The following is a 72,089-nucleotide window of genomic DNA, read 5'->3' on the forward strand; positions in this document are numbered from 1 at the left end:
ATTCATATGCTGTTAAAAAGAGCTTCATTGAAGAGTTATGACATTTACTTACCGTACATAGTATGACTCTATCTGATGTTCAAAGTGTATAATGATGAGTATGTTCCTATGCTGACCTGTGTCCTGCTGGTCACACATGCTCAGTTACTCTCAGATGGGTGTCTGCAAAGTGATCCTCTGTTCACGGAGGAGGAGCCAATAGAAATAGCTTTCTTCCCTTCAGAAAACGTATCGATGAACAAATGAAGAAAAAATATGTAAGAATAAGAAACAACAAATATACAACCGTGTTACTCTACACAGTGCTGCCTACCTTAACTTTAATTGGACTTCATAAATGTATACACAATCAATTTACAGAAGGTGTATATGAATTAATTTGTATAAATCGATTTGTTTGGGAATATAAAATGCCCATGTTTTATGTCTCTGATATGCTACAGTTATTAATCAGATTGTGATAACAGCAGTTTGATTTCCTGAGGGATAAGGTGTAGAGAAGAAGCTTCCAAGTTCTCACTGCTGTCTGTTTATTGATTTTTTTGTCAAGATGAAATCATCTTGTTAAATGTGCGTACATGGTGTCAATTCACATATTTGTTACTGTTTTAACGCTTACAATTTATTGTCCAAACATGAATTATGCAATAGTATAATTCTAAACAAGCTGTAAACAACCAGTAATTGGTCCACAGCTGAGGGGGCAAAATACTTGGCTTGACCCCAGACACTGCCATCCCATGTTATGCTACTGTCTCTGAAGGTCCTTAAGATGCATCTAGTGGGGATTATTTAGTAAAATGCTCTCTCGGGAAAAACAGTTTCTAAGTCTGGCATTCTATACAACAGCCTTAATCGAAATTTCATAGGATGAGAATTAAAACACTCCAGGTACGGGCTGTATACAATATATAGCAAAAAATGTTATAATAGCAGATTAAACAATAATTAAATATAATAAATTATAAAAGATTCAGTACCAAAAATTCAGAAATTAAAACATCATATATGTAAACATCCATGTTTACATATAACTACACACTTTTAGCTGTATATAAATACACAGGCTATGTGTAGCGACTCCGTAAGAAGCCGGTATAGATGATCGGACTGGTAGTGACTGTGATTAAGTGTTGTGTAACGGTGAACTCCCTCAGGCCGTTGCTCCCTGGGTATCAGTGAAGTGGAATTATAGTACTGAAGAATGAGTCCAGAGTTAAATGGAACAAAGTCCTTTTTAGTAAGTGCAGCGTAGAGCTTGAAATACATACAGTAGCAGCAGGCTCTAGAGGGGTTATCCAAGTTCTATAATGCCCCCCCATATGCCCAGGCCCCTCACTGAGATTGTACTTACCTCGCTCCCCGGCACCCACATCGCTTCTCATACCAGCATGGCTGCCGCTGCATCTCCCCGTCGCGCAGATAAAAACATCAGGCGTCGGAGAGTGGGCAGCCAAAAGCAGGCCGCGAGGGAAACAAGCATCCCTAGCATCTCGGGTGACGCTAGGAAGGCTCGTCCTCATCACCACCCACTATTGGCTGCCTCCCCCCCGACGGCGAATGTTTTCATCCACGCGACGGTGAGATGCAGTGGCCTGCGGTGCCAGTATGAGAGGCAACGCAGGTGCCAGGGAGCAAGGTAAGTACAATTTCTGTGAGGGACCTGCGCATATGAAGGGGGGGCATTATAGAACTTGGATAACCCCTTTAAGGGCAATTCTCTTCTGGCACCAGCAAGGAAATGGAGGCACGTTGGTTAGTGGTAATTCAGCACTTACTGGCCTAGTAGTTGGTTGGTGATGGGCGGCTTGGCTGTATTCCTTCACCTTATAGCAGTGTCTGTAGATTGTAGATGTAGAAGTAGCAGGTCACTCTGCTGTCTGGGCTCTCAAGGATTTACTTGTGGACACATTTAAGCATTTATCTCTGTGGAGTCTGTAACAGGAGAAGGAGCTCTGCAAGTTGCTTCCTATCCTCTCTGTCTCTAGAGAGCAACTTCCCCTCCTGGCAGGAAGCAGGTTCTACCAACTCCAACAAATTGCTACTTGGGTAAAAAGATGACTTATCTGCATGTAGAGATATAACTTTCAATAGTATTATACATTTATAGTAGAAATAGCAGATGGTCAGTAGCTGGCAATATTACTATAAAGTGATCCAGCAGTGTATTAGCTGACTATTACTAGAAAGTGATCCATCAGTGTATTAGTGATACTATAAATTGATCCAGCAGTGTATTAGTAATACTATAAAATGATCCAGCAGTGTATTAGCTGACAATATTACTATAAAGTGATCCAGCAGTGTATTAGTAATACTATAAAATGATCCAGCAGTGTATTAGCTGACAATATTACTATAAAGTGATCCAGCAGTGTATTAGTGATACTATAAAATGATCCAGCAGTGTATTAGCTGATATTACTAGAAAGTGATCCAGCAGCGTATTAGTTGACAATATTACTAGAAAGTGATCCATCAGTGTATTAACTGACAGTTTTACTAGAAAGTGATCCAGCAGCGTATTAGCTGACAATATTACTAGAAAGTGATCCATCAGTGTATTAACTGACAGTTTTACTAGAAAGTGATCCAGCAGCGTATTAGCTGACAATATTACTAGTAAGTGATCCATCAGTGTATTAACTGACAGTTTTACTAGAAAGTGATCCAGCAGTGTATTAGTGATACTATAAAGGGACCCAGCAGTGTTATGGTTGACAATATTACGATAAAGTGATCCAGCAGTGTATTAGTAATACTATAAAGTGACCCATCAGTGTATTAGTGATGCTATAAAGGGACCAGCAGTGTATCAGCTGACAATATTACGATAAAGTGATCCAGCAGTGTATCAGCTGACAATATTACGATAAAGTGATCCAGCAGTGTATAAGTGATACTATAAAGTGATCCAGCAGTGTTATGGCTGACAATATTACGATAAAGTGATCCAGCAGTGTATTAGTAATACTATAAAGTGACCCATCAGTGTATTAGTGATACTATAAAGGGATCAGCAGTGTATTAGCTGACAATATTACGATAAAGTGATCCAGCAGTGTATAAGTGATACTATAAAGTGATCCAGCAGTGTATTAGCTGATAATATTATTAGAAAGTGATCCAGCAGCACTGTTTCTGTATACCCTAGGACCTGTGGTAGTGTGTTGGGGCAGGAGCTCTACCAGAGCTCGGTGTTCTGATGTCTCCACATTGCATGCCCAGCACTGATGCCGCTGCTCCACAGTTTACAATCCTTCCATTGGTGAACAATGCACTTTGCTGGATCTCAACTGGTCCTGTGATGATCTGTTTGTTCCACCACATGCTTGCTGGGTCTTGTGGTACCACAGATTATCACAATTATTGAAGCTTGTAAAAACCTAATGGACTTGACACTTGTTAACTTGTGCTGAGTGTGCACAAACTAGTTCTAATTAGACACCTTTCAGGGAACCTGCCCCCCCTCTTCAGTAGCTTGTGCAGTCTGTCAAGTGGTAAAGAGGAACAAACACATTTATACATGATATAAATAGGGCAATAAACATATTCCATTATGAAAGTCTCACCAGACCTGCAGGTCAGTAGAATCAATATTCTATGCACCCTGATACTTTTGTCTGTTTAAGGGGTTGACCATTATTTATTTATTTATTTTTTAACTTACTTACCTGCTCTCCAACACTCCATTATGGCCCCTGGGCTGTCTTTCTAACAAACCTTGGGATTTGACAAGAGAATGTAGCTAAGCAAGATATCCATCTGTAGAATGCGGTTTTGGAGTGCTTGCCCTCAACGGAATGGAGTAGGATTCCTGCTGGCTCAGTGTGATGTCTTGAAAGCAGCTTAGGCAGGGTGAAAAGACCAGTCTTGTATAAAGACTTACTGGAAGTATGCCATTAGTGTTAAAAAAGTTATGGGGGCAAAATATAGCCATGCAAAGAAAAAAAAAAAGTTTATTTTCAAAGTTTTTACTTTTAATATTAAAAGTAAAACACAAGAAAAACCATAAAAATTAGGTATTGCTGCAATCATACTGACTGGAAAAAAGCAAGTAACGGGTCAGGTTTCCCATCTAGAGAATGCCCCAAAAACAAAAACCGTAAAACTGTGGCAGAACCCACAACCCACATTTGGAATTTAGGCTTCTTTCACACTGGCATTAGGATTGTCCGGCAGGCTGTTCCAACAGGGGAACAGCCTGCCGGATTTGTACTAACGTATTCACACATGTGCTGCCACTCCAGCTCCCTTCACTATAATGGGGACAGGTCGGAGATGCGGCCGCAACACAGAAAACATGCTGACAGGCGGCTGGACAGCAGGGCTCCATAGGAAACTAGTACATTTCTCATAGATTCCAATGCTAATGCATATATAATAGCAATATAATGATTGCTTGTTATAGCCCCCTATGGTAGCTATAAAACAGTGTAAAAAGGGGGGCGTGGCCAGCAGTGCATGGAGTGAGCCACGCTTTTGCTCAGCTCCGGCGCTATAGCTCTGATACGTATCATCTCCGCTCATAACTTACCTGCCTCAAGAGGAGACGGACCTGACTCACCCGGCGATGACGAAGACCCAGAGAAAGGCAGCCACGGGCAAGTTAACAGAGTTTTTCTCCGCAGCGGGCGCTCCACAAGATGGTGGCGGTGACACGCTACGAAGCCAGAGGCAAGACGTGCAGCAGGCTTCCCTGCAGGTACCCAGCCGCACTCTTCTCCTACACAGGGGCACGTACTACAGTACCCTGCGCTTCCTCCCCCAATACTTCAGGGGCTCACTTGCCTAATAACATGCAGGGATCAAGTGTGGCAACACCACATGTTAGCCATGAAGCCTCTCCAGGGCAGTTCTATGTAAATGCTGGGAGATCCCAGGCACAAGGAGTGTCAATGGATCAACGTTATGGGGAATGTTCAACTGTAATTTACCCAAAACAATATACGAATATTAATAACACTGGTACTGATAGACCAGTTACAGAATCGTTCCTTAAAACACTAATGAGTGACCTGCGGTCTTCTTTGCAAGCAGACTTTCGTACTATGTTAACACCTCTACAGAAGGAGATTTCAGAAGTGGGGAATCGCACATCCCATTTAGGAAATAAAATGTTTGAATTTGCTAAAGCTCATAATGAGCTGGTGGATACTACAAATGAAAAAGATGAAGAGTTGACAGCACTCCGCGCAAAAGTGATAGATTTGGAAGATAGGCCTCGTCACAATAAATAAGATTTTGCAGGATTCCAGATGCGGTGAAACCTGACCAACTGCACACATTTTTGACAGACTTTTTTACGGTTCTGTTGCCTACAGTGTCTCAAACTGACCTCTTCATTGATAGGGCTCATAGAATACCGAAACCTAAAAGATTACCAGCAGAAATCCCTAGAGATGTCCTAGCACGCATTACTTTCTATCATATTAAAAAAAAACTCATGGCGGCTGCTCGCAATAACCTGGATGTACCTGACAGATTCCGTTCCATCTCTCTTTATACGGACTTCTCCGCAGGCCCTCTCAGTAAAAAGGTGAGAATTCCAAGAAGTTACCAAAATCCTGAGAGCTCACAGAATTCCATATAGATGGAGCTCTCCAGCTAAATTGCTGATATCAAGAGAAGGAGGCAAACTGATGGTGTCCACTCTATCAGAGGCTTTGCAATCGATCTCTAAATGGAACTTATCTGTTCCTCCTGGATCTGCGCCAGTATCAAAACCCGCTTCGCCTACGCACTTGGAAGAAGAATGGACCACAGTCAGGCAGAAGAACTTTACCAATGACTGATCAAGACCGTGAGCAATTAAGTCTTCCTCATTTTTCCCTAAGGGAATATCCTTTCATTGTCTCAGGCCTGTTTGGCCGATTCTGGGACCTTTTTGTATTTACCCCCTAATAACGCCACTTCTCATCTGAACTAGGCGTTAGGTGTCCCTTGAGATGGGACCCATGTTACTTGACCTACATTTTGTTGTTTCTCTATCTATTTGTTTTTCTGATTTTTTAGCCGGGGAAAATACTTCATCGCAACTCAAAAATATCTGGAGCCTGACTGTCACGAGGGTATCAAGAGCCACGTCTGACTCCGTTATACCCGGGGTCAGGAAGTCGCAGCGGGTGGCTGCGCGCTCTATATCTAAAGATCACGTTGTTTCTCAGTGATTGTTTTCTGTGTTTGCCTTGCTATCCTTTTTGTCTCTCTCAGGGATCCGTAGCTTCTCCTCCTCAGCTGTTTCTTGTCTGCCACTCCCTACCTCCTTATATTCTCCCCTCACACTTCTCTAGTTGCCAGTTATAGAGCTTCCTGCCTGGACATCTATACTGACCCACTGGAGTGGTTAATCCTGGTTGTCGTTCCTGAGTGCTACCCTCCGGATCCCTGTTGGGCTTATTGTTGTCTCCTGTTGTCGCCCACCTGGAATATATGTTGAGTCTGTGTTGTCTGTCCTCCCCTTGGTGTTTTCCCTTAGAGTTAGTGGTGCGGACTAGTGTTCCCATCGCCCTGTTCACTACCTAGGGCTCAGCTCAGGGAAAGCCAGGGCTTTAGGCACGTGATCGGCGTACGGGTGAGGAACCCGTCTAGGGACGTCAGGGCAGCCAGGTGCCAGCCGCCAGGTGAGTCAGGGGTCACCATCTTCCCTCTCACTTGGGCAGGGCCTTCCTCGTTCCCTCCCTCTGTGTCACGTATGTGATAGCCACGCCGACCGTGATATTATAACTGGCCATTACTTTTTGAGAAAAAAATAAATAAAAAATTTAATAATTTTTTGTTTGTTGTTTTTTTTTTTTTTCTCTCTCTACTTAGAATCCAATATGGATCCTATTGATGCCTTGGCAGAACAGCTTCAAAGCCTGTCTTTGGAGGTGGCAGGATTGAAGGCGTCTGTTCTCCAACAACAGCAGCAAATGCAGCAGACCGCACCCCCAGCGGTTGCTATGGGTAACCAGGTTGTCACTGAACCCAAGGTTGCTCTTCCCGACAGATTTTCTGGGGGAAGGGACAAATTTGCGACGTTCCGTGAGGCCTGAAAATTATATTTTAAGTTGCGCCCTTACTGCTCAGGTCATGAAGAACAGCGGGTAGGGATTGTCATTTCCCTGCTTCAGGGGGATCCGCAATCCTGGGCGTTCTCGTTACCCCCTGGTTCTCAGGCTCTTCGGTCAGTGGAGGGATTTTTTGGGGCTTTGGGTCTCATATATGATGACCCTGACCGAGTCGCCCTGGCTGAGTCGAAGTTACGGAAACTCCTACAGGGAGATCGGTCAGCAGAGGAATATTGCTCAGAGTTCCGTAGGTGGGCTACGGATACTCAGTGGAACGACCCGGCTCTCAGGAGTCAGTTCTGCTCTGGGTTATCTGAAAGGGTTAAGGATGCACTGGCGCTGTATGAGACCCCCCTTTCCCTTGATGCTGTTATGTCCCTCTCTATCAGAATAGATAGACGTCTTAGGGAGAGATCGAAAATTCCGGAGCAATTGGTTACCTCTCCCAAGCAACAGTCAGCCTGTACTGACTTAGATGAGCCTATGCAGCTAGGCGGAACTTCTCGTCAGGTCCGTCCTCCCGAGGTTCGCCGTAGGGGGGGGGCTTGTTTTTTCTGTGGGGGGAGGGGTCATTTCATTAATGTCTGTCCCTCCTTTCTCAAAAACAAAAGACCGTCGGAAAACTACTAACCCCGGGCTGTGCGGAGGATGTCAGCCGGGGGGTATACGTTTCCTCCATACGAACATCTCAATTTGTGTTACCAGCGGTCATTGTTTTTGGTGTTAAGACGGAGTCTATTTCTGTTTTTCTAGACAGTGGAGCAGGGGTAAACTTGATTGATGCCCATTTTGCCCGCACTATGGGTTTGTCTCTCTGTACACTGCAGAGACCTATTCCCGTATTCGCTATAGATTCTGCTCCTCTGTCTCAGAGAAACCTCACCCACATTGTTCGTAATTTACACCTTCGGGTAGGGGACCACCATAATGAGTGTCTTTCATGTTACGTTCTGAAGGGCCTTCCCTCTCCGGTGGTATTGGGTCTTCCCTGGTTGGTAGCGCACAATCCAGTGGTGGATTGGCAGGCCAGGGAGATATTGGAGTGGAGTGAGCATTGCAGAGAGAATTGCTTAAATAACAATTGCTTAATCGCCTCCATAGCTTCCCTACCTACATTTATTTCGGACTTTGAGGACGTTTTTTCTGAAAAGGGTTGTCAGAAACTACCACCTCATCGTCCTTACGATTGCCCGGTTAACCTGATTCCCGGGGCAAAATTACCCAAGTCCAGGTTGTATAATCTTTCGGGTCCCGAGAGACAAGCCATGAAAGATTATATCTCCGAGAGTCTGGCTAAGGGACACATCAGACCCTCTTCTTCACCCGTGGCTGCAGGGTTTTTCTTTGTTAAAAAGAAAGATGGGGGCCTGCGTCCTTGCTTAGATTTCCGTGAGTTAAACCAGATAACAATCCGTGACCCATACCCTCTTCCTCTCATTCCTGACCTTTTTAATCAGATTGCGGGTGCTAAGTGGTTCTCCAAACTTGATCTTAGGGGGGCCTACAATCTGATTCGTATCAGGGAAGGGGATGAGTGGAAGACAGCTTTTAACACCCCTGAGGGGCATTATGAAAATCTAGTTATGCCTTTCGGTCTGACCAATGCCCCTGCTGTCTTCCAACATTTTGTTAATGATATTTTTAGTCATCTCATCGGCAGGTTTGTAGTCATATACCTAGATGATATCTTAATTTATTCGGATGATCTGAAATCACATGAGGTGCATGTCAGGCAAGTACTGCAGGTCCTACGGACGAATAAATTATATGCGAAAATTGAAAAATGTGTCTTCGCTGTTCAGGAATTACAGTTCCTGGGATATCTATTATCTGCTTCAGGTTTCCGCATGGATCCTGGGAAGGTCCAGGCAATTTTAGATTGGGATCTTCCTGAGAACCTTAAAGCCCTACAACGGTTTTTGGGTTTCGCTAATTTCTATAGAAAGTTCATTAAAAATTATTCAGTGATCGTTAAACCCCTTACCGACATGACTAGGAAGGGGACGGATTTTTCCAAATGGTCTGACGCCGCTAAAGATGCATTTTCCTCTCTAAAGGAGAGGTTTACCTCGGCACCTGTTCTAATTCAACCTGATGTCTCCCAGCCTTTTATTGTCGAGGTAGATGCGTCAGAGGTGGGAGTGGGAGCTGTATTGTCTCAGGGTCCGTCTCCTGGCAAATGGCGTCCTTGCGCTTTCTTTTCCAAAAAATTATCTTCTGCGGAGAAGAATTATGATATTGGAAATAGGGAACTGTTGGCGATTAAACTGGCGCTTGAAGAGTGGCGTCACTTCTTAGAGGGAGCAATCCACCCCGTCACGGTGATTACGGATCACAAGAACCTTCTGTACCTAGAATCGGCTAAGCGTCTCACCCCTAGACAAGCTAGGTGGTCGCTATTCTTTGCCAGATTTAACTTTGTAATCACCTATCGTCCTGGGGCAAAAAATACCAAGGCAGACGCATTATCTCGTAGTTTCCCTGGAGGGGGTAATGTTTGTGATCCGGTACCTATTTTACAAAGAGGAGTGGTTGTCTCTGCTGTACACTCTGTTCTAGAGGAAAAGGTGTTAGAGGCTCAGGGGGACGCCCCGGCCTCTTGCCCCTCAGAGAAATTGTTTGTACCGTTAAACCTGCGTCTTGAATTATTAAAAGAACATCATAATTCGGCACTTGCTGGACACCCGGGTAGTAAAGCAACCTTGGAGCTTTTATCTCGTCGTTTTTGGTGGCCAAGGTTGCGTCAGGATGTAATGGATTTCGTGTCTACTTGTTCTACTTGTGCACGCGCGAAAGTCTCTCATACATGTCCAGCAGGGTCTTTATTGCCACTTTTCATCCCCAATAGGCCATGGACACATCTGTCAATGGATTTCATCACTGACTTACCGTTGTCGGCGGGTAAAACTGTTATCTTGGTAGTAGTAGACAGGTTTAGCAAAATGGTACACTTTATTGCGCTACCCACACTTCCTAATGCTAAAACTCTCGCTCAGGTGTTTATCAGTGAAATCGTGAAGCTTCACGGGGTCCCTTCCGATGTGGTTTCGGATCGGGGAACCCAGTTTATTTCTAAGTTTTGGAAAGCTTTTTGTTCCCGTTTGGGGGTTCACTTGTCCTTTTCCTCAGCTTTCCATCCTCAGTCGAATGGACAGACTGAGCGTACCAACCAAAATCTAGAAACATATTTAAGGTGTTTTGTGTCTGAAAACCAAGAGTTGTGGTCATCATATTTACCGTTAGCTGAGTTTGCCATAAATAATCATTATCAGGAGTCCACTGGCAAGTCACCATTCCTTGGTGCATACGGTTTTCATCCCCAATTTTGTACTTTCAAAGAGGGGGGGTCTTCTGGGGTTCCCGAAGAGGAAAGGTTTTCTTCATCTCTTTCATCGGTATGGCAGAAGGTGCAAGTTAACTTGAAAAAGATGAGTGGTAAATATAAATGCATGGCCGATAAGAAACGGTCGCCAGGTCCGGACCTAGGAGTGAATGACTATGTGTGGTTGTCTACTAGGAATATTAAGTTGAAGGTTCCTTCTTGGAAACTGGGTCCTAGGTTCATTGGTCCCTATAAAATAGTAGCCATCATTAACCCTGTGGCTTTTCGCCTGGAGCTACCTCAGACTTTTAAGATCCATAACGTCTTCCATAAATCGTTACTCAAGAAGTATGTTCCACCTCTAGAACCATCGCCGCTGCCACCTCCTCCTGTCATTGTGGCTGGTAATCTGGAGTTTCAAATAGCCAGAATTGTTGATTCTCGTCGGGTCCGCCGCTCTCTTCAGTATCTGGTGCATTGGAGGGGTTACGGTCCCGAGGAAAGAATGTGGGTTCCAGCGTCAGAGGTAAACGCCAACAGGTTAATTCAGACTTTCCATGCCTCTCATCCGGAGAGACCTGGTCCTGAGTGTCCGGAGGCCCCTCGTGAAAGGGGGGGTACTGTCACGAGGGTATCAAGAGCCACGTCTGACTCCGTTATACCCGGGGTCAGGAAGTCGCAGCGGTTGGCTGCGCGCTCTATATCTAAAGATCACGTTGTTTCTCAGTGATTGTTTTCTGTGTTTGCCTTGCTATCCTTTTTGTCTCTCTCAGGGATCCGTAGCTTCTCCTCCTCAGCTGTTTCTTGTCTGCCACTCCCTACCTCCTTATATTCTCCCCTCACACTTCTCTAGTTGCCAGTTATAGAGCTTCCTGCCTGGACATCTATACTGACCCACTGGAGTGGTTAATCCTGGTTGTCGTTCCTGAGTGCTACCCTCCGGATCCCTGTTGGGCTTATTGTTGTCTCCTGTTGTCGCCCACCTGGAATATATGTTGAGTCTGTGTTGTCTGTCCTCCCCTTGGTGTTTTCCCTTAGAGTTAGTGGTGCGGACTAGTGTTCCCATCGCCCTGTTCACTACCTAGGGCTCAGCTCAGGGAAAGCCAGGGCTTTAGGCACGTGATCGGCGTACGGGTGAGGAACCCGTCTAGGGACGTCAGGGCAGCCAGGTGCCAGCCGCCAGGTGAGTCAGGGGTCACCATCTTCCCTCTCACTTGGGCAGGGCCTTCCTCGTTCCCTCCCTCTGTGTCACGTATGTGATAGCCACGCCGACCGTGATACTGACAATGTGTACAGTGCAGGTGGCTTGGGTAGGTGGGGGTCACCTGCTGGCAGTCTTCTTGACACATTACAATGGTACTTAAATTTACTTAAATTAATGCTGAAGGCTTAAATAGCCCATTTAAAAGATCTCAGCCATGGCGTGATGCCCTTAAAACTAAATCTAACATTCTTTGTGTGCAGGAGACACACTTGCTTGTGGGTGATCTTCACAGGCTCAGGCACAGGCGTTTCCCTGTTATAGTTTCAGCAACTGCAGATTCCAAAAAGAAAGGAGTCTCTATAGCAATAAGGGATACTATAGCATTTAAGCTGATAGACACTTACACAGATGTAGGGGTAGATATGTGATCTTAATTTGTGAACTTAATAATGTGTTATATACTTTAGTAGCTGTATATGCTCCCAATAAGAAACAACTTAGATTTTTCAAAAAGCTTTTATCAAAGGTGGGGTCGGTCAGGAAGGGGTCTCTGCTTTATATAGGTGATTTCAACTCTCTGCCAGAGCTAAATTCCTCAGCGGTCTCTACATCATCACGTCCATCTGAGTTATTCTGGCTCATGCAAAAAGAAGGGTTATAAGATGTATGGAGGTTGAAACACTCTACCGAAAGGGACTATAGTTTTTTCTCATATGCTCATAAGACTTCTTCTAGAATAGACCTTTTTTTGACAGACCATATACCTTCCAAAGGGTATCCTCCTGCACAATAGGGCACATAGAATAGTCCAATCATGCCCCTATTTCGGTTATGATCTCTGAACAATATAACTCTCCCCCTACAACACCTTGGAGAATTAATGGTAGGATTTTACACTGTACCAAATATTTACCCCAGTCGCGGAAGACTCTTGAAGAGTACTTGTCTTTTAATGATCAGGGGGAAACGGGCATTGCCCCTATTTGGTGTGCTCATAAAGCCTTTATTCGTGGACACTATATTAGTATAGCATCAAGAGATAAAAAAGACTGAGAAACACAATGTGTGCAACTTACTGACTCTATTACTCTATTATTAAACTCACCCAAATGAACAGACAGACTTTTGATAAGGCTACTTTCACACTTGCGGCAGAGTGATCCGGCAAGCAGTCCCATTGCCAGAACGGCCTGCCGGAGATGGCAATCTGCATGCAAATGGACAGCATTTGTACACGGATGCGGATCCATCTTACAAGTGCATTGCAAGAACGGATCCGTCTCTCCGGATGTCACCTGGAGAAACGGATCAGTTTTATATTTTTTTCACATTTTTACCGGTCTGGGCATGCGGCACTAATACATTTCAATGTAAATTAATGCCAGATCCAGCATTCCGGCAAATGATCCGGAATTTTGGACGGAGATAATACCGCAGCATCCTGATGCATCCTGAACGGATTTCAGTTCTTTTCTGGTATATTGAGCCCCTATGACGGAACTCAGTGCCGGAAAAGAAAAATGTTAGTGTGAAAGTACCCTAAGGAAAGGGAACAGGAAATTTAAGATCTGCATCATAGGTTACATCTCCTTCAGCTACATAAGTATGATCTAGCTTTGAGAAGTCTCAAAGCCACATATTATGGTCATAATATCAAAGCCACCTCTCTTTTGGCTTCCAGGCTGAAGGTCTTACAGAATATAATACATGTCAATGTGGGATTGGCACACTCAAAACATGAGGAGCCCCACGGAGTTGAAACAATTTATTATAACTACGTTTGATAAAATATAATAAAATACAATAAAATGCATAAAATAAATTAAACAATGGTAGTAGTTTTGTAATATTCGAATCAACTTATTGCAGACAAAGTATCTTGGATGTTCTCAATAGTGGATGGGTCTGCAATAACACACAATAGATGCTTAACTGCAGATCCTGACAACAGGGTGTTGTCTTGCAAATAAAACGCACTCTAGGTCACTACAGTCCATATGTATACAAGTCACAAATATCCAGGAGGTTGCATCAAACTCCGGTTATATTCATATGCAAGAAAAACGCACTGAGAGACTCTACATGCAGAAAGGCGCATACAGTGATTTCCTATGCAGGCACTATATTCCTATCTCTGTATATCTACAGTTTCTGCAATCCATGCGTTCCAAGGTTGTTATAGGAGTTTTTCATAAGAATTTTCTGCATGCATTTATATTTGTATTTTTCTCAAGAATTCTATTCAGGAGGATCCTCAAAGAAGTTATTCCACACAAAGTCCCGATTGCAATATTCACATATGAACGCTATATTGTTGTTTGGTTATAAATGTAAGTTTGTAACGATAACTCACACTTGTGGGCTTACCTGGCCTTTTTATTCAGCTGTTTTTTTCTGGGTGATTGTCGCTTCTGACTTTAGGCCGGCGTCCCGGTCTTTGCTGTGTCAGCGGCTTATTATTCCCCAGTGATGACTTTCAGCTGGTTGCAGGCAGGTTAATATAGAGCGTCTTGTTTGAATCCTCGATATCCTCTGGTTTTTAACAGTGCACTGTTATTTCGGGGTTCAAGTCCTTCAGGGGTGAAACTCTCGCCAGACGCGTTTCGGGGACACTCTCCCCTTCCTCCTACTCTGGATTTTTTTTCCAAGGTTATTATTTTATCAGTAGCAAAAAAGAAAAATACAAATAAGGTATCGCCCGATTTGTACTGACTGGTAGAATGAAAGTAACTGGTCAATTTTATCACACATCAAATGTAAATAAAAAACTTGTAAAACTGCTTTTTTTTTTTTCAATTTCATATTTGGAATCTTTTCCTGCTTCCCACTACATCATATGCAATATTAAATGGTGGCGTGGGAAACTACAACTTGTTCCACATAAGACAAGCCCTCATACGGCTATGTAAATGGAAAAATAAAAAAGTTATGGCTCTAAGAAAGCAGTGAGCAAAACGAAAATGCAAAAACGAAAAAAACGGAAGGTACGGGAAGGGTACTTACAAGTATTTTTGTATCAATAGTACAACTAGGGCAGTAAATATTTTAATAATCATATGAAAACTATGGAAAAATATAGTGTGAAGCCTGGGTGTTTTGGCTGTAAAATGTGGCCATATGACTAAAATCTAAATCCAGCATAAAGGTACATTTACATGACAGATAAAAAAAAAATGGGCATTAAAAACGGATATACTGTCAGTTTTTCATCGCCATTTTGCATCCGCATGTGTATCCATTTTCTGGCTATCCGTTTAAATGGTGGTTTGATCCATTCTTTTTTTGCATCCAGTTCTAACATTGCCCTCACATTACACATAATTCTCCCATAGTTCCCCCTGGGCATCAAATGGTCCCCTAGTGTGATGAATGGCCCTCTTAGTGCCCTCTCCAGCCTCTTAGTGTCCCAACAGTATAATTAATGCAGTCATTATTGCCTCACAGTATGATAAATGTCCCCATTAGTGCCTCCCTGTCTGATTAATGCCCCATTAGTACCCCACAGTAGGATAAATGTCCCCATTGTTGCCTGATAGTATGATAAATGCCCCCATAATTTTTCTGATTTCTCTTATATATATATAAAAATGAATTTCTGACTGTTGTCTGTCTGTTCTTTATGCATGGCCAAACGATTGGACTGAACTGCACCAAATTTGGCACATAGGTACATCAGGTGGCCGGGAAGGTTTTTGTAAAGGTCTCAGCTCTCTAGGACGCACTATTCTTGAGATATTACCAAAAAATGTATTAGCCAATAGGAGCTCGCAGCTTCACTCGCATTCTAACTGCCATACACACGGTCATATGACCCTTATTAGCCAATAGACGCTCGCAGGTCCTGCAGTCTTGACATACACACAGTTTTAGATCAGGTTTCCAGAACAGATATATCTATATAATAGTGGCTCACCACCCTACTTATTCTGAAAAAAGGTGCTATGTCTGTATGACTCACCCTATCAATTTAATAAATATATAGTATCATAAACATGCACTCTTCACTTGGAACCACTCAAGAACAGTAATTGCGTGTATATAAAATTGGATCCAACATGCACATATTTATTTACACATCTCCGAAGACACATATAAATAAATAAATATATACAATGTATATATATATATATATATATATTTCTTATTTTTTTTGTTTAATATTTTAATATGTGTCTTCAAAGATGTGTTAATAAATACGTACATGTTGGATACAATTTTATATAGTTTCCATAACAACTCAGTCATTTTTCTTCACTGTTATAGGTTACTGTTAAGGGGATGGGGCACAGTGGAGGTCACTGTTAAGGGGATGGGGTGCCATGGAGGTCACTGTTAAGGCAACAGGCTGCTCTAGAGGTCAGTGATTAGGGGGTGGAATGCTGTGGAGTTCATTGTTAAAGGGGTGGGTGCTGTGGAGGTCACATTATAAGGTGCCGGGCTGCTGTGTGGGGGTCACTGTTAAAGGGCGGGCTGCTGTGGAGGTCAGTGTTAAGGGGATGGGACTCTGTGGAAGTCACTGTTAAGGGGGTGGGGTGCCATGGAGGTCACTGTTAGGGGGTGTGGTGCCATGGAGGTTACTGTTAAGGCAACAGGCTGCTCTAGGGGTCAATGATAAGGAGGTGGGGTGCTGTGGAGTTCATTGTTAAAGGGGTGGGGTGCTGTGGAGGTCAAATTTTAGGGGGCTGGGCTGCTGTGGGGGGTGTCACTGTTAAGGGGGCGGGCTGCTGTGGAGGTCAGTGCTAAGAGGATGGGGCCCTGTGGAGGTCACTGTTAAGGGGCAGGAACATAGGTAAATAAGGTTCTTAGAAAGGGTTTAGACCGGTTCTCAGCTCTCTAGGATGTACTGTTCTTGAGATATTCCCAAAAAATGCAAATATGGCACCATCACCCTTATTAGCCAATAGAAGCTTGCAAGTCCTTCAGTCTTGACATACATACAGTTTTACACCAGGTTTCTAGAACTACAATTTTTTTTTCTTTATAGGTCACCTTTTAAGGGGGTGGGCCGCTGAGCAGGTCATTGTTAATTGGTGGGACATTGTGAGAGGATCACTGTTAAGGGGGTGGGGTGCTGTGGAGATCCCTGTTAAGGGGATGGAGTGCTGTGGAGGTCACATTTTAAGGGGGTGGGATACTGTGGGGTGTCACTGTAAAGGGAGGTCAATATTAAGGGGACAGGGTCCAATGGTGGTCACTGTTAAGAGGGTGTGGTGCTGTGGAGGTCACTGTTAAGAGGGTGGGTAAGTGTGTAGGTCATATTTTAAGGGGGCTCAGCATTGTGGAGGGTCACTGTAAAGGGAGTGGGCCACTGTGTAAGTCACATTTTAAGGGAGCGGGGCACTGTGGAGTTCAATGTTATGTGGGTGGTCCACTGTTGAGGTCACTGTTAAGGGGGTGGGGGTGCTGTGGAGGTCACATTTTAAGGAAGTGGGGTGCTGTGGAGGTCACTGTTAAGGGGGTGGGTAAGTGTGTAGGTCATATTTTAAGGGGGCCCAGCATTGTGGAGGGTCACTGTAAAGGGAGTGGGCCACTGTGTAAGTCACATTTTAAGGGAGCGGGGCACTGTGGAGTTCAAGGTTATGTGGGTGGTCCACTGTTGAGGTCACTGTTAAGAGGGTGGGGGTGCTGTGGAGGTCACTGTTAAGGGAGTGTGGTATTGTGGGGGTCACTGTTAAGGGGGTGAGATACTGTGGAGGTCACTGTTAAGAGGGTGGGGCACTGTAGATCTCTTTTAACCACACACACAAGCATTAAATTAAATAGACAAAATGTACCCATGTGAAGCCAGGTCATTCTGCCAGAAACGTATAGGGTACATAGGGTTATGGCTGGCTAATTGAGCTCTGGGGGTATTGTTTTTCATTGAAGAGATCCAGCTAGTATATCGAGTCTTACAGACAATGCTTCCTGTGGAAAAGTATGTAAATTAGCTCTCCTCCAGAAGGAAGGATGCTATTTCCATAGGTTTCTGTAGGTGCCACTAGGGAGACAGGTTTCTCATTTGTATAGTTTTTCCCATGAATCATTGCCTTTTCTTTTTCTTAATAACTAGATTCTAGATTTCTTCAGTGAGAACCACTACCACAGAGCGCAGGCATCTCATTTAGCCATCCTTTCCTGTATTACAAGGGGCAAGAACCCAGTTGTCTACAGACCTGCTTTCATTTAGACCTGATACGGGTAGTCATGTTTCAAGGCTCTTCTATGGGTCAGATATTGACTTAAAGGGTTACTACATGGGTGAACGAATCAAGTTTTCGATCCAAGATCCAAATTCAGAGCTATAGTGCTCCTCCCCCCATAGTGGCCCCACAGCGTGGTGCCAAAAAACAATAAACAGTGTAGGCCTCTTCTGGTCTGTTTCCTGAGCTGTATACTGCCCGACTCCATCAGGGCGATGATGATTACACCATTGCGCTGTCTGTGCTGGCATGAAGCCTATCAAAGGTAATGGCAGGGCAAAAAGACATCGCTCCAGTGCCCTGCCACAGCATCTAATTGCTATCGCTATCCTGAGGAAGGCAATACACAATTAGCGGTGCACCACTGGCAAGGGAGGCCCTGTGGGTCCCCCGGGCTTAGGGGCCCAGTCAAAATTGTGACCGCTGTAACCCTTATAGCTACGCCCCTACCAAGGAGCAGTTCCTATAAGACTTCATACCTCAACTTGATCAAAGATTTTTGTAGAGATTAACCATATATTTGGACAGGCCATTAAAAGTAAAATAAATCAACTATATAAGTAGGCAATATGACCATTTTAAGTCTGTAAATGTCCGAGTGAATTAGCTTCTTGGCCATAATGCATTTGTATATCTGTAGCTAATGGCTCTGAATTGTCATTTCAATTATATTTAATTGCGTAGAGTGTAAATACAGCTAATAGTGTTTCTTCCAGAATCAATTGTTCCACAGAGTCCAATTTTTACTACAGCCTATAAGCCTTTTTTTTACAATTTAGTTGATGTTTTATGATTTAATAGCTTAGTATGCAGCATAAGTCTGAAATGTTTTATATCCGAGACTTTGTTACCTAGCCAAACTGAAGAAAGCTTAACCATATTGCAACCTCATTCATATTATTAAAATTATGCAATCATGATGAGTTAACATTTCTGTTCATCCTTTAAAGCATTTTTAAAAGGGTTTTCCATCAGAGACAATTATGACAAATTGTCAGGATGTGCTGTGAATGCCTCCAATGGTCCCATCAGTAATAAATACGGGAGTCCAAAATCCTAATGTCATCAGCGTAGCGGCTGGCATTACATATACACCGACTGAATGAAAAGTTTACAACATGACCCAGTAGGTGATGAAAATTTAAGAACACATTACTACTTTCAGGACAGGAGCTATTGAATGTTATGGCTCACAGTTACTGGGGAGTTACTAAAGATTTAAAGGGAACCTGTCACCGGGATTTTGGGCATAGAGCTGAGGACATGGGTTGCTAGATGGCCACTAGCACATCCACAATACCCAGTCCCCATAGCTCTGTGTGCTTTTATTGTGTAAAAAAACAATTTGATGCATATGCAAATTAACCTGAGATGAGTCCTGTCCCTGACTCATCTCACATACAGGACTCATCTCAGGTTATTTTGCATATGTATCAAATCGTTTTTTTTTACACCATAAAAGCACACAGAGCTATGGGGACTGGATATTGCGGATGTGGTAGCGGCCATCTACCAACCCACGTCCTCAGATCTATACACAAAATCCTGGTGACAGGTTCCCTTTAAATAATTTATATATGATGAGCATTTGTACAGGGGCCCCTGTATCTACCCCTGCTCCAGTCAAATATATTTTTTTCTATCTGTTCATTAAGAACAGAACAACCTATAAAGTATTCACAAATTTAAAAATGAAAATCAGAGATCATATAGCATATGACAATATCTTTCGAACAAAGCTAGAACAAACCTTGTACTTCACATGGATCCAGAGATATCATCAAACTGAAAGCTCAGGGGGAGTGTTTTTCCTGCTGTAGCTAAGGGGTGTGTCCATGCTCTCCCTATCACAACTCAGGAGACAGTTGAAGGATGAAACTGAGCATATGCTCAGAAAATAAGAAAAAACAAACAGCAGGTGGCGCTATACAGATATATCATATTGACTAATTTAGTAATTATGCTAAATTTTTAATTACATGCAATTACAAAAGTATTCAGATCCAGGTGCTGGTTTGAAAACTGTAGAAAGTTTTTCATCGGACAACCCCTTTAAAGAGGACCTTTTACTAGAATAAAACATCTAAACTAACTATACAGACGTGTAGAGCGGCACCCAGGGATCCCCCTGCACTTACTGTTATCCCCGGGCGCCGCTCCGTTCTCCGGTTATAGCCTCCGGTATCTTCATAGTTAGGCTCCACCCAGGGGAACCTGCCGGCGTCTCATTCTCCCATGCTGCAGCGCTGGCCAATCACAGCGCTCAGCTCATAACCTGAGAGGCTTTTTTTTTCTCTCAGGCTATGAGCTGAGCTCTGGGATTGGCCAGCGCTACAGCATGGGAGAAGGAGACCCCGGCAGGTTCCCCTGGGTGGAGCCTAACTATGAAGATACCGGAGGCTATAACCGGAGAACGGAGCGGCGCCCGGGGATAACAGTAAGTGCAGGGGGATCCCTGGGCGCCGCTCTCCATGTCTGTATACTTAGTTTAGATGTTTTATTCTAGTGAAAGGTCCTCTTTAAATAAATTAACTTCATAGTGACCAATGAAATCATATGTACAGTTCGTCATTGACTACTAAGTAATATATGGAGTGGGCTCACAAGCTAAACCTGCTCCATACACAGTGTGTCCCATCTATGTTACACAGCTATCCCCAGCAGCTGGGATTACAGCTAGCTCTGATCTTAGCTATTTAACCCCTCAGATTCCATGGTCCATGAGAGCAAGCTCCATCTGTCCTCAGTTCATCACCCCTGCAATGTAATCATAGGGTGCCAATTAGCTGCCATGGCAGCCAGTAGCAAGGTGTAATATGTGATGAAATGATTGCAGGTTGAAGTCCCCTAAGGGGACTAATAAAAAAATTGGTTGAATAAATATATCTAAAAAAATGAATATATAAAAAATTCAACCAACCCTTTTCCATTTATCATGCAAAAAACAAACAACATTCTGACAAAATGTCAGAAATATTAAAATATCACATTATTTATTTGTGGTAAACACTGTAAGAAAATCAATTTTCAGCATCAAAATTTTTGTTTTTGGCTACAAGTTACAGTTATCAATAAACACTGCAGCTTGCCCTGGAAAACAAGCCAGCACAGCAATAAAAAAAAAATGCAACAAAATGTTTACTTGTGCGGTAGAGGTCGGGAAGGGTTTGAAGGACATAAACTGTATGTATTTAATTGAAAGGACATAGACTGTAATTTTGCTTTGAGAATTACATTTTCAGCCATTAATCACATGTAACCTTATACTTGTATAGTACTGTCTACCTTTGGAGAACTCATTAAATAATTGCCACTGTTAAAGCAATCCTTTTATTAAATTATTTGTGAAGAAGTAAGCTGCTGACATTGTTGAAATATCATGTTCAACTACAATTAATCTATAGATGTGCAAATTGCCTCTTTAATAACCCTTTCAAAAACATGTGTTTGCAATTGTTTAAAAACAAAAATTGGCAAAAGACAGTTTTACGCCCTCAACATTTTTCATAAACGGGTGTGGCAAAGTCTAGAAGGGACATGGCCAGCAGCAACAACAGATTTATCTTCATTTACGACGCAAATGAAACCAGAAATCTACAACAGCACAGTGACTCATGAGGTGTGTGACTCATCAAGGTGGCGCATCCTCCGGCAGTGCAGGGGACATCAAAAGTGGCGCAGAAAGAGTCGATCTTGATAAATCTCGGCCTAAAAGTCCAAACAAAGATATACTTAAAGAGGTTGTCCCACAAAAAATATTCTACATTTTTCAAACCAGCACCTGGATCTGAATTCTTTTGTAACTGCAGGTACTGTATTAAAAATGTATCATAGACACTGAGTTATTCAATAAAATGTATAAACAGGTACAAGTATGGATCAACATATATACTAAACAATGGTTGTGTCCACCTTTACCTTAGCTTACATATAATGAAGCTCAAAAAAACTAGTCAGCTGTTGACAGCTGTTCTTTTCCTTATTTCTTTGACCTGCTCACTGAGGTGGCCGCACATGCTCATTTTCATCCTTCAACTGCCTCCTCAGCTGTGATAGGGAGAGCATGGACATGCCCCTTAGCTTCAGCAGAAAAGACACTCCCCTTCAGCTGTCAGCTTGATATTAATTTAGCAGAGCAATGAATGGGGAGATCTCTGGATCCATGTGAGGTACAGGGCAGGTTCTAGCTTTGTTAGAAAGAGACTGTCATGTACTATATGATGTCTGATTTTAATTTTTTACATTACTCATGGGAAAACCCCTTTAATGAGCCAGGACATGAAGTAGAATACATGGAATGACTTCAAACAATGATATCCGGAAAACCATTCACCGATTTTCTATAAAAAAAAAAACAACATAAAATTGCATCAAATATTCATTTATACGTTATTATGTGATAAATAGAAGCATCTCTTTTAAGTGGTTTCCAGCCAATTGAAATATTTTGCCAAAAGCTTAGAATGATGGTATTCAGTGTAAAGGGAAGGCCTGTTAGCCTGCAAATACACAGAAACTGAAAACTGTACAGGAAAAAACAGTTGAAAAGTTTTATTAAAGACCCTTTGAAAAAATTATTTTTAGCCCACAATATATATAAAGGAATAATAAAAAATGGCCCCAAAAGTGTGCATAGCCTTAAACATTTTTTTCCTGCAGCCACCCCTAGGTCGACCTCAGTAGCATATAATTTCTTTATTATGTACAGTATAAACAGGTACAAGTATGGATCAACATATATACTAAACAATGGGTGTGTCCACCTTTACCTTAGCTTACATATAATGAAGGTAAAAAAAAATGGTCAGCTATTGACACATATCAGGACATGCACAGCCAAGATGAAAGGTTAGTGAGAATACATTTGTAATCCAATATAATCAAATAATTCATTAAAAGTAAGTGCAACCATTTCTACTGATTTAACTGATTAAAATGTCCAAAATGCCTATTAACTTTGAGCCACCCATTGAGTTTAAAGAAATTATTACTCTGCTTAGAGTCTGATCCTTCATCATAATAACAATTTTGTAGAAAACTTTTTGACAGTACATTACTAATATTCCTCCACATAGGATGAACATCACTACTGATTCATTTCAACACATTACACTTAGAAAAGTTAAAACTGTGCAACTCACAAAACAACTTTTTTCAAAACATTAAAGTTAGAAACGATAAAACTGTGTAACTCTCCCAGCAACTTAATTTTCACATGTGCAAATCGCCAACTTTTTATAAAAGTAAGTTTTGCAATTAACCCCTTTAACATGTAATCACATACATGCACTTACGGGGTTGTATGGAGCAGGCTGCTGTGCTGAGCCAGCTCAACTTGTGGTGGGTGCCTCTGCCTGCAGTATAATACAGTAGTCACTCGACCACAATGACCGGGATTAGCATTGACACCAAATTCGGTCACTTATGCCCTCATGTGCCGCAGTCAATAGCGAGGCTAAGTAAAGGGAGGGTGCTTCCTCTGCCTTCAGATCGGAGACCCTGCAGCAAAATCATGGGGCTTTGATCAATTATAATGACAGCGTTCGGCCTTCTGAAGGTTCCCACCCTGTCATGGGAAACTGCCTGTAAAGCCATAGACTGCAATAGTATTCTGTTGCGGTCTGTGAGACAAGCAACCATAAAATAGCAGGTTTCCATCCCCCGAGTTACTGTGAAGAAAGCAGAAAAAAAACTAATATTAAAAATTCACCACTCTTTCTTAATTTTATATATAAAAATAAATAATAAAAAATAAACATAATCAAGGCTGTCATGTCTCAAAATGCCCAAACTATTTAAATATAAAAAATATTTGTTCCACAAAAAAAAAATCCACAGTTCTCTTTTTTGTTCACCTTGTTCTCCCCAAAAGTGATAAAAAAGCCATAAAAAACCTCAAAAATAGTATCAAAGCTACTGTTTGCCATGTGAAAAACAAGCCCTCATACAGCTTTGTTGACAAAAATCTGAAAAATTTATTTGCCTCGAATCGCGTTAAAAACAGCTATTTCCTGGCTGCAGAGAGCCTGTATAGTGGTGTAGAACACTATGCCTTGCAGTAACACATATAGGGAGTCTGCCGTGGTAGTGAAACAATACTGTGAGTCAGTTTGACACGCACATGACAGGCATCGCACTTTGAATCACTGCACATTTCATTCATTTGGGCAGTTATGGGGCCAAAACTAACAGGTCGATGTAAGCGCCAGGTATAAAGAACCGTGCAGAGGCCCATGATCCTACTGTAGCATGAAAGAGCGCACTCATTTTACACCCTCATCATCTGATTCCACATAGATGTCTACAAAACCTGTTCTATTAAATGCTTATACAAGTAGAGCCCCCACGACAGAGTGGAGAGGGTGTCAGCAGGAAATTTGTGTTGACGTCACTGATTATTTTGCCCTTCCTCTAATCCGTCAGAACAATAATCCCCAAAAAACGACTCCTTTCTGTTGAGCCTTCACTTGGTCAGCATTTGGTCAGTAATCCATCAGTATTGCTAAAGTAAAAAAAAAAAACTGGAGTGGATCCAAAACAGAGATGACACGTGAATGGAATATTTGCATGTCTTCTGTGTTTTGTACCCACTCCTGCTTTTAGCTACCAAATCATAAGCCAATTCTGATGGGACCATACAAGCCTTACAGCTGCTAGACAGACAGGATCCTGTAACGGGGCGCCGAAGGCACACTCGGTCTCCCATCAGCCGCAGACCTGCTGCTTAGCTTCGGGAGCGAGGATCTGTGTTTGGCCTCGATCCCAGGGCAGCTGTGCTAGCTGGGAGGCTTTCTGCTCCTAGGTCTGCCTTGAGCGCCGAGCTGATCACTCGGTGCTCGACTTGTCACGTCACATGACCCTCACTCCCCACTATAAATACAGGCGGCCTGCTGGCTACAGGTTGCATGTGATTTTCGTCTCTAGGGCTGTGTGTACTATTACAGTCCTGATCAAAAGTTTAAGACCACTTTAAAAATGGCAAAAAATCATATTTTACATTGTTGGATCTTAACAAGGTTCCAAGTAGAGCTTCAACATGCAACAAGAAAAAATGAGAGTGAGACAAAACATTTTTTGAGCATTCAATAAATTGAAAATAATGATTAAACTGAAACAGGCTGTTTTTTAGCTGATCCAAATTTTAGGACCACATGCCTTTAAAAGGCCAAAACTGTGCAAAGATGTGGATTCATTGTCATTTTCTGTCAGGTAGTCACACGTTGTGATGGCAAAGGCAAAAAACTCTCCCTTTTTGAACGTGGTCGGGTTGTTGAACTGCATAAGCAGGGCCTCTCACAGCGCGCTATCGCTACTGAGGTGGGACGCAGTAAGACAGTCATTTGGAATTAAATGATCCTGAGGGTTATGGAACAAAAAAGTAAAGTGGAAGACCCAAAAAAATTTCATCAGCACTGAGCCAGAGGATCCAATTGGCTGTCCATCAGGACACTGGACGATCCTCGACCCAAATTAAGGCCCTTACTGGTGCTTACTGCAGCCCCATAACAATCAGATGGCATCTGAGACTGAAGGGCTTCAAAAACAAAAAATGTCTTCAAAGACCTCGTCTCCTTGAATGCCACAGAACTGCTCGTTTGGACTTTGCAAGAGAGCACCAAACATGGGACATTCGAAAAGTGGAAGAAAGTTTTATTCTCTGCTGAGAATTTTTTTTACCTTGATGGTCCTGATGGTTTCCAACGTTACTGGCATGACAAGCAGATCCCACCTGAGATGTTTTCTACGCGCCACAGTGGAGGGGGCGCCATAATGGTCTGGGGTGCTTTTCCCTTCAGTGGAACAATGGAGCTTCAGGAAGTACAGAGGCGTCAAACGGCCGCTGGCTATGTCCAGATGTTTGCAGAGAGCATTGCTCATGACTGAGGGCCCTCGTCTGTGTGGTAACGACTGGGTTTTTCAACAGGACAACGCTACAGTACACAATGCCCGCAGGACAAGGGACTTCTTCCAGGAGAACCTTTGGGGATGGATGGCAAGGGATGTTTACAAAAATGGACAACAATTCCAGACAGTAGATGGCCTTCGTGCGGCCGTCTTCACCACTTGGAGAAATGTTCCCACTCACCTCATGGAAACGCTTGCATCAAGCATGCCGAAACGAATTTTGGAAGTGATAAACAATAACGGCGGAGCTACTCATTACTGAGTTCATGTTTGGAAGTTGGATTTCTGTGGTCCTAAACTTTTGATCAGTTGAAAAACAGCCTGTTTCAGTTTATTTGTTGTTTTTATTAAATTGAATGCTCAAAATTTTTTTGTCTCACTCCCATTTCTTCTTGCTGCATGTTGAAGCTCTACTTGGAACCTTGTTAAGATCCAGCCATGCTAAATATGATTTTTTGCCATTTTTCAAGTGGTCTTAAACTTTTGATCAGGACTGTATTACTGCTTCCTACTTGACCTCTGGTATTTACCTTGTTTGTTTCCTGATCTCGCTTTGCCCGCTCCCTTGGTACCTACGCTATCTCTCGGATTTGACCTCAGCTCGTTCTCGGATTTCATCTCCTGCCTCATCCCTTGTATTAACGTGACCTCCCGGACCGACCTCGGCTAGTTGACCCGCCATTGCCTTTCCCATCACTGGTACAGTTGTCTTATCTACCTCCCTGTCTATCCGTTTGCCTTAGTCTTGTTTACCGCCTTCTGCCTTGGCTGTCTGTACTTCTATTTCTCTGTTCGCTCTGCTCTACACTTACGTAGGTCAGGGACCGTCGCCCAGTTGCGCCCCGTCACCTAGGGCGGGTGGTGCAAGTAGGCAGGGACAGGGTTGAGGGTGGCAGTTTAGGGGGTGCACTTCCTCTCTACCTTCCTAACCCGTGACATATCTGTTGTGCGTCTCATTTTTCTGACAGATCAGAAGAAGGGTCAAATTAATGATGATGTCAAGCAGGCCAATAAGGCAAAATAGTGGCCCAGTCATGGAGTGGGGAGGGTGGGACAACAGCTTGAGAAGTTCACAGAGTGGCCAAATGACATAGTGTTGAGGTAGCAGCAGCATGAGGAGACCACAGAGTGGTCCATTTATATAGTGTTGAGTCAGCAGCAGCATGAGGAGGCCACAAACTGGCAAGGTGACATAGTGTGGAGGTGGTAGCAGCAGCAACATGAGGCGGTCATAGAGTGGGCCAGTGACAGTGTTGATTTAGCAGCAGCATAAGAAAGCCACAGAGTGGCCTAGTGACATAGTGTTGAGTTAGCAGCAGCATGAGGAGGCCACATAGTAGCCCAGTGACACAGTGTTGAGGTAGCAGAAGCATGAGAAGACCACAGAGTGGATAGGTGACATAGTGTGGAGGTGGCAGCAGCATGAGGAGGCCACAGAGTGGCCCAGTTACATAGTGTTAATTTAGCAGCAGCATGAGGAGACCACAGAGTGGCAAGGTGAAATAGTGTAGAGGTAGCAGCAGCAGAAGAATGAGGAGGCCACAAAGTGGCCCAGTGACATAGTGTTGCTTTAGCAGCAGCATAAGGAGACCACAGAGTGGCAAGGTGATATAGTGTGGAGGTGGCAGCAGCAGCATGAGGAGGCCACAGACTGGCAAGGTGGGAGAAACCACGGCACTCAGATATCAAGTATATAGATTACTTCTTTATTTTATTTTCATCCATCCAAATAAAGTTCTAGCCACTGGCCAATGGCAAGAACTTTATTTGGATGGATCAAAATAAAATAAAGAAGTAATCTATATACTTGATATCTGAGTGCTGTGGTTTCTTCCACTTTTGAAGCATCAAATTTACCACTGAGCACCACCTTTACTAACGAGGAATGTCATTCAACTCTCTACCTACAGACTGGCAAGGTGACATAGTGTTGAGGTTGCAGCAGCATGAGGAAGCCACAGAGTGGCCGAATTACATAGTGTTGAGTTAGCAGCAGCATGAGGAGGACACAGACTGGCAAGGTTACATAGTGTTGAGTTAGCAGCAGCATGAGGAGGCCACAGAGTGGCAAGGTGACATAGTGTGGAGGTGGCACTAGCAGCAGCATGAGGAGACCACAGAGTGGCACAATGACAGATTGTGGAGGTGGCAGCAGCATGAGAAGACCACAGAGTGGCACAATGACAGAGTGTGGAGGTGGCAGCAGCAGCATGAGGAGGCCACAGACTGGCAAGGTGACATAGTGTGGAGGTGGCAGCAGCAGCATAAGGAGGCCACAGAGTGGCACAATGACAGAGTGTGGAGGTGGCAGCAGCAGCAGCATGAGGAGACCTGAGTGGTGAGGTGGCAGCGCATCAGGAGACCACAGAGTGACTCGGTGACAGTCAGGTAGCCAGAAGAAACCGGTCTCTTTTGTCAAGGTTTGGGTGAGGCAGCATGGATGATCTAGTCTGATGCATCAGGCATTGGTGGGTGGAAATCCTGGCTGATCCACGCCTTATTCATCTTGAGAAAGGTCAGTCTCTCCACATTTTGGGTGGACAGGCGAGTTTTCCTTGGGGTAACTATGGCCCCCTCTGCACTAAACACCCGCTGTGATGCCAGACTACTGACCAGGCAGTACAGCTTTTCCAGGGCAAACTCGGCCAGTTGCGGCTACAAATCCAGTTTGGCTGTCCAGTAGTCCAGCAGATCTTCAATGTGGGGTGGCAGGGTGCTGTTCAACTATGTCACCACCTGCTGGTTGAGGTTCTGCTCCAGGTCTTGCTGCTGCTAGTGAGTAGTTTCTTCACTAGATGGGTTAAAGGGGTTTTCTGGGAATTAAGAAAATGAAAATACTTAAATATTACTTTATTATAAATATATTCTCAAATACCTTTTATTATTTATAATGGCTCGTTTTGTCTGGGGAGTAATCATCAGGGGAAACAAAATGGCCACTGTCCCATTAGTTCACACATAATCTGTCCTGATCACACAGCAGGACAAGTTACTTTACAACACTGATGTAAACAGCAGCCTCCCCCTCTCCTACTTGTCAGGAATTATGATCCTGAATACAGATGAAAAGAACTTCACCTGAATCTCTGTAGGAATGGAGTTAATGAGGAGACAAAGTACAGAGAGGATGGACAGAACACACTGTGGTAATGTGTTGCTGTGGTAATGGAGACTGCATACAAGTGTTGCTGCTCATTAGCCACAACCCCACTCTCCTCTGATAAGCAGAGTAGAGAGGAGGATGAGGCAGCTCTATGGCTCATTGTGGCGAAGAAACTTGTCCTCCTGTGTGATTAGGACAGGTTTTGTGTGTACTGATAGGACGGTGGCCATTTTGTTTCCCCTGATTATTGCTCCCCAGACAAAACAAGCCATTCTAAGTAATAAAAGGTATTTGTGAATATATTTATTATAAAATAATATTTAAGTATTTTCATTTTTTTTAATTCCTGGAGAACCCCTTTAAGAAAGCTGCTCATCATCGACTCTAGACTCAAGCTGCTGCTGATGGAGCTGGTACTGCTCCTACCCCCCAACCCTGCCACAGCAGTGGAATGAGAGCGCAGAGTGCCCCCCGGTCAGACCTGCGAGAGGATGGACGATGGCGCAGACAGTTAGCGGCCAACTGACTACATAGAATGTCTTTATAGTAGTTCAGTTTGTCCTCCCTCTCAGCGGATGTAAAAAAGGCCCCCATTTTGGAACGGTAGCGAGGCTCCAACAAGGTGGAGAGCCAGAAGTCATTCCCCTGCTGAATGGTGACAATTCGGCTGTCACTAACCAAGCAAGTGAGCATGCACCGGGACATTTGCGCAAGTGACTCGGAGGGACTCCCTGCCTCCATCTCCTCTGCATACTGACACGGTGTGGCTGGGTCATCTGCCTCGTCTTCTTCATCTCCCTCTTGCTCCTCCGGCTGCTCCTGCGCTTCCTCTCCTGTCACCTGTGTAGAAAAACCACCCATTTCGCTATACATTGTTTGTGCTCCAATGTCCTCCTCCTCCTCCAGTTCAGCCCACACAGTCCTCATATGGCCGTGAGATGTAGGTGCCATGTCTCCAGTCCCCTGACCAGCCAGATTTACCAGCATCTGTTCCAGGATATGAAGCAGTGAAATTACATTGTTCATCCCGTGGTCCTGGTGACTGACAAATAACATGGCATCCTCAAAGGGCCTGAGCAAACGGCATCTGTCACGCATGAGTTGCCACTAGCTGACATCGAAGTTACACAGGGGAGTTCTTCTGTCCGTTTGGATCATAAAGAAATCATTGATGGCCTTTCTCTGTTCGTATAGTTGGTTCAACATATGGAGGGTGGAATTCCATCAGGTGGAAACGTCGCATATCAACATATGTTGAGGGACGCCATTCTGCTGCTACATCTCAAGGAGGGTGTGTTTGGCGGAGTACGAGTGGCTGAAGTGCATGCAAAGTTTCCTGGCCATTTTAAGGATGTATTGCAGATGGGTGGAAGACTTCAGGAACCGCTTGAAAACCAGATTGAACACGTGCGCCATGCAGGGCGCATGGCTCAGCCCTCTTTGACGCAGTGCTGACTCCATGTTCTTCCTGTTGTTGGTCACCATGGTTCCGATTTTCAGTTGTCACAGAGAAAGCCAGGATTCGATTTCTTGATGAAGTACACGGAGCAGTTTCTCCCCTGTGTGACTCAGCTCGCCCAGGCAAACGAGGTGCAGAAAAGCATGACACCGATGTGCCCTGCATATGTGGTATGTTGGAGGGGCACTGTGAATTGTCCCTGCAGTGGAGGCTGAGGACACGGTGGAGGATGAGGAGGCAGAGGCGGACATTGTTGCAGGACCAACGGCATAACAACGTGGAGGCAAAAGCGGCGTCACCTGGCCAAGTTGCTGGTTTTGCTGGGCAGGAACCACATATACCCAGTGGGCCATAATGGACATATATTGTCCTTGACAGTAGTTATAGCTCCAAGCATCGGCGCTGCCATGCACTTTGGCAGTTACCGACAGGCTCAAGGACTGGCCAACCAGTCTGCATATTTGTGCAGGGCTAGTACTGCCTTTTTGGCAAATAAATGAAAGCTTGGGACACTCCATCTCAGCTCGGCACAAGTCATCAGTTCTCTGAAAGGTGCAGAGTCCACCACTTGGAAAGGGAAGGACTGTAGCACCAGAAAATTGGCCAGGAGCACGTTCAGCTTCTGCGCCGTTGGATGAGTGCATGCATACTGTTGTCTCTTGGCAATCGCTTCTGTGATTGATTGCTGATGGAATGATTGACAAGGAGTAAGAGGGCAAGGAGCAGGAGCATCAGGACTGGTAGATGATGGGAAGGACAGACATCTCCCTTCGGCTGAGGTGGTGGAGCATTGACTGCCTGAAATTGGGGGCATGCCACTGGGTGATGCAGTAGTTGCCACTGCAGGCTAGACCACCACATTGGAGCCACAGTTCTCCCAGGCTACTTTATGGTGACGCTGCATATGTTGCCGCAGGGCAACATTGGCACCCTGGCCACGCTTCACCTTCTGCCCACATCACCGCCTCCGGCAGCTTAACAAAAAATTGCCACACCACCGAGTAGGTGATTTTACCCCCAACACTCTGAACTGACTGACTGCTACCGCTGCTGCCTCACTGAACCCCTGCACCACTACTTTCCAGGCAGGTAGGCTCCTTCGAAGCGGAAGGTATACCCTAGGCATGTTTGGCTCGCAGCCTTTCACTGCTGCTACCCTGCTGACTCTTGGCCACGCTACCGACTTGATTGCTCCGCAACTACCTCACGTGCAAGCTGCCACCCTCCTCTCCCAATGATGATGAAGCCTCTTCGTAACCTGACTCCCAAGTGCGATCGGCTACATCATCATCTAGTACTGTCTGCACATCACTGATGTCCTTCTCAGCGGTTTCTGAGCCAGGAGCCTGACCATTTGCAAAACCAGCTCCCATGCCACTCTACTTGCCTGCCTACTAGAGGAAGCGGCGGATGTCTCCTCCAGATCTTGGCTGAGCTGCTGACTGTCCTCTAGTAGCTCTTCCTTGCTGTATAGTGGAGCTGAGCCCACAGCATAAAATACTTCTCTGGCTGAGGGAACAGAAAAGGACAGAGGCAGGTTGAGGACAGGTAAGGGCACAGGGCCTACTCTCGGGCCATGCCAACTACAGGTTGTGCCTGACGAACCCAACGATGTCAACGGGGGTGTCTGATGTCACTTGGGACAAAGTGGATAACCGAGTCAACCATTCAAGAACCGCTGGGTTGCTGGTCAAGACATGACCGCTAGCTGACACTGGGAGCTCAGGCCTCTGGAATTGACCCCTTCTGCCACGCCCCCTTACTCTGCTGAGACCTGTGCCTGCACCAGAAGCCTCTGCCCCTCCCCTGTGCAGGGCCTGTCACTTCTCTGTCTGACATACTGTTAGATCAAATAAGTAAATGGATAAAAGGAAATTTATACACCCCAGTGTAATTTTGTCACTTCAACACACAATGGCAAATCTTTTTTTTTTTTTCTGCTAATACACAACAAAAAAGGCTTTAGAATATACTGTATAACTGTACTGCTGAACGGCAAATAATATTTTTTTTTTGCCACTAATACACGTCAAAAAGGTCTGTAATTTTCTCACTTTACCACAGAATGGCTAGTAAGCCCTTTTTTCCCCCCACTTATACATGCCAAAAAATGCTTTAGAACATATAACTGCACTGCTGAATGGCAAATAATACTTTTTTTTGCCACTAATACACGCCAAACAGGGCTGTAATTTTCTCACTTCACCACACAACGGGTAATAAGCCCTTCCCCCCCCACTAATACATGCCAAAAAAGTCTTTAGAACATATAACGTTTACAAAAAAGGGGGAGGGGACCTAACCTGGGTAAAGGTATTTGTATACAAATATATATATTAATGCCAAGAGTGGCTCACAGCCGTTTTATCATTATGTCGAATTAAAAATGAAGTTTTAATACACACTTTATACCTGGGTCAAGATAGGTCTAGGCCATTATTGGCATTAATATATATGTAGAACATATAACTGCACAGCTGAACGGCAAATAATCCTTTTTTTTGCCACTAATACACGCCAAAAAAGGCTTTAGAACATATAACTGCACCGCACTAATAAGACGTGGAAATATTTCCTAGTAGTACACCCTGTTAATGGCTGTATCACACAGCACTTGCACCCCAATAAAGAGAATGGTTTTCTGGAATTACAGAGGTATCATCTATTTCAAACCTGAAAGCAGCAGTATAATTGCAATTTGGATCTCCAGTCAGTGCAGCAAGGTGTAATAGGATTGTTCCTATTACCCAGGCTGTATAATCCCCTAATGAACACTGTTCTCTTTCAATACTGTGGAATAATTCTTCCTTATCCTTTCCTTACACTTTTAATGCTCTTTCCCTGAAGTTATATTCAGCAAAATTAAAGTTTTCAAGTCTTTCTTAGCACTGTCCCTAGCGCCTGCCTCTCCCTGCACTAAGTACACTGGAAAATGGATGAATACAAGCTGGCTGAGGCTATTTATAGGGCTGTGACATCACAGGGACTGGCTGGCTGCTGATTGGCTACATGCATAGCATTGTAGGTGATCCCTCGCTCCCAGAGTTCTTTGCTCCATGTCCTAACCCGTGCAGCTGCCATTTTAGGAAAAAATGTGATTCATAACCACGAAGCGTCCGAAAATTCGGATTCGGTGCAAATCGAATTTTTCCAGAAATTCGGTTCGAATTCCACTTTGTCAACTTCGATTCGCTTAGCTCTAATTGCAGTAATTGTATTGACCTGCAGAATAAGTACATTGTGTGATTTTTAGCCCGCAGTCAACACCATTATATCAAAACTCAAAAAACTTTGGTGAAATTGTGTTTTGTTTTTTCAATTTTGCCTGACAAATAATTTTTATTTGTCGCTTTCCAGTGCAAGACATGGAAAATTAAATAGTGCTATTAAAAAATACAGCTTGTGCCACAAAAAATAAGCCCTTACAGTATATGGCTAGGTGAACGGAAAATTAAAGTTATGCCTTGTGGAATGTTGGGAGGGATAAATGTAAATGGGTTAAAAAAGTGTTTAATATGGCATATGATTGCTGATTAATGTTGATACTTTAGAGAGGATGGATACATTGCACATTTTGTTTTCAATTACTCTTTTGGTTTACAATGCAATTTGCCGTAGAAAATTGTATTGCACATTAAGTAGCAGTAATTGCAATTTGTTTAGTGGTTATTGAAATAGATTATGAACCCTGTTTTGTCTTTCTAAACAGTCTCCATTTTAAATGTGACTTATTAGGAACAACAAGATAGTGTACGGGGGTTTAGTCAAGAAGGCTATATTTGACCAGTAATCAATTGCATATAAATTGGGGATAGATCTATCCAAAACTGACTTTTCTTATAGAATTTTATACATTCCCTAAGTATTGTATGTGCAATTCATATTTAGTAGAAATGAATGACTCACCAATCCATTCAATAAACCCAAGAAATGAGTGAAGAGAATGAGAAAGTTTTTAACTTGTTTCTTGGACAAGCCAACCATGTTACGGATCATTATTACATTATTTCTACTATGTCCCTCATATTAACCACCTCAGCCCCCAGGGCTTAAACACCCTGAAAGACCAGGCCACTTTTTACACTTCTGACCTACACTACTTTCACCGTTTATTGCTCGGTCATGCAACTTACCACCCAAATGAATTTTACCTCCTTTTCTTCTCACTAATAGAGCTTTCATTTGGTGGTATTTCTTTGCTGCTGACATTTTTACTTTTTTTGTTATTAATCGAAATTTAACGATTTTTTTTGCAAAAAAATGACATTTTTCACTTTCAGTAGTAAAATTTTGTAAAAAAAACGAGATCCATATAGAAATTTTGCTCTAAATTTATAGTTCTACATGTCTTTGATAAAAAAAAAATGTTTGGGTAAAAAAAAAATGGTTTGGGTAAAAGTTATAGCGTTTACAAACTATGGTACAAAAATGTGAATTTCCGCTTTTTGAAGCAGCTCTGACTTTCTGAGCACCTGTCATGTTTCCTGAGGTTCTACAATGCCCAGACAGTACAAACACCCCACAAATGACCCCATTTCTGAAAGTACACACCCTAAGGTATTCGCTGATGGGCATAGTGAGTTCATAGAACTTTTTATTTTTTGTCACAAGTTAGCGGAAAATTATGATTTTTATTTTTATTTTATTTTTTCTTACAAAGTCTCATATTCCACTAACTTGTGACAAAAAATAAAAAGTTCTATGAACTCACTATGCCCATCAGCGAATACCTTGGGGTCTCTTCTTTCCAAAATGGGGTCACTTGTGGGGTAGTTATACTGCCCTGGCATTCTAGGGGCCCAAATGTGTGGTAAGGAGTTTGAAATCAAATTCTGTAAAAAATGACCTGTCAAATCCGAAAGGTGCTCTTTGGAATATGGGCCCCTTTGCCCACCTAGGCTGCAAAAAAGTGTCACACATCTGGTATCTCCGTACTCAGGAGAAGGTGGGGAATGTGTTTTGGGGTGTCATTTTATATATACCCATGCTGGGTGAGAGAAATATCTTGGCAAATGACAACTTTTCCCATTTTTTTTTATACAAAGTTGTCATTTGACCAAGATATTTATCTCACCCAGCATGGGTATATGTAAAAAGACACCCCAAAACACATTCCTCAACTTCTCCTGAGTACGGGGATACCAGATGTGTGACACTTTTTTGCAGCCTAGGTGGGCAAAGGGGCCCATATTCCAAAGAGCACCTTTCGGATTTCACTCCTCATTTTTTACAGAATTTGATTTCAAACTCCTTACCACACATTTGGGCCCCTAGAATACCAGGGCAGTATAACTACCCCACAAGTGACCCCATTTTGGAAAGAAGACACCCCAAGGTATTCCGTGAGGGGCATGGCGAGTTCCTAGAATTTTTTATTTTTTGTCACAAGTTAGTGGAAAATGATGATTTTTTTTTTGATTTTTTTTTTCATACAAAGTCTCATATTCCACAAACTTGTGACAAAAAATAAAAACTTCCATGAACTCACTATGCCCATCAGCGAATACCTTGGGGTCTCTTCTTTCCAAAATGGGGTCACTTGTGGGGTAGTTATACTGCCCTGGCATTCTAGGGGCCCAAATGTGTGGTAAGTAGGTAAATGACCTGTGAAATCCGAAAGGTGCTCTTTGGAATGTGGGCCCCTTTGCCCACCTAGGCTGCAAAAAAGTGTCACACATCTGGTATCTCTGTATTCAGGAGAAGTTGAGGAATGTGTTTTGGGGTGTCTTTTTACATATACCCATGCTGGGTGAGATAAATATCTTGGTCAAATGCCAACTTTGTATAAAAAAATGGGAAAAGTTGTCTTTTGCCAAGATATTTCTCTCACCCAGCATGGGTATATGTAAAATGACACCCCAAAACACATTCCCCAACTTCTCCCGATTACGGAGATACCAGATGTGTGACACTTTTTTGCAGCCTAGGTGGGCAAAGGGGCCCATATTCAAAAGAGCACCTTTCGGATTTCACAGGTCATTTTTTACAGAATTTGATTTCAAACTCCTTACCACACATTTGGGCCCCTAGAATGCCAGGGCAGTATAACTACCCCACAAGTGACCCCATTTTGGAAAGAAGAGACCCCAAGGTATTCGCTGATGGGCATAGTGAGTTCATGGAACTTTTTATTTTTTGTCACAAGTTAGTGGAATATGAGACTTTGCATGAAAAAAAAAATAAAAAAAAAAATAAGCATTTTCCACTAACTTGTGACAAAAAATAAAAAATTCTAGGAACTCGCCATGCCCCTCACGGAATACCTTGGGGTGTCTTCTTTCCAAAATGGGGTCACTTGTGGGGTAGTTATACTGCCCTGGCATTTTCCAGGGGCCCTAATGTGTGGTAAGTAGGTAAATGACCTGTGAAATCCTAAAGGTGCTCTTTGGAATATGGGCCCCTTTGCCCACCTAGGCTGCAAAAAAGTGTCACACATGTGGTATCGCCGTATTCAGGAGAAGTTGGGGAATGTGTTTTGGGGTGTCATTTTACATATACCCATGCTGGGTGAGAGAAATATCTTGGCAAAAGACAACTTTTCCCATTTTTTTATACAAAGTTGGCATTTGACCAAGATATTTCTCTCACCCAGCATGGGTATATGTAAAATGACACCCCAAAACACATTCCCCAACTTCTCCTGAGTACGGCGATACCAGATGTGTGACACTTTTTTGCAGCCTAGATGCGCAAAGGTGCCCAAATTCCTTTTAGGAGGGCATTTTTAGACATTTGGATACCAGACTTCTTCTCACGCTTTGGGGCCCCTAGAATGCCAGAGCAGTATAAATACCCCACATGTGACCCCATTTTGGAAAGAAGACACCCCAAGGTATTCAATGAGGGGCATGGCGAGTTCATAGAAATTTTTTTTTTTTGGCACAAGTTAGCGGAAATTGATATTTTTAATATGCCCCTCACGGAATACCTGGGGGTGTCTTCTTTCCGAAATGGGGTCACATGTGGGGTATTTATACTGCCCTGGCATTCTAGGGGCCCTAAAGCGTGAGAAGAAGTCTGGAATATAAATGTCTAAAAAATTTTACGCATTTGGATTCCGTGAGGGGTATGGTGAGTTCATGTGAGATTTTATTTTTTGACACAAGTTAGTGGAATATGAGACTTTGTAAGAAAAAAAAAAAAAAATTCTGCTAACTTGGGCCAAAAAAATATCTGAATGGAGCCTTACAGAGGGGTGATCAATGACAGGGGGGTGATCAATGACAGGGGGGTTGATCAATGACAGGGGGGTTGATCAATGACAGGGGGGTTGATCAATGACAGGGGGGTTGATCAATGACAGGGGGGTTGATCAATGACAGGGGGGTTGATCAGGGAGTCTATATGGGGTGATCACCACAGTCATTGATCATGCCCCTGTAAGGCTTCATTCAGACGTCCGGATGCGTTTTGCGGATCGGATCCATCTATCAGTGCATCCGTAAAATTCATGCGGACATCTGAATGGAGCTTTACAGGGGGGTGATCAATGACAGGGGGGTGATCAGGGAGTCTATATGGGGTGATCACCACAGTCATTGATCATGCCCCTGTAAGGCTTCATTCAGACGTCCGGATGCGTTTTGCGGATCGGATCCATCTATCAGTGCATCCGTAAAAATCATGCGGACATCTGAATGGAGCTTTACAGGGGGGTGATCAGGGAGTCTATATGGGGTGATCACCACAGTCATTGATCATGCCCCTGTAAGGCTTCATTCAGACGTCCGGATGCGTTTTGAGGATCGGATCCATCTATCAGTGCATCCGTAAAAATCATGCGGACATCTGAATGGAGCTTTACAGGGGGGTGATCAGGGAGTCTATATGGGGTGATCACCACAGTCATTGATCACGCCCCTGTAAGGCTTCATTCAGACGTCCGGATGCGTTTTGCGGATCCGATCTATCTATCAGTGGATCCGTAAAAATCATGCGGACGTCTGAATGGAGCTTTACAGGGGGTTGATCAATGACAGGGGTGTAATCAATGACAGGGGGGGTGATCAGGGAGTCTATATGGGGTGATAACCACAGTCATTGATCACGCCCCTGTAAGGCTTCATTCAGACGTCCGGATGCGTTTTGCGGATCCGATCCATCTATCAGTGGATCCGTAAAAATCATGCGGACATCTGAATGGAGCTTTACAGGGGGGTAATCAATGACAGGGGGGTGATCAATGACAGGGGGGTGATCAGGGAGTCTATATGGGGTGATCAGGGGTGATCAGGGGCTAATAAGGGGTTAATAAGTGACGGGGGGGGTGTAGTGTAGTGTAGTGGTGCTTGGTGGGACTTTACTGAGCTACCTGTGTCCTCTGGTGGTCGATCCAAACAAATGGGACCACCAGAGGACCAGGTAGCAGGTATATTAGACGCTGTTATCAAAACAGCGTCTAATATACCTGTTAGGGGTTAAAAAAAACACATCTCCAGCCTGCCAGCGAACGATCGCCGCTGGCAGGCTGGAGATCAACTCTCTTACCTTCCGTTCCTGTGAGCGCGCGCGCCTGTGTGTGCGCGTTCACAGGAAGTCTCGCCCATCGCGAGATGACGCATATATGCGTGACTCTGCGCAGGGCTGCCACCTCCGGAACGCGATCCTGCGTTAGGCGGTCCGGAGGTGGTTAAACAGTGCAGGTGAAAAAAATAATATAGTTCTCTATTTCTTTTTCTTGTATGAGAGAAATATTGCTTTGTAATATGAAAATGTGCCTGGTGGTGAACAACTGTCAAAACAAATTTCTGCTTTACTGATCTCTAAACTGTTTCAGATTTAGAGTCTCAATAAAAGCTCAACCAACTGAACTTGGTTAATGTGTCAAATGCAATCTTTTTTGTAGTGGCATTTGAAATGTTGGGATGTATTTTGTACCAGTGGACAGTGAAGGCTTGGCTCACTAGAATAGCTATGTTTTAAATCTTGTAAATAAATTTTGATGACATGTCTAGCATCTTGGAATGAGATAAGTATATTTTAAGTATTGGGGAGCAGTGCTTTTAGCTTTGATTTCTCAGGATTGTGGGAGTACTATCTCTCCTTGAAGAGAGCGACGTAATTGACATGAGAAGACTTATAGGCCATACATGCTCCATTGGAAATCTGGGAAGAAAGGTATGCAAATGAGCTCTTAAAAAGCCCTGCCTCCAATGCCACCATATGTAACGCAGCTATCCTGTAAGTCAATGTTTGACCCTTTAAACAGGCCTTAAGACATGACTTGGATATTAAATAAGCCAACACCATATCTGCTGTTTCGGGGTTATTTTCCCTCATCAGTGCAGAGCAGAGAGTACTGGCTTAACTGTGTGAGATGCCTAAGTCAGGGTTTGGGGGGGTACTCTCTCTTTGCAGAGAATGCCTTAATCGGCGTGAGGAGACTTATAGGCCATACATGCTCCTCTGAAATTCTGGTAAGAACGGATGCAAATGAGCTCTTAACACGCTCTGCTTCTAATGCTATCCTATAAGTCCATGTTTGACCCTTTAAATAGGACTTGAGACATTCTGGAGCAGCAGGGATCAGATAAGTATGATTTGTTCAGTAGAACACATGCTCCTGGCACCTGTTAGAAATGATGCATTCCTGGACAACTCCTTTAATTTCTGAGATTTCATCATCAAATATATTTGCAAAATTCCTAATTTTAAATTGAGAAATGATTTCCAATCCAATGTCTACCCAGATGCTGTATCAGATTATTTAGGACAGTCTATTGTGGTCTATTACGTAAGCATAATTGACAGTTAAAGGAAACCTGTCTCGTTGAACATCATGTTTGAGATGCAGGCTGCATGTTGTAGAGCAGAATGAGCTGAGCAGACAGATCTATAGTTTTGTAGTGTAATTTATTCATTTAAATTCCTGCTCATTCTGAGATTTGAAGTCCACAAGGTGGTCCTATCACTGACTGACAGTCTTCCATCTATGACTGTGTACACAGCGATAGCTGTCAATCACTGATAGGACCGCCTCCCTGACTTCAAAGCACAAAATGAGCAGGAACTTAAATGTATAAATTACAGGTTATACTAAATCTTTTCCCATAAAGCTATATATCAATCTGCGCAGCTTCTCCGGCTCTATAACATGCTGCCTGCAGCTCAGACACCATGTACATCCTGACAGATTCCCTTTAAGAGGTAGAGCTAGACACAGAACTCCTAGTTTCCATTGATGACTATTATATTTCTATATTTTAGGATTATGACTTAAAAAATTCTAGAATGTTAAGAAACCTCGAATTCTAGATTATCAGGACAAAATTGACCTTTATTGTAACTCTGGTTAATAGAATATGTTAAGCTTTAATTACTGAGCAAAGACCTTACCAAGTAATATAATAGACTTGTCAACCATACCTGTTCGTAAGTAGTGTTCAGCCATTAGTGTTGAACGCGAATATTCTAATCGCAAATTTGAATCGCAAATATCACCACTTCGAGAATTTGTGAATATATTCGTACTATATATTTGTATTTGCGAATAGTTTTTGTATTCGAGAATACAACGTGCGTATTGTATACTTGAGAGGAATGGTGATCTCCCCAGTATCTGGACCCCCTTCCACTCTTTTTTGTATTCATTATATGTATATTTGATTTTCGGAGAGGACAGGTGGCGACCCCATTCATTTGAACCACCTTTCACTTCCGATATATCTCTATTACTGTTTTTGCATACCAAATATTATTCCCTGGCTAGGGTCAATCTAGGGATTTGACAGCCTTAGGTTCGGGGACAGGGAACCCCCACCATCAGGGGGTCACCCTGGGCTGAGCAGTTATTAGGGCTGTTAGTGTAAGCATTGTGTCTGCCCTGCCCTTTCTTCAGACCCTGTCCTATTTTTGATGTGATCCTCGAACCGTCTAAGTCTACTGACAGTATTTGTATCACTAGTAAATGTTCTGTTTAGGGGTTACTACTCCCCTGTCAAAAGAAATTTATATATAATCCTTTTGAAATTGTAGTACACTCTGTTGGTATATACATACCTATACCCGCACTATCACTAATAAAGGTATTTTTAAAAGTCACTAATTCCGAATAGCAAAATATTCGAGAATAGTGTTGAATATTCTAATCGCGAATTTATAGCAAATATATTACATTGCCGATTTTCGCAATCAAATAAACAATGACTGGAGATCACGAATTCTCAAATTTGCGAATTTATGGCGAATATTCGGCCAAAAATTTACGAAATATCGCGAATTAGAATATTGCCTATGCCGCTCATCACTATCAGTTATATGACATTTATCCAAACTGAGCAGCACAAGGGTATGTTCACATATGGCAGATTTATTGCAGACATTTCTGAGCCTGGTCCATATTATACATTTCAGTAAGGTTTGTCAAAATCAAACACATACCACAGAAAAAAAAAACATTGAGATATATTGAACGGACATTCCGTCACAAGATAGGTGACAAAAATATGCTTCCTGAGCATACAAAATACCCTTTAAGAACCTAGCCTTTGAGAGTAATTGAAAAATGTTACTTCAATAATAGTTTTGCTTTTCCGCATATAAACATATTAGTACACGCATTACAGTGTCATTATTTGCCTATGGTGCACTGATGTGACAATTCTCACACTATCCAAATTGAAAGAAATCCCGCATGAAGAAGTTTTTGAAATATAAATACGCTGGAGGAGCTAAGGATGAATAAATAATGTCTCCGGCTGTTGGATCCATGCTAACCTCACATTGCAGAGCTTGTAAATAGCAAAACTTAATTAAACTGAAACTTTAAATGAAATGCATGCATTGGTGTCAACATAAAATACTAGCGCACTTTATGGAGAAAGAAGAATGGATGTACGTGGCAACTAAGGAATATGTATAAAATATTAACATCACTCATATTCTATTCAGTTTTATGTGCCATCTACAGTGGAAATCAGTTTTTACTGCTTTGAACATGAGTCGTTTTCCTCGGTGAACATGAGTCATATTTGCCTCGTTCCACAGTCCACCCGACCATACTTTTTGGACCATTAAGACCTTAATTGTTTTCTTTGACAAGCCTGAGGTTAGGTTAACACGGAGGATTTTGGGCACTATACTGACCCCTTACACAGTAGCAGTGGGAGCCTTCTCATGGTTTAGCTCCATTCAGGTGCCTGGAGTCAGGCTCTCACCGATCTGATATTGATGACCTATCCTCAGGATAGTTGATCAATATTACAAAAGTAGAGATCCTCTTTAATACTTTATTACTTTTTATGATCTACACCTTATTCTGGCTTCCAAAACTTCAAAAAAAAACTGAATGTGTGACCATACCTTCAGGGTGCTTGTACACGGTGCGTCCTGTTGGCGAAGCTGCATCTGCCCAGTAGTCCGCATGCGGTTACCAACACCAAGCCACACCATGTAGAGCCATTCTGACGGTACGTCCACATGCAGCATATATTTTCCACTGCAGAATTGTGGATGGAAAATCTGCAGCATTTTGCAGTAGCAGCAAAGTGGATGAGATTAAACAGATCTAATCAATGGTACGTGCATGGAATCCACATGGAAATTAACATGTGTGGATTTCAAATCCTCAGAATGCAAACTTATGCTGTGGGATTTCACCTTTTGCCATGCATAGGGTGAAATGTGGCAAATTCTTACAAAATTCAATGACAAAATCTGTAACCGATGCAGATTTGGCTACAAATTAGTTGCAGATTTTTCCATTGCTTTTTACGTTACATGTGAACATGCCCTTAATCCATAACTTTATATTGCATAGCCAGGACAACCATAATACAGTAATTATGCCACTATGCCACAGATAAATACTGCATTAGCATAGAAAGAAGAAAAAACAAAAAACGACCAATATAACACTATGGGGGTCTTAATAACCCCTATGCAGGCCTCTACATAACTTTAGCGCATCCAGCACCAGTCTAAAAGTAAGCTAGCTTTCCGAACTGTCTTATATTTAGACCATTTTCTACACCTAAAACAGACATAGAAAATGATGAATGAGACAGGCCTGCCGGCCCATCCCCTTCCCCGCCCAAGACAAATCCACTTTTTTAGACCTGGCGTGAGCAGTGAAAAGTCGCAGATTGCGGTGCAATTAACCATCCAACTAATATAGGCGTACTTCTGGATCATAAATGATCCCCTATATTTGTATATGCTATTAACTGCATCTAGCATAGATATCTTTAGAAATAATCTTTTTTATTGGTTTACAAATACAAAATATGCAAAAGAAGCCAATAGGCCTTAAAGGGGTTGTGCAAGTTATAGTTATTGATGACCTATCCTCAGGATAGGTCATCAATATCAGATCGGCTGTGGTCCGACACCCGGCACCCCCGCCGATCAGCTGTTTGAAGAGAAGACGCCCGCCGTGCCAGCGCTGCCTCCTCTTCATTGTCTACCTGCTCGCCGTTGCACCTGCAGCGGTGAGCAGGTGTAATTACATCCAAGCCGTCCCATTCATTTCAATGGTACGGATCGCTCCTATACAAGTGTATATATTTTGTGCATTTATTTATTTTTCAATATCACTGGTTGTTGTCAATTAACAAGACACATTACTGTCAACTTCCAAAAGATGAAAATATGTTACATCATGTGATATTCACCTATGTGCATGTAATAATCATATGACCTGATTTCAACTTGTATTGAATTACAGAAAGCAGAGATCTTGAAAACCAGGAAGAATTTATATACCACATATCACATATACATCTAAAACTTCTCTTTATACAATGAAATTGGACTTCCCCTTTAAAGATATCCATTCTGGGGGCGTGGCTTGGCTGCCAAGAGCGATGGCTGCGTGAGTGCACTGCTCCTGCACCTCAGCGACTATATCGCAGAAAATCCTCCATCTCTGACGCCTATAATTGATCAGTGGCTACCCGGGAAAGAGACAAACTGAGAAACACCCATAACAGAGACTTCAGTAAATCATTACTCAAACTAAAAGCCCGATTTTTTGCACAGGGGAACAAGGCAGGTAAATTATAAACAACAACAAGTTAAAACTAAAATCCCTTTCATCATCCATGCCTCCTCTAAAGTTAAACTACTTGACCCTAGGGACATTGCAGAACAATTCCGCTTGTACTATAAGGACCTATACAACCTCAAGAAATCCACTACATTACCAGAAAACGATGCGACCTTGGTGCAAGATTTATTGGCCAAAGCCCAGATAACATCTCTTTCCCCCTCCCAGCTGGAGTCCTTGAATGCTTCCATTTCTGAGCTGCCCCTTATTTATTAACTATGTTTCAAAATGTCATGTCAGGCATCGCTTTTACAACAGCTGGAGAGCCGCAGGTTGAGCATCCCTGCACTAGACGCTGAAAAGGCGTTTGACCGCCCTCATTGGTCATTTGCCTTCTCTGTCCTGAGGGTGATGGGTTTCACTGGCCCCATCATTAACGCAGTGCAAGGCTTGTACTCTGACCCTATGGCTAAAGTTCTTGTTAACAAGGTTCTATCTGATGGTTTTCACATCACGAATAGCTCCCGCCAAGGCTGCCCTTTGTCACTTCTAATATTTATTATGGCACTAGAACCCTTAACACAAAATATTCGTCTTTCAGCGGAAATAGAAGGTTTCTGGATGGGTGCTAAGCCACACACCATCTCCCTATATGCCGACGACATTATCCTCACTGTAACAAACCCCAGACAATCGCTGAAAAACGCATTCTCCCTCATCTCCCACTTTGGCTCATTATTCTACTACAAGATTAATAGTTCAAAATCACAAGCCCTCTCCATTAACATTCCATTATCAGAATTTAGATATTTAAAATGTACATTTCCTTTGGACTGGCAGACATCCACTCTCTCTTATCTTGGAATTAAACTTACATACCCTTGTTCACTCACATATCAGAACAACTACGAACCCCTTCTCTCCACCATGAAAGACGTCTCTTGGGTAGGCAGACTGGCGTCATTCCAATGACTTTACCTAAGCTGATATATGTTTTCCGTGCAATACCAATTCCTTACCCAATTCATTTCTCAAAGCAGCGCAGAAACTTCTTAACTTCTACACATGGAAAACAGGCCGTCCTAGAATAGCTCAGTCCATAATGTTCAGGAAAAAAAAAGCAGGCGGCATTGGTCTCCCCTCGATTAAAGACAATTTTTTATTCCATAGGCCTCTACTTCCTTAGGGAGTGGTGGAACTCCACATCAGGTAAGTCCAAAATGAAGCTGACTCCCTAGTTGGAGGCATCTTCAAAGACTACCTCTTCCTGGCTGCATAAAGATCTGCTTTACTCTACCCTCCTCTTTTAATGATAGCACATGCCAGATCCTTGTGGTTAGTTCCATGGCTCTTAGGGAGGACCGAGCCCTCTTCTTCCTTATGTAACCACATACATCCTGGAAAAGATTATTGGAAACATTGACCTGTCTAACTGGCGTGCTGGTGGTATAACTTCAGCAACCTAATTGATTGAAGACACAGCAATGGTCTCCTTTGAAACTCTTCAAAGGGTCATGTGTTTGCCTCATTCCGAATTCCTTGTTTATATGAGGGTTCGCCACTGCCTTGGCTTCCTCCTCCACTCTCCTCCCAATATTCATTATGACATCAGACTATTCCAAAATCCATCCCTGTTTAAACAGCAAACCACATATATGACTTAATGGGAGACAAATCCAGGTTCATCAAATCTCCTCCCATGATGAAATGGGAACAGGACCTGCAGAAAACCTTTTCGGTGGAGGAGTGAGCCAAAGCAGTGGACTTTATGGTGTCCACTTTCAAATGTACTACCCAATATGAAGCTGGGATGAAAACCCTGCTCAGGTGGTACTTCACCCCTCATAGAGCCTTATATTTCTGGGTACATCTGCTTGCTGCTGGAGAAATTCCGGGGAAACTGGCAACAATCCTTTGCTTTAGTCTCACAGGTCTCTGGGTTACAGATTACTCCCTCACCTACCCTTGCGCTCTTATTTATAGGCATTGACCTCATCTCCTATAGGTATAGACACATTATTGGGCACATCCTGTTGAATGCAAAGCTAACACTGGAAATCTGTAGATCCCCCAGTCCTATCAGAGACCATTCAAGTACTAAACATCTCTTGTAGATATGAGAAACTGTTACCTGTTACCATGATTAACCCAGCTGCTAGATATAGTACATGGGCTCCCTAGATGTTACATTCAGATTACTCTCCATGATACATAAAACCTGAACTACTCAAGTTGCTGTCTTGCCTGAGTGACCCCTCCTCATAATTTTCTTTTGGTTTTGATGATGTTTATATTCATTTGTTCGAGATGTATGTATCCTTTTCTGCTAATGTGAATACCAAGAGGCAGAAGGATGCTCGCCGTACACCAGCCCTCAAGCCCTTGTTTGTACGCTACATTATTGTTTGATTTATTACTGTCATTGTTCCGTTGACGCTATTAAAGGGGAAGACCAATTTCATTGTATTTTAAAGGGGAAGTCTAATTTCATTGTATAAAGAGAAGTTACAGATGTATATGTGATATGTGGTATATAAATGCAATACAAGTTGAAATCAGGTCATATGATTATTACATGCACATAGGTGAATATCACATGATGTAACATTTTCATTTTTTGGAAGTTGACAGTAATGTATCTTATTAATTGACAACAACTAGTGATATTGAAAAATAAATAAATGCACAAAATATATACACTTGTATTGGAGCAATCCGTACCATTGAAATGAATGGGACGGCTTGGGTGTAATTACAAAAAATATATTACAAATTTGTAGATGTTTGCTATAAACGATGAATAATCTGTAACTGCTGAAACTGTAATACTCCTTAAAAAACAACTCTATTTGTACTATTCCATTCTGTTATAGCAACTTTATTCAGCATTTAGAAAAGGATATTTAGTTTGTGATTTCCCTTAGTACTAGTGATGAGCGGCAGGGGCAATATTCGAATTTGCGATATTTCGTGAATATTTGGGCGAATATTCGCCATATATTCGAGAATTCGCAAATTCGTGATCTCCAGGCATTATTTTCTTGATTGCGAAAATTCGCATAGAATTCGCATAAACATTTTCGCATAAAAATTTGCATGAACTGGTATTTTTTTTTTTAAATCGAATATTCGCGATTACGAATATATTTTGGGATATTCTAAATATTCACGAATTCTCGAAGTGACGATATTCGCGATTAAAATTCGCAATTCGAATATTCGTGATCAACACTAAGTGTGTCGAGATGACGTCATTGCACATTCACTTAATCTAATGGGTGTATTATAAGTGATTATACTACATAAAATATAAAATAATAACAATTGTTATTAGAATATTAGTATAAGGATGACGTACATTGTGTTCACCTGTAGTCATAAACAGTTACAAGTTTTGTCAAATGTACTGTAATACATTTAAAATCTTAACTTGGAGCATTCCAGCTGTGGAATGCTAAATAAACTGGTACAATTTCCAGTTTTTGTTATTTCTAGCATTTTGAGGATTTGCTTAAGTTCTCATGTCATTGCTATTGACTTCTTAATCGATGTCAGAGCCCTGTAAAATTGGGATGTGTTTCATTTCAAACTCTGGAGTACTAATGCTACTTTCACACTTGCGGCAGAGGAATCCAGCAGGCAGTTCCGTCACCATTGTTGCAATTTGTTGCGTTTTCGTTTTTTTTACTCCCTGCTTTCCCGGAGTCCCGGAAAGGACTCCAGCATAACGAAAACTGGACAGATCCGTTATGCTGGCCATAGGCTTCTATTATGACGGAATGAATAACGGAATGCCTCTAATGGCATTCCGTTATGCATTCCGTCATGGAATTGCGTTATGGTCCGTGGTAACGGAATCCATAACGCAGTTCAGCATATACCCCAACCCGAACATGAACTCGAACTTCAAAATATGAAGTTCGCTCATCCCTACATATGATGTAATGGGAAACTGAAAAAAATAAAAACTCAAATGGGTAGAATTGGAAAACATTAACAGTTTCATGAGTTTCATTTTTAAAGCGTTTTCAATGTGGTAAAACTGACATGTTACCTTCGTTCTCTGGGTCAGCACAATTACTATGATATTACATTTTTATAGTTCTCTTGTGTTTTGGTACTTAAAAAAACGTTATAATATTTTTTTTCTGTAATCTTTATATTTATGTCTACAGAGTTGTGTTGGGCTAATCTTTTACAGAGTGATCTGTAGTTTTTATTGATACAATTTTATTGATATCAATTTTATAGATTTTTTTTTGGGGGGAGGGGAATCAACAAAATCTGCAGATAGGCAATTTAGATTTTTTTTATTCGTTACGGTGCTCACTGCATGGAATAAATGTTTTTATATTTTCATATTATAGTCTTTTGGGACATGGTGATGCAAATTATCTTTGTTTTTTTATTGCTTTTTAATTTTTATTTAAAAAAATGGGAAAGGGGAGGGAGTAATTTGCATTTTTATATTTTTTAACACCTTTTAAACTCTTTTAACATTTTTTTTTTTAAATCCCCCTAGGAGACTTGAACATATGATCATCTGATCACTTTTATCATAGATCCCAATGATTTAATATTGCAACCTATGGCAGGCCTTGGATCCTTCAGAGGGCCTAAGGCTGCCACATCAACCAAACAGCCCCCTCAATGTCATTGAGGGGGAGCCATTTGGGCCTCAGGAGCACAGTACTCGTGGGAAAAGACCTCTCAGATGCCTTGTTCAAAATTGACCATGGCATTTGAGGAATTAAAAGTCTGTGATCAGCATTATAACCATTGAGGGGCAATGCCTGTGTAAAACAGCAGGCACCCGGCTTCCATGGCACCTATTTAGCTCCTCAGCTAGCTCCATCTTTACAGACCTGAAATCCACCATACTGCACATGTTACAGTATGACTGTATTTCATTTTTAATGTGCAGGGAATGTAAATGTTTGTGTAATATACTGTATTTGCGAATTTTGTGCACTTTTAATATAAAATGGCCTGTAAAGTGTTTTCTTAGTAATTCCTAAAACTAAAAATTCTGTCTTCAGTGCCTATTGAGCATTGAAGATGAGCACCTGTAAGATTTAGGGGCAGCCTCTTCAGCCAGCCCTGCCCCAACTGCTGCCTTCCTACATACACTCACCTAAAGAATTATTAGGAACACCATACTAATACGGTGTTGGACCCCCTTTTGCCTTCAGAACTGCCTTAATTCTACGTGGCATTGATTCAACAAGGTGCTGATAGCATTCTTTAAAAATGTTGGCCCATATTGATAGGATAGCATCTTGCAGTTGATGGAGATTTGAGGGATGCACATCCAGGACTCGAAGCTCCCGTTCCACCACATCCCAAAGATGCTCTATTGGGTTGAGATCTGGTGACTGTGGGGGCCATTTTAGTACAGTGAACTCATTGTCATGTTCAAGAAACCAATTTGAAATGATTCGAGCTTTGTGACATGGTGCATTATCCTGCTGGAAGTAGCCATCAGATGATGGATACATGTTCTCATTCTGTTTACGCCAAATTCGGACTCTACCATTTGAATGTCTCAACAGAAATCGAGACTCCTCAGACCAGGCAACATTTTTCCAGTCTTCAACAGTCCAATTTTGGTGAGCTCGTGCAAATTGTAGCCTTATTTTCCTATTTGTAGTGGAGATCAGTGGTACCCGGTGGGGTCTTCTGCTGTTGTAGCCCATCCACCTCAAGGTTGTGCGTGTTGTGGCTTCACAAATGCTTTGCTGCATACCTCGGTTGTAACGAGTGGTTATTTCAGTCAACGTTGCTCTTCTATCAGCTTGAATCAGTCGGCCCATTCTCCTCTGAACTCTAGCATCCACAAGGCATTTTTGCCCACAGGACTGCCGCATACTGGATGTTTTTCCCTTTTCACACCATTCTTTGTAAACCCTAGAAATGGTTGTGCGTGAAAATCCCAGTAACTGAGCAGATTGTGAAATACTCAGACAAGCCCGTCTGGCGCCAACAACCATGCCACGCTCAAAATTGCTTAAATCACCTTTTTTTCCCATTCTGACATTCAGTTTGGAGTTCAGGAGATTGTCTTGACCAGGACCACATCCCTAAATGCAGTGAAGCAACTGCCATGTGATTGGTTGACTAGATAATTGCATTAATGAGAAATAGAACATGTGTTCCTAATAATTCTTTAGGTGAGTGTATTTAATGCATCTTATTATAAAACTATGATTTTACAAGTTTCCCTGCAGATTTGATCTGCTGCTTGCACTGATCACTGGCAGCAGCACTTCCCTCTATCTACCCAGCACTAACTTACCTGGGATGCTCTTGGAAAATACGTAGATAGGAGTGGGGCTGCCAGCAATCAGTGCTGACTGTAGGTATATAGGAACATAATGTACTTTATGTAAGCACTGATCGCTGACAGCAGTGCTTATCCCTATCTTCCTAATGCATCCCCTGTTAGTGCTGAGAAGAGAGTGAGCAGAGAGGCTGCAGTGATCAGTGCTGTCAGTAAGTGTACTGCGATTCTGTACTGTATACCTGATGTCAGAACTGATCCTCACTAACCAGGGATGCGCTGGGAAGATAGAAGGGAGCACTACTGCCAGTGATCAATGGCGACAGAAGATCAAGTAGGCAGGAAACTTGTAAATTCATAGATTCAGTAACACATGTATGGAAGCAGAGGCTAGAGCAGAGATCAACTGAGTAGGTTACTAAGGGAGTACTTAACTCCTTCCCGACCGCAATCTGTATATATACGTGATAGCTGCACATACCCCATGCAGCTACCACGTATATAGACGTCAAGCCAGCTCTTTAATCCAAGCGCTGCAAAGCGCTTGGATTAAAGCTTCTTCCCCTGCCCTGCTGCTGTCACGGACAGCATACAGTCTAGTAATGCCAGCAAGGGACCAATCAGAGTGGCCCCTTGACGGAAATCGATCCGATTGGTTAGTCTGTGCAGACTAACTAATCTGATTGCGGCAGTGTTGAAATGCCGGTTTCAGGCTCTGATCTGCGCTCTGCAGATCAGAGCCTGAAATCAGGTAATGTGTAATGAAGCACCCCATCTGTGCCCCCGATCTTTGCCCCCTTCCTGTGCGCCTCCAACCTCCCCACCCCTCCTGTGAGCCCAGCCTCCGATGCGATCCCCGCCCCCCATCCATTTTTTGTACCCCTGATGCGGTCCGCCTCCCCCCCCATGCATGAGACCCCCAAATATGCCCACTCCTGCTGGCCATGCCCCCCCTTTACAGCGCTGCCCCCTATCTGTACCTCCTGCCCCCGATGCGGTCCCCCTGCTTTATTTGATGTCGGCGGCTCCATTCCTGAGCCGTCGACATCAGCAGCGAGTGTCAGCTGTATGCTGACACTCTGCTGTAACCCCTTAGATGCCGCGGTAGCGGCATCCATGGGGTTAATAGAGGGAGGGGGCTCCCTCTCTCAACCGTCGGGGCTGCTGCGCTGTGATTGCAGCGCCCGATGGTTGCCATGGCAACCGGACGCTTTGCAAAAGCGCCCGGTGTTGCCATCTACAGGACATTTGATAATATTGTACTTTGCAATGCAAAAGCATTGCAAAGTATAGTACAGCCATCAGCCCCACTGGATCTTCAAGATCCAAGTGGGACTTGATAAAAAAAGTGAAAATAATAAAAGTGAAAATAAATAAATAAATAAAAATGTAATAAAAAAAAAAAATTGCCTTTTTCTATAAAAAATGAAAAAAATTAATAAAAAATAGACATATTAGGTATCACCGCGTCCGTAACGACAGTCTTTATAAATATATCACATGATCGACCCCCGCTCGAACACCATAAAAAAGAAAAAAGAAAAAAACTGTCAAAAAAGCAATTTTTGTCACCTTACACCACAAAAAGTGCAACACCGAGCGATCAAAAAGGCGTATGTCCCACAAAATGGTACCAATAAAACCGTCACCTCATCCCTCAAAAAATGAGACCCTACATAAGAAAGTCGCTCAAAAAATTAAAAAAACTATAGCTCTCAGAACACGGAGACACTAAAACATCATTTTTTTTTTTCAAATATGCCATTATTGTGCTAAAGTGAAATAAAAAAAAAAAAGTGTACATATTAGGTATTGGCGCATCCGTAACAACATGCTCGATAAAAATATCCCATGACCTAACCCGTCAGGTGAACAGCGTAAAAAAAGAAAAAAGAAAAACAGTGGCAAAAAGCAATTTTTTTCACCTTACATCACAAAAAGTGCAACACCAAGCGATCAAAAAGGCATATGCCCCCAAAAATAGTACCAATAAATCTGGCACCTTATCCCCCAGTTTCCAAAATAGGGTCACTTTTTGGGAGTTTCTACTGGATGGGTGCATCAGGGGGGCTTTAAATGGGACATGGCATCTAAAAACCAGTCCAGCAAAATCTGCCTTCCAAAAACCATACGGCATTCCTTTTCTTCTGTGCCCTGCCGTGTGCCCGTACAGCAGTTTACAATCACATGTGGGGTGTTTCTGTAAACCGCAGAATCAGGGTAATAAATATTGAGTTTTGTTTGGCTGTTAACCCTTGATGTGTTAAAGAAAAAAATGTAATAAAATGGAAAATCTGCCAAAAAAGTGTAATTTAGAAATTTATTCTCCATTTTCCTTTAATTCTTGTGGAACACCTAAAGGGTTAACAAAGTTTGTAAAATCAGTTTTGAGTAACTTGAGGGGTGTAGTTTCTACAATGGGGTTGTTTATGGGGGTATCCACTATGTAGGCCCCACAAAGTGACTTCAGACCTGAACTGGTCCTTAAAAAGTGGGTTTTAGAAATTTTCTTAAAAATTTTAAGAATTGCTTCTAAACTTCTAAGCCTTGTAACATCCCCAAAAAATTCAATGACATTTCCAAAATGATGCCAACATAAAGTAGACATATGGGAAATTTTAAGTAATAAATATTTTACGAGGTATCACTTTCTGTTTTAAAAGCAGAGAAATAAAAATTTAGAAAATTGCAAATTTTTCAAACTTTTTGGTAAATTTGGGATTTTTTCATAAATAAAGGTGAAATATATTGACTCTAATTTATGACTATCATGAAGTACAATGTGTCACGAGAAAACAATCTCAGAATTGCTTGGATAAATAAAAGTGTTCCAAAGTTATTACCACATAAAGTGACACATGTCAGTTTTATAAAATTTGACCTGGACACTGGGGCATCAATGACCCTTGGTCATGAAAGGGTTAACATACAATTTTCTAATAAAAGCACAATAAAGTGTGTTATAAAACATATTCACTGTCCCTATGCATTAAGAATGTGAAATTACAGTAGCACTTTATAGGCTACAGTATGAACAACTTTGACAAAAATATATATTTTTACATATGTAAGTGAATATCTTGAGTAAAAAAAAATAACTTTAATCCTGCAATATCCAAGACAATTCATTTTCAGACCCTCTGATATTCCATTTGCAACTTTATCGCAGTCTCATGTGGTTTGTCTCTCTAAAGCCCCTTTCACACGGGCGAGGTTTCCATGCGGGTGCAATGCGTGAGGTGAACACATTGCACCTGCACCGAATCCGGACCCATTCACTTCAATGGGGCTGTGCAGATGAGCAGTGACTTTCACGCATCACTTGTGCGTTGCGTGAAAATCACAGCATGTTCTATATTCTGCGTTTTTCACGCAACGCAGGCCCCACAAAAATGAATGGGTCTGCGTGAAAATCGCAAGAATCCGCAAGCAAGTGCGGATGTGGTGTGATTTTCACGCATGGTTGCTAAGAGATGATAGAGATGAGCAACCCCGGACCCCATTAAAGTAAATTCACTGTATTATTTTCCCTTATAACATGGTTATAAGGGGAAATAATAGCATTCTTAATACAGAATGCTTACTAAAATGATGATCGAGGGGTTAAAAAAAATAATAATAATAACTCAACTTATCCACTTGATTGTGCAGCCGGTATCGTCTTCATTCTTCTTCTTTCAGGTCCTGCAAAAGGACCTTTGATGACGTAATCATCTATCTTCATTCAGCAGGACCTGCGCTGACGTCACCAGGCTCACCACGTGGTGAGCGTGATTACATCATCAAATGTCCTTTTGAAGGTCCTGTAAGAAGAAGAAAGAAGACGATGCCGGCTGCACGATCAAGTGAATAGGGTGAGTTAATTTTTATTTTTTTAACTCGTCAATCAACATTTTACTAAGCATTCTGTATTAAGAATGCTATTATTAATAATAAAATCTACAGAACACCTAACCCAAACCCGAACTTCCGTGAAGAAGTCCGGGTGCGGGTCTGGGTACCACATTCCGTATTTTATTACGCCCGTGCAAAACGCATTGCACCCGCACGATAAAAACTGAACAACGCAATGCAATCGAAGTCAAATCTGACTGAAATTGCGTACGCACTAGCACATCTTCAGTGCCTACAATGCAATGCACACGTGACGAATCCGGAGCAAATCCGGGACGCCTGTGTGAAAGAGGCCTAAGGCCTCTTGCACACGACCGTATTTTCATTCCGTTTCCGCTCCGTTTTTTTTTGTGGAGCATATACGGAGACATTCATTTCAATGGGTCCACAAAAAAACTGAAGGTACTCTGTGTGCATTCCGTTTCCGTATTTCCGTTCCCGCAAAGAAATAGAACATGTCCTATTTTTGTCCCCATTACAGACAAGGATAGTACTATTCTATTAGGGCCCAGCTGTTCCATTCCGCAAAATACGGAATGCACACGGATGTCATCCATATTTTTTGCCGATCCATTTTTTGCGGACCGCAAAATACATACGGTCGTGTGCAAGACGCCTAAGTAGTATATGTGTCTAACTGTTTCCCCTGCAAACTGCTTTGTATGTGCTTTCCTCTTATTCTGCAGCAAGTAGTTTCTTGGATCCTCACTTACCTTTCCACATGTCTGCCTGTCAACCTCCTATTGTTATCTCTAACACTGAGAGAAGGGAGGGGGGAGCAGAGAGAGCCATCAGAAACAGACACAGTGCTCTGATGGATTTATGTCAGAATAAAAAACGTTAGAAGCTAGCTGAATAACTTACACAATCTCTGCGGAAACAAAATGATAGGAAAAGTTAAGAAAGTTGCTTAATTTTGAATTTAGGAACCAAATGAACAATATAAAAATCAGTGCAAAAGGTGTCCATAGGTTTGAGAATGTTCTCAACACAAGCTGATTGTAAGGGTTCCCCTGCTGTGAGCTCCTGTGTAATTTGTAACTTTCTCTTTTGGGTTAAGCAGAAAAAGTGAGGAATTTCACACTACCCTCAAATAAGTAAAGATTTCAATAAATGCTGTCAATCCTTTAGAGTCAGGGACTGCTCACCTAAATCTAAAAGAAGGTAGATCAAAGCAGACTACCTGTGGCTTTGGAGCTGCCAGAGGCCCATTAAAATAGAAACATAGAAACATAGAATGTGTCGACAGATACAATGTAAGAACCATTTGGCCCATCTAGTCTGCCCAATATACTAAATACTATGGCCCTATCTTATATGAAGGATGGCCTTATGCCTATCCCATGCATGCTTAAACTCCTTCACTGTATTTGCAGCTACCACTTCTGCAGGAAGGCTATTCCATGCATCCACTACTCTCTCAGTAAAGTAATACTTCCTGATATTACTTTTAAACCTTTGCCCCTCTAATTTAAAACTATGTCCTCTTGTAGCAGTTTTTCTTCTCTTAAATATTCTCTCCTCTTTTACCTTGTTGATTCCCTTTATGTATTTAAAAGTTTCGATCATATCCCCTCTGTCTCGTCTTTCTTCCAAGCTATACATGTAAGGCTCCATTCACACGTCCGCAAAATGGGTCTGCATCCTTTCCGCAATTTTGCAAAATGGGTGCGGACCCATTCATTCTCTATGGGGACGGAATGGATGCGGACAGCACACAGTGTGCTGTCTGCAGCCGCAATTGCGGAGCGCGGCCCCGATTTTGGGTCCGCAGCTCCGCAAAAAGATAGAGCATGTCCTATTCTTGTCCACAGCTTGCGGACAAGAATAGGCATTTCTATGGGGGTGACGGGCTGGTGTGTTGCAGACCCGCAATTTGCGGGTCCGCAACACACCACGGACGTGTGAATGTAGCTTTAAGGTCCTTTAATATTTCCTGGAAAGTTTTATCCTCCTGCAATCCATGTACTAGTTTAGTAGCTCTTCTCTGAACTCTCTCCAAAGTATCAATATCCTTCTGGAGACATGGTCTCCAGTACTGCGCACAATACTCCAAATGAGGTCTCACTAGTGCTCTGTAGAGCGGCATGAGCACCTCCCTCTTTCTACTGGTAATGCCTCTCCCTGTACACCCAAGCATTCTGCTAGCATTTCCTGCTGCTCTATGACATTGTCTGCCTACCTTTAAGGCCTCTTTCACATGGGCGTCATGTTTTTGGCCCGGATAAGATGCGGGTGCGTTGCTAAATAATGCACGATTTTTGTAATGCTTTTTGCACGCGCGTGAGAAAAATCGTGAGAAAAAATCGGCATGTTTGGTACCCAAACCCAAAATTCTTCACAGAAGTTCGGGTTTTGGTTAGGTGTTGTGTAGATTGTATTATTTTCCCTTATAGCATGGTTATAAGGGAAAATAATATCATTCTTAATACAGAATGCATAGTACAATAGGGCTGGAGGGGTTAAAAATAAATAAATAAAATTTAACTCACCTTAATCCACTTGTTCGCGCAGCCCGACTTCTCTTCTGTCTTCTTTCTTCAGGACCTGGGTAAAGGACCTGTGGTGACGTCACTGCGCTCATCACATGATCTTTTACCATGGTGATGGATCATGTGACGGACCATGGGACGTCATCACAGGTCCTTTACCCAGGTCCTGAAGAAAGAAGACAAAAGAGAAGCCGGGCTGCGCGATCAAGTGGATTAAGGTGAGTTAAATTTTATAAATCTTTGTGTCATCAGCAAAAAGACACACCTTACCATCGAGGCCTTCTGCAATTTCGCTGATAAAGATATTAAACAATATGGGTCCCAGAACAGATCCCTGAGGTATCTCAACCAGAGGAAGCTGGGTGAGAACAAGAAAGGCTGGGAAAATAGGTTTTTCCCACTGTCTGCAGAAGCTAGGTTGGTAATTAAGATAATTAGCAGCCAGCTGAGGAGTTCGGGTAAATGTGGGCTGAGCTCCTCAATCAGGGCTCCGTCTGGAGAAGGAGCAGGCTGCGCCAAGACCTGTGGGAGCCGGGACCCTCTAACCCTGTATAGGGTAAGCACTGTGTTGTGTTTTGGGGAGCTGGGTTTTAGACCCAGATCCCGATATAGAGGGACAAATACTGTGTAGTCAGTGGCCGGATGGCCTAGGATTTGTGTTTGTGATTTTTTTGGACTGCTGTAAAATTGACAATAAAGCTGGTTGTAAATACTAAATATGGTGTATATCAGAGGGGTAGTATTTAGTTGAACTTATTAACAAGAGAACAAATCTACATACAAAAATAAGTGATGAAAATATATAGGCAGTCATTTATTTAGCTGAAATACACCTATATTAGGCATATTTCAGACACAGATTGCAGAGCAACAGCTAGTTGCACCGCAATCTGAGACTTCTCCCTACTCACGCCACGTCTAAAAAAGTGGGCGGGAAAGGAGACAGACTGGCCGGCCCGTCTCAGTTACCATTTTCTACACCTGTTTCAGTCGTAGAAAAAGGTCTAAATGTAAGACAGAACCACCGCCAGGGCAGGGCTTTATTAAGACCGGCGTCTAAAATGCCAGTCTTAATAAATATCCCCCATAGTATTTAAAATAAAATATGGATCATTAATTATACTGTGTGTGTATGTATATTGTGAGAGAGTGACTGGAAAAGTAGTAGAGAATTGTTATATTTCCCCTAGGTTTCTTTCATATACCATGTACTATGCTACAGGAGGTGGATATCTCAACTAGGAAACCTGGGTGAGATATCAGAAATCCAGGAAAAGATGGTCTGCTTTAGCAAAGCATAGTTTGCTGAGGACTTTGGTAAATTGTGTTGTCGGGCCTGGATTTTAATGGAATGAGGATGCAGGTTGGTAGCGGGGCTCCTCATTCCCTTCCTGTCCAGAACAGGTTTCATATAGAGCTCTCAGCCAGGTGATGGAGCTCAGCTCATTTCTGGGCTATAAAGGTTTGCACTATGAGCATGTCTGGGTGGGGACTGGTTGAACTGACTGGCTTTCACCATTGCTGCTGAAGTCTGTGCAAACAACAAAAAGGACACTGAGTTTATTTTGAATTGTGTCGTGTGGCTGGTAGTAGGCCGCCCGGATAGAAAGGGTGATTTTATGTTTAGTTAGTGATCAGCCAAGCAGGAATTTATTTTGTGTCTTTGCCTGAATGTAAAGGCCTTATATTTTGTTTGTGGATGAGAATAAGGAAAACAGGCAAACCCCTGTGTGAACTGTGCCATGGTGTCACTGTCTCTGACTGCTGTGCCTACCACTATTGAGCTGACCTCCACATATGGTGTCGGATGCGGGCACTTGGATCCAAAAATGCAGTCTTAAAGAGACAGACACCTAAAAAGTTTGTTGCACAGACCTGCCAGTTCACTTCACGGCTGGTGTAATGGAGGACTTTGGCAAACAGTTTGGACAAGCCATTCTTCAACAGCAACAGCTGATTTTGCAGCAGCAGCAAACCTTTGCACAGGCTGACAAACGACAGCACCAGGCACAGGCCAGGCAGGATTATATGAATCTCCAATTAATGGCGAAAATGGCGGTGCTGAGTGAGGCAATGGCGGCTTTGCGACTTACCGGTGAAAATGCTGCCGTGTCAGGAAGCCAGGGAGCTTTGCCAACAGCACGGGCTGCGGTACAAAGTTCACTCCAAAAGATGACGCCCACAGATGATGTGGAAGGCTATCTCATGGTCTTTGAGAGAGTAGCAGAGCGTGAAAAGTTATCAGTCGACCAGTGGGCGGATGTGGTGGCGCCTTTCTTAACTGGGGAACCGCAGAAGGCCTACTACGATTTGGGTGAGCCAGAGGCAAAAAATTATGCAAAACTTAAGGGTGAGATACTTGCTCGACTTGGAGTAAACATGCATGTGCTTGCAGGCCGTGTGCACAACTGGACTTTCTCTGAGAGCTTGCGACCCCGTTCACAGATGCACGATCTGATCCATCTTCATCTTGTGAGGAAATGGCTGCAGCCTGAGGAAAGTACCCCAGGTCAAATTGTAGAGAAAGTTGTCCTGGATAAGTTCATTAGGTCAGTACCCCCCAAGATCCAGCGCTGGGTTGGACAAGGAGGACCTACAACTGCTGACCAATTGGTGAGTCTTGTGGAGCAGTACAGTGCAACAGAGGACCTACTCCAAGCATCTTCCAGGTATTCCAGCCCCAGGGACAGCAGGTCACCGAAGTCTACTGGTAAGACTGTACCAATTGCTAGAGACATGAGAAATGCTTTAAGGGGAGATGGCTCAAAGGGGGAGCCAGCTGGGCCACGTTCCGCTGGGACCTGGAGGTCCTGGCCAGGGTCCCAAAATGGGGAACAGTGCCGTGTACAGTGCTGGCGGTGTCATGAATTTGGACATGTAGTTGCTAATTGCTCCCTCACAACTGAGCCAATGGACTGCAATATGTCCAGACGTATTTCTCTGTTTGCACAACCCGTGTATTCTGCAGAAACTGTGTCTAAGTTAGAACCTCAAATGTGTACTGTGTCCATAGGAGGTTGTACAGCTGAGGCGCTGTTGGACTCTGGGAGCTTGGTGACCTTGGTACATGGCTCTCTGGTAAACCCTGGGACATACAGTGGACATACTGTTGGGGTACTGTGCATACATGGAGAAACCAGAGAGTACCCAACTGGTCACAATAGAAACTCCATGTGGTGTATCATGTCATGAAGTGGGTGTCGTTAAAGCACTAATGCATAGTGTGATACTGAGAAGAGTCTTTTCCCTATTCTGGGACTTATGGCAGAGCAGACATGCAACCTGTGGAGAAAATCTGACTGATAATATGTGTACTGAGGTTACCCCTGAACCATATGACCCCGATTCTGAGGTTCCCGCAGTAGGGGGGACCACTGACGAAGTTGATAATTTTCCTCTAGCCGTTCTAGCTGGTGATACTGAAGATGTGGGGGGGGGTTCCTGATATGCCTAATTTAGAGGTGTCTCGTGACAATTTTGGGACTGCTCAGCTCAGAGACCCCACTTTGACATGATCAAGGGAAAATGTGAAGGTGTTGAATGGTGTACCACAGTATCCAGGTGCTGATGGTGAGTTTCCCCATATGGCTGTTAGCCAGGATCTATTATACCGGGTAGATAAAATACGTGGGGTAATTGTTGAGCAACTGGTGGTGCCCCAACCGTATCGCAGACTGGTATTGGATCTAGCACACAAGCATGTGCTGGGAGGTCATCTTGGGTCTGAAAAGACCAGAGAACGAATCCTCCAGCGTTTTTTTTGGCCAGGGATTTTTTCTGAGGTACAGAGGTTTTGTGAATCCTGCCCAGAGTATCAACTAACCTTTCCTGTGTCACGTTTTAGAAGTCCTTTGGTACCCTTGCCCATTATAGAAGTACCATTTGAAAGGATGGCCATGGATTTGGTAGGCCCTGTTGTAAAGTCTGCACGGGGACATCAACATATACTTGTAGTGTTAGATTACGAACACACGCTATCCTGAGGCTGTGCCTTTACGAAACACCTCTGCTAAGCTTATTGCCAAGGAGCTTTTTTACATGTTTTCTCGCACAGGCATACCAAAGGAGATCCTTGCGGATCAGGGGACTCCTTTCATGTCCAAGGTCACTAAAGAAATGTGTAAGCTCTTGAAGATTAAACACCTGTGTACTTCCGTGTATCACCCTCAAACTGATGGCCTAGTTGAAAGATTTAACAAGACACTGAAGGGCATGTTTAAAAAAGTGGTTAGCAAGGATGGAAAGGACTGGGATTGTTTATTACCTTATTTGATGTTTGCAGTTCGGGAAGTGCCGCAGTCCTCAACAGGTTTCTCCCCATTTGAGCTCTTATATGGCAGACACCCACGTGGTCTCCTTGACATTGCTAAGGAAACTTGGGAACAGGAACCCACCCCTTACCGAAGTGTAATAGAGCATATTGCTCTCATGCAAGACAGAATAGCTGCTGTCATGCCCATCGTCAAAGAACACTTAGAGCAGGCTCTAGAGGCACAAAGTTATGTCTATAATCGGTCAGCTAAAGTTAGAACCTTTAACCCCGGTGACCCAGTGTTGGTGCTAGTGCCCACTGTAGAAAGTAAATTCCTGGCTAAGTGGCAAGGGCCATACGAGGTAATAGAAAAAGTGGGAGAGGTAAATTATAAAGTTTACCAGCCTGGTAAAAGAAAGCCTGAACAGTTGTATCATATCAATTTGCTCAAACCCTGGAAGGACAGAGAGACTTTGTCAGCAGTGAGTTCCCCTGGCAGTGTTGCCCCAGAGTTATCGGCAAATAAGATAAACAACCCTTGTAATAATACTGTAGGTGTGCATATTTCAGAGTCCTTGTCCAAGTTTCAAATGCAGGAGACAAAAGAATTTGTCTCAAGAAACACTGATGTGTTCTCAGATTTGCCTGGGCGCACTTCAGTTATCAAACATGACATAATCACTGAGCCGCAGGTACGAGTTCACTTGAAACCATATAGGGTACCTGAAGCTCGGAGACAAGCTATATCTAAAGAAGTAAAAAAGATGTTAGAACTTGGGGTGATTGAAGAGTCGCAAAGTGAGTGGTCCAATCCCATAGTCCTAATCCCAAAGCCAGATGGTACAGTGAGGTTCTGTAATGACTTCCGAAAATTAAATGAAGTGTCAAAGTTTGACGCATACCCAATGCCAAGAGTAGATGAATTAATTGAGAGACTTGGCCATGCAAGGTATTTCTCTACCCTTGACCTAACCAAGGGGTACTGGCAATTGCCCCTTACTGACAGTGCTAAAGAAAAAACGGCTTTTGTCGTTCCGGAAGGTCTTTTTCAGTATGTCACCATGCCCTTCGGGTTACATGGGGCACCAGCAACCTTCCAAAGGTTAATGGATGTCATCCTAAAACCTCATCGTAGATATGCCTCTGCTTATCTAGATGATATCATCATTTTTAGTGATGACTGGGAAAGTCATTTACCAAAAGTGCAGGCGGTGTTGGATTCCCTCCGGGCAGCCGGGTTAACAGCAAACCCTAAGAAGTGTGCTTTAGGTCTTAAGGAAGCACGTTATCTAGGGTATATAATTGGGAGAGGTGTAATAAAACCTCAAGTGAATAAGGTAGAAGCCATCCAAGATTGGCCCCGGCCCATAACCAAAAAACAAGTGAGAGCCTTTTTGGGAATTGTGGGGTATTACCGTAGGTTTATCCCAAACTTTGCTAGTGTAGCAGTACCCTTGACAGACCTCACCAAGGGAAGTAAGTCGGCCATGGTAAAATGGAGCATAGAAGCTGAGAGTGCATTTCAGGAGTTAAAGTCTGCCCTTTGTAGACAACCAGTGTTGATGACCCCAGATTTCAAAAAGGTGTTTACTGTACAGACTGATGCCTCTGATGTTTGTTTAGGGGCAGTCCTGTCACAGGAGGTTGGGGGAGAAGAACACCCCGTGACATACCTGAGTAGAAAACTCACTCCTGCGGAGAAAAATTATAGTATTGTCGAACGGGAATGTCTGGCAATTAAATGGGCTCTAGAGACTCTAAGATATTACTTGTTGGATCGACAGTTCAGGTTGGTGACAGATCATTCCCCCCTTACATGGATGAGTCAGGCCAAGGAGAAAAACGCGAGAGTCACTAGGTGGTTTCTGACTTTACAAAAATTTACATTTTTGGTTGAACACAGGTCAGGCAAACTGCAAGGGAATGCCGATGCCCTGTCCAGAACACACTGTTTGGTGAGTAAAAGTGTTCGGCCCCACAGGTTCGAACAAAGGGGAGGGTATGTGAGAGAGTGACTGGAAAAGTAGTAGAGAATCGTTATATTTCCCCTAGGTTTCTTTCATATACCATGTACTATGCTACAGGAGGTGGATACCTGGGTGAGATATCAGAAATCCAGGAAAAGATGGTCTGCTTTAGCAAAGCATAGTTTGCTGAGGACTTTGGTAAATTGTGTTGTCGGGCCTGGATTTTAATGGAATGAGGATGCAGGTTGGTAGCGGGGCTCCTCATTCCCTTCCTGTCCAGAACAGGTTTCATATAGAGCTCTCAGCCAGGTGATGGAGCTCAGCTCATTTCTGGGCTATAAAGGTTTGCACTATGAGCATGTCTGGGTGGGGACTGGTTGAACTGACTGGCTTTCACCATTGCTGCCGAAGTCTGTGCAAACAACAAAAAGGACACTGTGAGTTTATTTTGAATTGTGTCGTGTGGCTGGTAGTAGGCCGCCCGGATAGAAAAGGTGATTTTATGTTTAGTTAGTGCTCAGCCGAGCAGGTATTTATTTTGTATCTTTGCCTGAATGTAAAGGCCTTGTATTTTGTTTGTGGACAAGAATAAAGAAAACAGGCAAATCCCTGTGTGAACTGTGCCATGGTGTCACTGTCTCTGACTGCTGTGCCTACCACTATTGAGCTGACCCCCACAAAATATATATATATATATATAAATATATATATATATACAGTACAGACCAAAAGTTTGGACACACCTTCTCATTCAAAGAGTTTTCTTTATTTTTAGGACTATGAAGGCATCAAAACTATGAATTAACACATGTGGAATTATATACATAACAAACAAGTGTGAAACAACTGAAAATATGTAATATTCTAGGTTCCTCAAAGTAGCCACCTTTTGCTTTGATTACTGCTTTGCACACTCTTGGCATTCTCTTGATGAGCTTCAAGAGGTAGTCCCCTGAAATGGTCTTCCAACAGTCTTGAAAGAGTTCCCAGAGATGCTTAGCACTTGTTGACCCTTTTGCCTTCACTCTGCGGTCCAGCTTACCCCAAACCATCACGATTGGGTTCAGGTCCGGTGACTGTGGAGGCCAGGTCATCTGGCGCAGCACCCCATCACTCTCTTTCATGGTCAAATAGCCCTTACTTTCAAAGTTTTCCCAATTTTTCAGCTGACTGACTGACCTTCATTTCTTAAAGTAATGATGGGCACTCGTTTTTCTTTACTTAGCTGCTTTTTCCTTGCCATAATACAAATTCTAACAGTCTATTCAGTAGGACTATCAGCTGTGTATCCACCTGACTTCTCCTCAACGCCACTGATGGTCCCAACCCCATTTATAAGGCAAGAAATCCCACTTATTAAACCTGACAGGGCACACCTGTGAAGTAAAAACCATTTCAGGGGACTACCTCTTGAAGCTCATCAAGAGAATGCAAAGCAGTAATCAAAGCAAAAGGTGGCTACTTTGAAGAACCTAGAATATGACATATTTTCAGTTGTTTCACACTTGTTTGTTATGTATATAATTCCACATGTGTTAATTCATAGTTTTGATGCCTTCAGTGTGAATCTACAATTTCCATAGTCATGAAAATAAAGAATACTCTTTGAATGAGAAGGTGTGTCCAAACTTTTGGTCTGTACTGTATATACCGTATATATACAGTGGATATAAAAAGTATACACACCCCTGTTAAAATGTCAGGTTTCTGTGCTGTAAAAAAATGAGAAAGATAAATCATTTCAGAACTTTTTCCACCTTTAATGTGACCTATAAACTGTACCACTCAATTGAAAAACAAACTGAAATCTTTTAGGTGGAGGGAAGAAAACAACAAAAAAATAATAATGTGGTTGCATATGTGTGCACACCTTCTTATAACTGGGGATGTAGCGGTGTTCAGAATTAAGCAATCACATTCAAAATCATGTTGAATAAGAGTCAGCATACACCTGCCATCATTTAAAGTGCCTCTGATTAACCCCAAATAAAGTTCAGCTGCTCTAGTTGGTCTTTCCTGAAATTTTTTAGTCGCATCCAACAGCAAAATCCATGGTCCACAGCGAGCTTCCAAAGCATCAGAGGGATCTCATTGTTAAAAGGTATCAGTCAGGAGAAGGGTACAAAAGAATTTCCAAGGCATTAGATATACCATGGAACACAGTGAAGACAGTCATCATCATGTGGAGAAAATATGGCACAACAGTGACCTTACCAAGAACTGGACGTCCCTCCAAAATGGTGAAAAGTCGAGAAGAAAACTGGTCTGGGAAGCTACCAAGAGGCCTACAGCAACATTAAAGGAGCTGCAGGAATATCTGGCAAGTACTGGCTGTCTGGTACATGTGACAACAATATCCCGTATTCTTCATATGTCTGGGCTGTGGGGTAGAGTGGCAAACGAAAGCCTTTTATTACGAAGAAAAACATCCAATCCAGGCTACATTTTGAAAAAACACATCTGAAGTCGCCCAAAAACATGCGAGAAAAGGTGTTATGGTCTGATGAAACCAAGGTTGAACTTTTTGGCCATAATTCCAAAAGGTATGTTTGGCGCAAAAACAACACTGCACGTCACCTAAAGAACACCATACCCACAGTGAAGCATGGTGGTGGCAGCATTATGCTTTGGGGCTGTTTTTCTTCAGCTGGAACTGGGGCCTTAGTTAAGCTAGAGGGAATTATGAACAGTTCCAAATACCAGTCAATATTGGCACAAAACCTTCAGGCTTCTGCTAGAAAGCTGAACATGAAGAGGAACTTCATCTTTCAGCATTTCGACCCAACGCATACATCCAAATCAACAAAGGAATGGTTTCACCAGAAGAAGATTAAAGTTTTGGAATGAGCCCAAACCTGAATCCGATTGAAAATCTGTGGGGTGATCTGAAGAGGGCTGTGCACAGGAGATGCCCTCGCACAGATTTGGAGTGTTTTTGCAAAGAAGAGTGGGCAAATCTTGCCAAATCAAAATGTGCCATGCTGATAGACTCATACCCAAAAATCCTGAGTGCTTTAATAAAATCAAAAGGTGCTTCAACAAAGTATTAGTTTAAGGGTGTGCACACTTATGCAACCATATTATTTTATTTTTATATTTTTCTTCCCTCTACCTAAAAGATTTCAGTTTGTTTTTCAATTGAGTTGTACAGTTTATATGTCACATCAAAGGTGAAAAAAGTTCTGAAATGATTTATCTTTGTCTCATAACAGTACACAGAATGTCAACAAATAGCAAGGAAGAGTAATCAACCCGTATATGATGGACTTCAGAAATGGCTTTCACTCCGACTAAGGTTTCTGCTTTCATTTGGGGGTTAATTTGATACTCAATCCTGATTTTTTTTATTACATTGTTTTTATATATAATTATATAAAGTTACGTATTGTGTTCACTACACTGTGACATTTATTTTTGAATATAGGTCTGTTCTCTAGAATGTAGGAAATAGTTGTCTAGACTGTGAATTCCTTTTAAACAGATGTGTCAAACAGTGATGGTCAGTTCGCAGTGTTCACCAGCGAACACATGCTAGCTGCCATCTTTAGTAAGGTAGACTCACCCGTCCGGCGATGCACAGGTAAGCCCTTACCTGTGCCTGTGCCGAGAGCTGGTCTGAAATCAAATGCAGTCACCGGGAGCAGGCAGTACTGAGAACAGCCCGATGAAGGCCCCCGGCGGCTGTTCTCGGAACTGCCTGCTCCCGGTGACTGCATTTGATTTCAGACCGGCTCCTGGGCTTACCTGTGCATCGCCGGACGGGTGAGTCTACCTTACTAAAGATGGCAGCCCGCATGTGTTTGATGGTGAACACTGCGAACTGACCATCACTGTTTGTCACATCTGTTCTCAGGGAAACGATAGATGATTAACCAGCTGAAATTTTCCGGGTTTCTTTTTTGGAACCACCCCTAAAGGGGAAAACCTCAAATCCGGCATCGTAGGACCTGCAAATGGCCTGCCATGCGCACCAACTCAACTTCCTTCTGCAACTTATCTGAGACTATACCCGGAAAATTTAACGCCGAGCACAAATTCTTCCCCACCCCCACCGAAACTCTCCCTTCAACAAACAGGATCCGAAAACCCTCCTGGAAGCTCGCCATCAAAAACTCTGCCGCAACCTGGTCCGCATACTTATTTAGGAAGGGCTCCATCCCGATTAACCGAACGGGCGTCAGTCCCTTTTCCCAGAGCGTCACCCCTGCCCTTCCCTTTTCTGCTCCGGAAACACAGAGCGGCTCCATGATTCCACCCGCAAGAATCACTCGTGCTCCCCATACTTTCATGTGCCCTCATTAAAGAGGAAGCACAAACCCTTCTGAACCGACGCTGAGCGCTCCGATTGTCCGGAACCCCAGGCCCCCCCGTGAAAGGACTGTCCTGCCTTAACTGGAGCCGTCACCCGCAACCACAACGCTATATCCTTGTGGTCCCACCTGATACTAGGACGCACCACCTTGCACTGATGAAACTGCTTGTCATAACGCAACCAAGCAAGCCCCCCGTAAACCTGATACGCCTCCCCAATAGCGTCTAAATAACAAAAAAGGGTGGAACAATTCTCCGTCACCTTTTCCCCTATAACACTGGCCAGGATCACAAAGGCCTGCAACCAATTTGAGAACGTACTCGGAATCAGACGATAACGCCACTTATCCTCATCCTTCTTTTTCTTATCCTCCGTCTGTTCTCTATCCAGCTGAAAACGCTCCAAAGGGAGTACGGAAAAAATATCCACGTACTCCCCTTTCCAAATCTTATTCCGCACCTCTTGCTTTAAATGCACCCCTAAGGGTCCTTCAAATCAAACATACATCCAAATGCGGCGCATCCCCATCCTTATTAACGTCTACTAACCCGTCCTTATCACCTCCCGACTCCGCTGACGTCCTTCGAGACCCGCCGCAACCACTACTACTGCCGCTCGCAGTCATCCCCCCGACCAGAGATCCCCTCCCCTAAGACACCCCACGCCGCCAATGGCGACCCTGTCCACTAAACCTCGCACTAACGCCTGTAACGCAGCCCAAAGCTCCCCTAACCCCCCCCCACTGGCCACAGCCCCCGGGGTCCCCGCCACCCCTTGGGCCCCCATCAGATTTGCCAAGAGGTTACCCGCTTGCGACCCACCTGGCTGTGCAGATGCTGTGAATCCGCCAGCCGGAACGTGAGCTTGAGGGTGTTGCGTTCAGTCGCCCCCCTGTCCTGGGATCCTCAGGAAATCCTCTACAGAGATTTCTTATCCTCCTGTAGCCCGGGCACGCAGTTCCACCGCCGTACCACTAGATGTCGCCAAAGCTCCACAAGACAATGAGCTAGCCCTGTGCTACTCAGCCTGGGAGGAAGATGCCGAGCCTCCATCTTGGCCATGCCGTTCCTGCTCCTCACCCCTGTCATCTCTCCCTCGCTCGGCATCGGAACCTCTGCCTAGAGGTCCTGCCGCACCTGGTCCTGCTCCCCTGCCGCCCACTTCCACTGAAGAAGGGGATCCTCTCTCCAGGGGTAGGTCCCACCGTGCTGCTGGATTCCTCCCAGCCCGTGCCCGAATGGAACTAAACTGCCCCACAGCAGCACAAAGGCTCAGGCGCGCCGGAGGCCTGGTCCTCCATGGCCGTTTTCCTTGGGGGCACTTCAGCAGCAGCACCACCAAACCCCTCCAGCAAGCCCTGGACCTGAGCCTGCAGCCATCCTGGACCTCTCTGTCCAGCAGCCGCCCAGAGTTGCGCTAGCATCGCATCCCTTCGGACATAGTAAGTAGGCTCTAGGGCACACAGCACACTGTATTTTTATTTTTTTATTTTTATAAAAAGAGGGGGGACGACTGATCCCTTCACTGTGCCCACTAAAAATGTCCCCTTTCCCGCTTTTGGTCTCCCCTTTTAACTATCTTCCCCCTCCTACCAGCCACTCCCCTCCCAGCACCGTCTTTAACCTCTTACCTGCCATTTTCTCCCCACTCCCTCCAAACCCAGTCATGCAGGCCTCCCCCCAGGCTTGCAGCCCAGGTCCGGCCCGGTTTATACTGATACATCTAACTATGTATGAGAACCTGTAACCAATATGGTGCTTATCCCATCTGGCAAATTGATAACATTGCTGAATAATATCTCCACTCAACCGAAGTTGAAGGTTCATCTTCCCTAATATATTAATTAAAATGTACGCTTCCTACTTCTTGTGGTATTGACTGGATTGAGTTTTTCCTCATCCTGATACAATTGCTGCTATCTACTATGCACAGGGAGAATATTGATCACAAATTTTCATACAGGGCATATGTCTCTCTTTACATGGTCACTAAATGGGCTCTAGTAACTCCTAAGCAAGGCCCAAATCTGTTATCTGTATGTCGGTTTATTTAGTATCTGTATGTCGGTTTATTTAGTTTTTCAATATTTGTCCATAACTACACAAACAGCGATCATGGGTAGTGTTGAGCGAACCCAAACTGTAAAGTTTGGGTCCGTACTGAACTTTACGGTTTTTGGTACCCGGACACGAACCCGAACTTTGCTGGAAAAGTTTGGGTTCGAGTTCGGTGTTCAGGCATTTAATAAAGCTTGTTGAAAGGCTGCAGGGCAGCCAATCAACAAGCTTTTAAGCTGTGTGCCCTTAGAAGCCATCACAGCCATACCTACTAATGGCATGGCTGTGATTGGCCAGTGCATCATGTGACCTAGCTTCTATATAAGCTGGATCACGTGCAGCACTGCCCATCAGCTCTCAGTAGTGAAGGGACAAAAAGCAGGCAGCTGAAGTGAGGGACAGTGTTATTGCGATTTTTTTGTGGGTGCAATACACCATCTTTGCACCCGTGACACAGAAACATAATCATAAATCTGGCTGTTAAAAGGGTTCTGCACTTTGTTTAAACTGATGATCTATCCTCTGGATAGATCATCAGCTTCTGATCGGCAAAGTGAACGGAGCTTAGCCCCGCTCAGGCCATTTAATACTAGTCGTGACATCACTGGGCCAGCGGTAAACAGTGAGAAGTCCACGGTGCTGCTGGAGCGCCGCTGCCTTCTCAAACAGCTGATCGGCGGGGGTCCCGGGTGTCGGACCTCCGCCGATCAGAAGCTGATGATCTATCCAGAGGATAGATCATCAGTTTAAACAAAGTGCAGAACCTCTTTAATTCTGTGGGTGACCTACAGCAATTTTTTTGTGGGTGCAATACACCATCTTTGCACCCCTGACACAGAAAGCTAATCATAAATAAATTTAAAGGTTTGCACATGTGCACACCGGAAGAACGGATCCATCAATGCGGCAATTTTAAAGAGGTTGTCCGGTCCCAAAATCCTAATTATTTTTATGTGCTCCTAACACCCTTCACCATGCCTACATATGCCCCCAATACCTGTTTTTCATGTCCGAGCTTTCCTTCTCCCCTGGAAGACATCATATTATCCTGGCACATCCGTTTACTTTCTCCCCTTCTTGTTTTGTTGAATACATAACTTTATTGATACACAAGCCTGGCTGCACTGCACAGACATGAGTCACAGGCTAGACACTCGCCCCACTCTGCTCTGCGCAGTTGCTACTTCCACTACAACTTCTGTGTCCATCTTTCTGCACACAGACAGGAATCTACTTCTCACTCAGTGTCTAAATCCCATCACTGACCGTCCACAGGCTCTGCCCTCACCATCTCCAGAGTGTAATAAACAGCTGGAATCGGCAAGCACGTCCAAACACATCTGTATCTAATCCTAACATATATGTGTGCCTGATACAGAGCCTGTTGTGTGCAATACTGCCTGCTGAAGTGTGTATCTAATCCCATCTTCTATGATGCAGCCTGCTGAGCTGTATATCTAATTCCATTCTGTATCATACAACCTGCTGAGCTGTGTATCTAAACCTTTATGCACACAACCGTATCCATTTTACGATCCACATTTTTGCAGTCCCATTGAGTTATATGGATTTGAGGTCCTCATTTTGAGGAGCAGAATAGGACATGTTCTGTCTTTACTGGAACTGAAATACTGATGTAAAAAACACACTGATGACGTCCATGTGCTTTCCACATCCGTATGTCAGTTCTGCGAAAGATAGAACATGTCCTATTCTGGTCCTCATAATGCAGATCTAAAACCCATAGAACTCAATGGGACTGCAAAAAAATGTGAATCGCACACGGACAGTATCCTTATTTAGTGGATCCGCAACTTGCAGACCGCAAAACCGAAACGGTTCTGTGCACGCGCCCTATCACTTATACTCAGCACCCATAGCAATGACATCAACAGTGCCCCCATAACAATGACATCCACGGCACCCCCATAATAGCGATGCCCCCCATAACAGTGAACAGTTCTCCCATAGGTGTCATCCACACTGCCCCATAACAGTGACATTGACAGTATTCCCATAACAGAGTCATCCACAGTATTCCCATAACAGTGACATCCACAGTATTCCCATAAGTGTCATCCACAGTGTTCCCATAAGTGTCATCCACAGTGTTCCCATAACAGTGACATCCACAGCGCCCCTATAACAGTGACATCCACAGTGCCCCCATAACAGTGACTTCCACAGTGCTCCCATAAGTGTCATCCACACTGCCCCATAACAGTGACATCCACACTGCCCCCATAAAAGTGCCATCCACAGTGCGTCCATAACAGTGCCAGCCACAGTATTCCCATAACAGTGACATCCACACTGCCCCATAACAGTGACATCCACACTGACCCCCTAACAGTGACATCCACACTGACCCCATAATAGTGACATCCACACTGACCCCATAACAGTGCCATCCACAGTGCGTCCATAACAGTGCCATCCACAGTGCGTCCATAACAGTGCCATCCACAGTGCGTCCATAACAGTGCCATCCACAGTAGCCGCATTCTGCCATCCATTGCCCCCCTTGTGCCATCCTGTGCCCCTGTTTGCCATCCATTGCCCCCTGTTTGCCATCCAGTGCCTTCTGTTTGCCATCCAGTGTCCCGGTTTGCCATCCAGTGCCC

The sequence above is a fragment of the Bufo bufo genome, chromosome 2 (genome assembly GCF_905171765.1).
Source record: "Bufo bufo chromosome 2, aBufBuf1.1, whole genome shotgun sequence".
Classification (NCBI taxonomy): Eukaryota; Metazoa; Chordata; class Amphibia; order Anura; family Bufonidae; genus Bufo; species Bufo bufo.